Source organism: Castor canadensis, chromosome 9 (assembly GCF_047511655.1).
Source record: "Castor canadensis chromosome 9, mCasCan1.hap1v2, whole genome shotgun sequence".
NCBI lineage: Eukaryota > Metazoa > Chordata > Mammalia > Rodentia > Castoridae > Castor > Castor canadensis.
In genome coordinates, this window is record NC_133394.1 from 51,599,082 (window position 1) to 51,671,170 (window position 72,089).

Consider the following 72,089-nt stretch of genomic DNA (forward strand, 5'->3'; position numbering starts at 1 on the left):
TTTTTTACTGTGGTATTTTTTTGTTGATTTCTAGTTTTAATTCATTGTGGTTAGATAGAATGCATGGGATTATTTCTATTTTCTTATATTTGCTGAGGCTTGCTTTGTGCCCTAAGATATAACCTATTTTGGAGAAGGTTCTGTGAGCTACTGAGAAGAATGTATATTGTGCAGTAGTTGCATGAAATATTCTGTAGTCATCAGCTAGGTCCATTTGATCTATGGTGTGATTTACTTCTAGAATTTCTTTATTGATTTTTTTGTTTGGATGACCTATCTATTGGTGATAAGGGGGTATTAGATTCTCCCACTACCACTGTGTTGGAGTTTATATATGTTTTTAGGTCATTCAGAGTATGCCTGATGAAATTGGGTACATTGATGTTGGGTTGATAATTGTTATTTCCTTTTGGTGTATTTCCCCTTTTATTAGAATGGAGTGTCCTTCTTTATCTCATTTGATCAATGTAAGTTTGAAGTCTACTTTGTCCAAGATAAGTATTGCTACCCCTGTCTGTTTTGGGGGGGGCATTGGCTTGGTAAATCTTCTTCCAGCCCTTCACCCTCAGCCAGTGCTTGTTTCTGTTGATGAGATGTGTTTCCTGTAGGCAGCGGATTGTTGGATCTTCCTTTTTAATCCAGTTTGCCAAATGGTGTCTTTTGATGGGGTTGTTGAGTCTGTTAACATTCAGTGTTAGCACTAATATATATGTAGTGATTCTTGTCATTTAGTTGTCTTTGTTGTTTAAGGTTTTGTTTGTGTGCAGCTGAATCAATGTTACTCTCTACTTTCTTGCCTTTTCTTCTCTTTTTTTTTTTTCATTTTTCTTTTATTATTCATATGTGCATACAAGGCTTGGTTCATTTCTCCCCCCTGCCCCCACCCCCTCCCTTACCACCCACTCCACCCCCTCCCGCTCCCCCCCTCAATACCCCGCAGAAACTATTTTGCCCTTATTTCTAATTTTGTTGTAGAGAGAGTATAGCAATAATAGGAAGGAACAAGGGGTTTTGCTGGTTGAGATAAGGATAGCTATACAGGGCATTGACTCACATTGATTTCCTGTGCGTGGGTGTTACCTTCTAGGTTAATTCTTTTTGATCTAACCTTCTCTTGTGGTTTGGTACTGCCTGCCTTTTCATGGTATTGTTTGCTTTCACTTTCTGTGTGCAGAATTCCTTGAACAATCTTTTGTAGTGGTAGCTTGGTGGTCATGTATTGTTTTAGTTTCTGCTTATCATGGAAGACTTTTATTGCTCCATCTATTTTGAATGATAGTTTTGCTAGGCAGAGTATCCTGGGTTGAAGTTATTTTCATTCAGTGCCCAGAAGACCTCGCTTAGGCTCTTCTTGCTTGTAAGGTTTCTGTTGAGAAATCTGATGTGATTTTGATGGGTTTACCTTTGTATGTTATTTGTTTTTTCTCTCTTACATCCTTCAATATTCTTTCTCTATTCTCTGTGCTTGTTGCTTTAATGATCATATGTCATGGGGTAGTTCTATTTTTGTCAAGTCTGTTTGGTGTCCTGGAGGCTTTCTGTACCTCAATGGGCATAGTTTTCTCTAGATTTGGGACATTTTCTGTTATTATTTTGTTGAATATATTATGAATTCCTTTTGCTTGCACCTCTTCTTCCTTTCACTTGCCCATGATTCTCAGGTTTGGTCTTTTGATGGAGTTGGTAAGTTCCTGCATATTCCTTTCACAGGTCTTGTGTTGTCTGACTAACAGTTCTTCAGTTTTTTCTTTAATTTCCATTTCATCTTCAGGTTCTAAGGTTCTGTCTTCTGCTTGTTCTAGTCTTCTGGAGTGGCCTTCCATTTTGTTTTGTACTTCTGTTTGATTCTTTTTTCTGAGGTTTTCAATATCATGCATCACTTCCTCTATAATATTGTCAATTTTTGTCCTTAATTCATTTTTCTCTCTATTTATGGTGTTCTCTGTTTCACTTTGCTGTTTATTTAGGGTTTGTATGAGTTCATTTATTTGTTTTTGTGTTTTCTCATATTCTTTATTTTTGTTGCCTTGGAATTTCTTGAGTTCCTCCAGTATGTTTTGGCTGACCATGTCTAGTAATATCTCTATGAAATTTTCTTTGATTACTCTCAGGATTTCTTCTTTCAGAGTGTTCTTCTGGGATTCATTGGGTTCCTTGGTATAGTTTATCTTTGTTTTGTTAAAGTCTGGATCTGGCTATCCATTTTCTACATTTGCCTCTGAATCATGTACTAATTTATTTTGGGGGAGAGAATGGTTTCCATTCCTTTTTCTTTGTTCCATTTTTCCACTTGGTACTGTTTCTGTCCCTGGTGTATGTATAATTTAGTATTACCTAGATTACAATAGTAAAACTAACAAAATCAAGAAAGAAAGAGAAAAAAGAAAAAGAAAAAAAATGGAGAACAAAAGAAATAAACAGGGAGAGATGGTGGATAATCAAACAGTGAACAAGACAAAGAAACACTTAAAGAAAAGAATAAACTAAAAAGAAAAAAGAAAAAAGATCCTAGGTTCAGGAACAGTAGAATTTCAGTCTTACTTGTTCTGGTGTTACTCCTCTAGCATCCAGTCCTGTTTGTCTGCTTATTTGTTCCCCAGTTGGTCTACATCTCCCAAGCAGGTTTAGAGCCAGTGTCTGGCAGTGCTGGATCCCTCCTATTTTCTCAGTATAATGTGGTTTGGAGAAGCTTTTTACAGGCTGGGGGTTCAAGGTTTCAGAGTTTTGTTTCTTCTTTTTTTTTTTTTTTTTGCCAAGTGTAGCTCCAGCAAGAAAGCATTCTGTTTGATCTCCTGAAGGTCTTCAAAGCATGTTGGAGCTGCAGGACAGCGGCCAGGCAGGCTGAAGTGCAGATGGCAGCAGCATGGTGGTGGTGGCCTGCCTGTTGTTTATCATGGCATGGAGAGGCCTTCCATGGACTAGGGGTTCAGGGTGCCGAAGTTTCAGCCCTCCCTTGTGCTTTATCTCAGCCAAGCATGTCTCCAGCATCTCAGCAAGTTTCCTGATTCATGGAGCTCATGCAGCCTGTGTCTGTGTTCTGGTCACCAATTTGGATCCTCTCAAGATTATTAAATTCAATAATGTCACAGGTGAAAGCCAAAAGAAGATGGAGCACAGAAAATTTGGTAAATGACTGGAAAGCACAGAGAACAACAAGCACTTCCTGTAAGCAGCTTCTTGATCCAGAATATTTTTTGTAGAAAACTATTCAAGCTGGAAAACAATTGAGAAAATTCATCCAAATACTGAAAAAAAATCATCATCCAGTAAAAATATTTCCACAAAAACACAGAGGTAAATACAGACATTTTTTAAAGGCATAAAACAGTGAGAAGTTTTCATCAGTAGTGACCTATAATTCAGAACATGTTATAGTCCTTTAAGCAGAAGTGAAATAACAGAAATCTGTATCTACACAACTTAAGGAAGAGGAATGGGTAGGATAATCACAAGGTTAAATACATAGGTGGGTTTTTTGTTATTTAAACCTTTTAAAAATATAATAACTGCTCAAAAAAAAAAAAACAGAGCATTGTAACACAAGTAGAACATGTATTACAATAATAGCCCTAAAGAAGAAGGTGAAGTAATGGAAGTATACTGTTCTTAATCTATATGTAATGTTCTAAACCACTACTTGAAAGTATTGTGATAAAGTTGAATACTGTGAACTCTAAAATAACCACTAAAATAATACAACAAAGAATTACAAGTGTTGAGCTCACTATAATGATATAGTTAATCTATAAGCAGTCAGTAAAATTGGAGAAGACAAAAGTCAAACACAGAACAACAGGGAAACAAAGAGCACACTAATTTGTTACAGTATACTTTTGATTTCATTCTGAACACATGATATAAAATCAGTAAGGTTTTTAACAGGGGAGTAAAATGTTTAAGACAGCATTTGTTTAGATTCTTAATTGTCAAAAAGAGTATTTTTCATTTTGAATAATCTTTCAGCAATAAAATCATACATTAATACACAATCTATTCATTTAGTCTGGTAAAAAATAATGTGGATGTCTGATGCTACCCAAAATATCTTTGGAATTTCACATTAGTTTTTTGTTTTGTTTTCTTTGTTGTTCTGGGTTTGTAACATAGGGTCTTGCACTTTCTAGTCAGGCACTCTGCCATGTGAGCCATGCCCTCAGCCCATTTTTTTATTCTTAATGTACTGACTATATAATCTTTCTCCACCTGCTACATTATAAACACTTGAAATATCATAGTTATGTTTAAAGTATAAATCAGCCTATTTTCTCACTAATAATTATATTTTAAATTACATTTCATTGCAATTTAATCAAATATTTTATTTGTTATATTCTCTAATTTTCAAATACTTACAACTATAAAAATATCAAAAATATAAAACAAATATGTTGATAATTCATAAACCACACAAGAATATACCCTCTAAATTACTTGTAATTTCCACAAGAAATGGCAGGAACATTGTTTAGTGGCATGAAGAATAGGCTTAGAACTGAGTGCTTCTGTTTACTTTTTGCTTTTGTGTAATTCAAACTAGAAATAAAATAAGAAAGTCTTATTTCAGGAAATTTGATTTGACCTTTCTAATCTAACTTCCTGTTATCCACACTTGTACCCTTTTCCTAACTAGTAAGTTATCTGTATAGCTGTAGGAAAGATTATTTTTTTGACCAGAAATGAGATTAGATACGTTCCCAGTAGTTTCAACTGAAGGTTACTCCATTGTCAAACTAACCTGCTCCAATGTTGACAACCTCAGATTTGAGATTTTAGGGGGCTGAAATTACCTATTACTTATTGACACATATATTAGAAAGTATATCTCTTGGGAGGGGAGCCCTTGTGACTAGTACTGGGTTTCCATGTGGAAGTATAGCCACTGGAGTCATCTTTGTGAATTCTGTTCCAACAAACTGTGGAGGGACATATTTGATTGGAAAGTTTGTGAGAACTAATTTGCTTTTCAGTGTGGGCCATTTCCCTTTCAGTGGCACCCTGATCTCTGGAGGTATGTGCTGCGGTCACCTATCTGTGATGAGTAAGAGACTCCCCAAAGAGGAAAGCTTGTTCTTGTACAGTTGTACCACTACTTTCTCAACACAAAACTGCTTTTGTAACCAAGTATTCATTGTCTAACACAATGAATACACAGGTATCTGCTGTTAAGGAGATTGATCATCTTTGGGCCTGACCAAATTGAGAGATCAAATATGGTTCTCTATTCTGGATGGCATGGTTTGTGCAGAAAAAAATAAGACCAAAAATAGAGCAAACTTCTTTTAAACACATATGTCCTTTATAATTTTCTTTTAGTAGAAGCAGTATTGCAAATGTAAGTTTGGTGAGATTGCTTTGTTATGAGTTACAAATTCATTAACTTAACCAGGTCATTTCCTTAGTAGCAGGTATATATCATCACATAAACTAAGCATTCTCAAAGAAATGACTTTTTTGGTCAAATCAAATTCCATGGAATTAAGATGATGGCATGATACACACACATATACACACATACTCAGACAGAATTTTTTTGCTGATAGTGTCATTTTGGTGTTTCTATCATCAGGTATCAATTTTCCCCTCAAATGCAGGCATCACCTCATTCTGTAGCTAATTGCATTTTCTTCCTAGCCTTTGTAAACCAGACCTTCATTAATGCTATTCACCAATACATGAGACTCAGGTCACCCATCCAAAATGCCACAAAAAACCCAGATTCTCATATAAATAGCACTCCCCAAAGTGCTATCCTCTTTCTCAATGCATATACACATCATAACCCTTCCATTTTTGTTCAGCCCCTTTGTTTTCACATAATCTGTCATGCTTGGAATAAGTGGTTATTCACAGGCTGTCAAACACATTATGCTTTATTTACATAATAAATTAAATAGCATGTTAATTATGAAGTTAGATTTTTTTAAAAAGAAATTAAGATAGCTTATTCCATTTGAACTTCAAAATGGATTCCTTTTCCAGAGTGGTTTCTATTCATTTTTTGCCTCTTCTCAAACTCTTGAGATAAAACCAATTTAAATTGTCCTCTTCTACTGAAGATAAAAAGGGAAAAATAGTTTTAGAATAGAAGTATTCAAGCAGAAGTGTAGGACTAAGTAATTCACCTTCTAAAGCCTTAAGTAACTTTAAATTCTATGCATACTAATAATTTTTCATCCCTTATATATTTCACCTCATATATTTCAATATTAACTACTTTTGGACATAAGTCATTATGAAAAGGCAGAATGAAACAGTTTACTTGGACAGAAACCAACAGCAACAGTTTGGTATTTTAAGTTTCCTTAAAAACATTAAACTAACATAGATGAATTTTGGGCCTTTATGTTAAAGGCCTTTAGCTTTAAATAAAACTGAGTAAAAATATATGAGGTAACAAGCATTAGCATCTTTCCTTTCAGTCACAAATATAACTGCACTAAATTTAATATACTTGTTAGGCAAAGTACAGTAAAAAACAGCAAATACTTTACTGAGTGCATGTGATATGGTGGCAAGAAACATTAGTAACCACGAAAAATTGGCAAGTACTGTGGAATGCACTGTTAACATTGCAAGTTAATGACACAGGCCATGAGTCTATTGGGAGACTTTATGGTGAGGATGACCTACACTTTTCTACTGTTGAATGAAGTATAAACAGAGCAGGAAAGCTCATACAAAAAGAGCAATGAACACAAGTACAAAATGGGGAGATCTTTTGGCAGTGGGAACATTAACAGCATAAAAGGAGAGGGTGTAAGATCAAACTACTTCATATGCAGGTATGCAAATAGAATAATGAAACTCATTAATATTGCTCTAAAATCAGAGGACAGGAGTTGGGCACAGTGGCTCACACCTGTAGTTCCAGGTACATGGAAGGTGGACATTGGGAAGATTGTGGTTTCAGGACAAACTGGGCAAAAAGTTAGTGAGACCCCCATCTTAACTAATCTAAGCTAGAAGTGGTGGCACATGCCTGTCACTCTAGCTCCATGGGAAGCATAAATAAGTAGATTATGGTAGAAGCCACTCCCATAAATTTGAGACGTGATTCAAAAGATAACTAAAGCAAAAAAAAAAAAAAATGGAGGTGTTGCTTGAGTGGTAGAGCATCTGTACAGCAAGCACAAGGCACTAAGTTTAAACCCTAGTATCACCAAAAAAAATTAAAAATTAAAAAGGGGCAGATGGGGGGATAAGAACAGGTAATTGGGTGATTTTGATCAAAGTTCATGATATGCATGTATGGAAATATCACAATGAAATTCCTTTGTACAATAAATCTATGCTAATAAATAAATACAGCACAAAAAAGAGCAAAGGGAGACAGATTAAACAAGGCCAAGAGGAGAGGACAGGAGCTAAAGAGGACCAAATATCAAGGACACTGGCAGATAAAGAGAGTGGGAAATTGATGAATCTATGATAATGAAAGAAAACCAGGGCATTTTCTTGGTAATTACAGCACTCACTGGAAATAATGAAGAATAATTAAAATACTGAAAGTCTTTGGTGTTTCATAAATAGAGTGCAACCATACCTTTCTAATTTGTACTTCATATTGGCTATGATAAGTTTACTAAAAGACTACTTGAAAATTCCAAACTTTTAGCCTGCCACACAGACTCTCTACAGAAAAGACTCAGATGTGATCTGATCACAGGAAAACTGTCCCTGGGATAAAGTGAGTTAGTTTGATGCTTCCATGCTTTTGTTCCACTGCCTTTAAATTATGGGTGTGTAATGTCCTCTTCTACATATCTACACCTAAAAATACTTTTTCCTACCTTTTATGACACAGACTGCACTTCATGTTCTCCATTAAACCTTCCCTAATAACCACTTCTATTAAACCACTCATCTTTTCCTGACAAAGTATTGTTTAAGTTTTAGATCCTTGAGAAACACTCTTTAGTTTTATTTATTTAATTTTTTTGAACTCAGGGCTTTGTGCTTGCAAGGCAGGTGCTCTATAACTGGAGCCACTCTGTCAGCCCTTCCTTTAGGTACTTTTAATTTTACAGCAAATTCAAATAATCACTAGATTCTCATCTTATTGCTTCTTGCTCATCTTATTGCTCCTTAAGTGCAGTGATTTTTGTGTACTGAATCCCCAACTACATTCACATAGCATAGCATGAATTCATTTTATTTTTCTCCTTCTTACTTTCCCCCACCTCCTTTCCTTTCTTCCTTCTTCTTCTTTTACTCTCATAAACACAGTAATACACTGTGAGATAAACAGTACTTGTACTTAATAAATATCCACTGAGGAAGAAGTCTTTGTGTTTTTAGTTTTTCATTGCTGACTTCTCATCACATTCTTCATAATGACTGCTACAAATGTCTTTTCAACTTTTTTCACTTATCTGACTCCATCTTTCCCCTTGTCACTTATCTTGTTATTTCCTCCACTAAAAAGCTAGAGATTATTTTTCACTTATGTTTCATGAAAAGTAAGAAATTTTCTATACTCCCACATTTCCTTTCTTCCATGTGTCCATTTTCCTGCGAGAGGTATTTCTTTTTATGCTTATTCTCCATTTGGGTCCTTGGTGTGTCTGGCTCTATTAGTTATTCCTTTCCAACATTTCCTCTGAATATACTAAAAGTAAATTCATGGTCAGGTATATGTCTGCAATCCCAATATTTAGAGACTGAGGCATGAGAACCATGAGTTCAATGCCAGCCTGGACTATATAGCAAGGCTTCATCTCCAATCAATCAACCACTCCAATTCCCAAAACATAGTAGACTTATCCCCACTTTCCATATCTCCTACAAACTTTTTACTTCCATTCTTTGTCCCTAACTTATAACAATTTGCAAGAAGTCCACCCCCTTACAATGTGACCTAAATTGCTTCCTATTTGTTCATCAAAGAACTTTTAAGTACAAAATTTAATAATATTTCCCCAGTCATTATCTTTGGGGTGATTTGTGCACTAAACTACTAAAGTAGTATCTATTTTTTTGGTGGTACTGGGGTTTGAACTCAAGGTCTCAAACTTGCTAGGCAGGCATTCTTACTACTTGCCACTTCACCAGCCCTAAAAAGGTATTTGTCTATCTAACACAAGTTCATTTAGTAGGTTCTTACAACATTTGTCTCTCATGATTTGTTCCCTTCTGTTTATCTCTTCTAAATTTCCCTCACTGCCTCTTATCTCTCAATGTGTTATTTTATGAGTGATTACACTTTCCATGAAAATCCATCACTTCCTGTCTTAAAATTGCCAGAAAGAAAACTAACCCAATACCATAACTTGGTCATCATTTCAATGTAGATAGCTCCACCATGACCTCTAAGACTTAGTTCTTCAGAGTTCAACCAAACACCTTAAACAGATTTTGAAATGCCTCAAATTTGTCATCTCTATATTCCCACAGTACTGTTCATTCTCACTTCTTTTGTTGGAACTACCAGCAAAGTCAACAGATCAAACAATAGGTAGGATTGCAACTGCCATTTTACACTGGTCAGAATATTTGTGTATTGTCATGCACAATATTTTAAAAATATTTTTTCTATTATTTTTATTTATTTATTTATTGCTATGGACAGGTATTTGTGGGGTTTAGTCTGATGCCTCAATACATGCATACAGTACACACTGACCAAATCTATTTGTAATGTTATAAAATATAAATTATTTCCAAGGTAATTAAAAATTAGAAACAATTAGTTCCTTTAGTTCCCAAGCAGGTAGAAAGGTATTGTGTTTGGTATTTTTAACAAATGGATGAAGAAACTGCTTACTTCACTGGTCTACCTATCAAAACATTTTAATGGATCACCTTTTAAATTATTTTTTACAACATATAATTGGCAGCAGAAAAATGGAAATTTAATAAGTTCTTTTCAATGAATACTTTGCATACCATTATATCAAAATTAAAATTCAGAAGTATACTTTCTTCCATTTAGTCTTCCTATCTTTAAAACATATCTGTTTTTTGTTTTAGTTTTGATGACCAAAAACAAACAAACCACAAAACCAAACTATGTTAATCAGACTTTTGCCACCATGACTAATACAAAATATTTCATCAACTGAAGGTGGAAATACTAATTTTGGCTCATGGGTTCATTGGTTTCTTTTGGTTTCCTCCACTGTGGTGGGCCTGAGATGAGGCTGAACATCATGACTGGTTGCATATGGTGGACAAAGCAGCTCACCACATGGGGTATAAGAAGCAGTGAGAGAAAGACAAGAGGCATAGGGATAACTTGCATCCTTCAAGAATGAACACACACATACACACACACACACACACACACACCCCAAACTAAAGCCCTTTGGGCCAGCAGAGTGTCAAAAGGTAAAAGCACCTCCCTAGCAAGTGTGAGGCCCTGAGCTCAAACCCCAGTGTGAACCCCCCCACAATAACAACATACTAAGAATATGTATATATTCAATCTATAAGTAGAAATATCCAACACAAGCAATAGAATTAATGTGTATGATTAGTGATTGATCTCTAACCTGATAAATAAGGCTTGACTATTGTACTATTTGAATGAACTTAAACACAAGGCAAGGTAGATGAAATTTATTCAAATTGTAAAGCCAAGTTTATCCATAATAGGAAAATATGACAAATTTAAAGTTAAGCAATTTTCCATGTTTTTATAAAGTGTTTTCTTTTTACAAATGTTTTATAAAATGGTATTGATAAATACGTGAGAAAGACCTAAATTTATGATCTACTTTATGTATGGAATTATCTCAAAAATATTTTTCTCCTTAATCAACAACAGAGTTTTATGACTAGTTGACAGACTTAGTAGAACTAATTTACCTGTATTTACATATTAGGCAATACAATAATCCAACATTCAATGTATTCACAACCAACCGTCTAAAAATGTATTAGAGGCAAAAAATATCTCACCAATTTAAATAAGTAGTTATAAAATAATTTGACACATTAAATCCATTTTTATTAATAGGACCATGGTTTATTATTTCTTCACAGAGGCTTTGTGTGGGCATTTTCCATATCTGAAACTTTTATGAGCTGTTTTGAATTTCAATTATATTTTAAAATGTATGCACATATAATATGCATTTTTTCAGCCTGTATGGATTAAATGTGAAAAAATTATATATCTACATTTTACATTATACCATTTGGTACATAATCATGGTTGAGTTATGAATAGATGTCAATATATAGTACTAATTTGATAAAATATGTTAATGCTTTCTGATTAGAAACCATGACTAAGAGTTTCAAGAATTATTAGCTTTCAATACTTTGTTCTTAATCTTTACTGAAGATAAAAGGTTAATATTCTATGTATGTAACTGGATCCTTAAAAATTATGAACTCTATTGAGATATATTTGTTGATTTTTTAAAAGTCAGTGTTAATTAGTTGTCATGATTCAAATTCATTTTGACCTTTTGGAGCACCTGCACCACCACAGAGCCCTTAAGAGGAAAGTGTTAGGGGGAAAGTTGCATTCTGCAGCTTGATTTTTAAGCCAAGAAAAGCCATATACAAACTGAACTTTAAGTAATCAGAATAGAAAATTACTGATTTTAATTCCTGTTCTTTACCTAAAATGAAATATAATCTCTATAAAAATAACACAGAAGAACACATGATTATCTCCCAGGAGAAGCCCATTGCCACGCAGAAATCAGGTTCTTCTCACACAGCTCCTCTAAAAATCCCAAAGCATCTGGCAGAAGTTGCTAACATCCACCAGGCAGCACTGTGGCCGTGCCAGGCACAGCTGGCATGTTCACGTAAATTTAAAATGAAAATCTGAAACTCAGAGATGGTGCTCGCTCATTGTTCCGAAAACAGGAATAAGAAGCAGCCCCCCCCCCACCTCCCAACCTCTAACAAGACAACTGCAGAGCTTGACCACCTGGAAGCAAGTACTAATGTCCACCCACTGCGCAACAGACCGCTCTGAGGTGGGCGGGAGAGACAGGGTTGCGCAGGACCTGGCTGCGTGGGGCGGGGCTGAGAGGCGCATCGCGCTTGCGCAGAGGGCCTGGCGGCGGGTTTAGTCGTTAATTTTGAAACGTCTGGTGGGGAAACTGCCGTGGAAGCCGTTGCTGGAGCTGTCTGCCCACTACCAGCCGCGTCTAGTGAGCGGACCTCGCCATGGCTCTGCAACTTGCTCGGGAGCAAGCCATTACTCTGCTCAGGACCGCGGAGATTTTGGTCTATTTCTTCTGTGAGTCCTCGCTTAGGATGCGGCTGGGAGACGCGGGCTCGCGGGCCCAGGGTCGGCGTGGGAGACCACGAGGCCCAGGCCGCCCAGGCACCGGCCCCTCGAGCAACCTGGGAGTGGGATGCGGGCTCCTCCTCACTACTGACGCGCTGCTCAGGTGGGAGGAGAGGCCTGCATGCTGATGATGCCTATCTGGCAGGGCCTCCCCTTCTCCTGAGCTGCTCTTTAAAGTGCGCACCCCCTACCCCAGTCTTAGGCCTGGTGTACCTGGTGGGGCCTGGCGTGGATTTTTACCCAGACTCCACCCCACCTGGGCTGTGGAAGACGCTGCACCCCAGCAGGCCCCCTGCACCTTCTAATGGATCCTGAAGAGATGAGGAGGAATTAGAGGGACAAGCTTGCCTGAGGAGTGGGACCAGGAAGTCAGTCAGTCAGTTGCTAATGCCGAAGAAATAGCCTAATTTGATCTTCTCTAACCACATAACCTCAAGAGAGATTGCAAAGAGGTGAAATTTGGCAATAGTAGTTTAACGTTATGGAAGCTCAGGACCCCCATGCATGGAGCAGGGTTTAGAGTCGCGCTTGCGCAGAGGGCACGCGGCGGGTCCCTGAGTTGGTTTTTACTATTTTCCCAGGCAGGGTTCAAACCGTGGTTCTCCTGATTTCTGCTTCCTGAGTAGCTCAGATTAGTTAGTCATGAGCTACTGGCACATCGTTATTTTTAAAACGCCTGCTAGGGAAACTGCTGCGGAAGCACAGCTGGAGCAGTCTGCCCTCTAAAACCAGCATCATGGTGAGCAGACCTCACCACAGCGATGCAGCTCCCTCCAGAGCAAGGCATCACCCGGTACAAAACACCAAGATCGTGGCTAAATTCTTGTATGAATCCTCACGGGAGACATCGCGGGGAGACTTATCTGGGGTCTGGTGGCCTCGCGGGACCAAGGCTCAGCCTGGGCCTGGAGGACCTGGCCGCCCAGGTACCAGCCCTCTGGAGGAACCTGGGAGTGGGATGCAGGCTCCTCTTGAGAGACTGATGGGCTGCTCAGGTGCGAAGAGAGACCTGTATGCTGCTGAGGCCTGTATGCTGCTGAGGCCTGGCTCACAGAGCCTCCCCTTCTCCTGAGCTGCCCTTAAAGTGCACACACCTTCCTCCTGTCTTAGGCCTAGTGTGCTGATGAGGCCTGGTGTGGATTTTCACCCAGACTCCACCCCACCCGAGCTGTGGGTGGCATTATGCCCCACCAGGCCACCTGTATCTTCCAATGGAGCCTGAGGAAATGAGGAGGAATTAGAGGGACAGGCTTTTCTGGGGAGGGGGTCCAGACAGTCAAATCAGTTACTAATGCCGAGGAAACAACTTGAGTTGATCTCCTCTGGCCACATAATCTCAATTTAGATAGAGTGTAAAGAGGTGAAATTTGGCAATGGTAGTTTAATGTCGTTTGACATTTTTCTCTTACTGCCACGTAAATGCCACTTTGTTTTTCTTGGAAGCAAAATTTTAAGAAATTTCTATGTCACTTGTCTCTGCTTTCAGCAGACATACAAACACGTGTTTAGGCATTTATAGCTTTAACATTTCCTTTGCTTTCAGCGTTTGGCATCCACAGCATTTTCTATCAGCATGGTGTAGATCCACCTGACACCTTTACTGGAGTGCAGAAATCCTGACTCACCTTGCTTGTCATTACTGATTCTGCACTCATAAAATATCTCAGTAATGAGATGGAACAACTGAAAGGTATTGAGTTTTGCATGTCTTCTTGGTCCACATTTTATACATCTCAAGTGAAGAGGAAGATAGCCTTGAAACAGGGTTGTAAAACATGGTAAACTGTCAATTAAAAGCTGTAACCTTGGACAGAGCTGTGAGGAATTGCCACATTAGAGACATGCAAAAGTTTGGGACCAAGATGAAAGGCACCATGCAGAGATAAGCACCCATTCCTGCCTTCCTTTGTCTCCACTTGTAAATAAACTTTCCAAAGCAGGCCCCCTCGCTGCTCTTATCTAAACCTTAGGTCTCTAACCCACTACTAGCCCTACTTTATGGGAGAGCACATTCCTTGTAACCTGATACCCTGCACTGCCTTTTAAATATCCTGTGAATCCTTTGTTTGGGGCTCAGACACTAGTACACGTCTGGGCCCGCTAGCGTAAAAATTAAAATCTGAGTTTTCCACTCCTCTGAGTGTTGCTTGGTTTCTCCTCTGACAATATTGCCACAACACAAGGAGGTTTTTTTCCAGCTCTTTTTGTACAAGTAAAAAACTAACATCTCAAATACACTGATCTCAAGGGGACCAAGGAAAAAGACAGAGAAATTGAAAGAAAGCTTACCTTCCCTCAGTACAGTTTAAGTTAACTGAGCAGTTGATGTTGGAAATTTTATGTCTTAATAAAACAGTCTATTTTTTTTCTTTATTCATATCTTCATATGTGCATACATTGTTTGGGTTGTTTCTCCCCCATCCCTCCTCTCCCCCCTCTCCCCCTCACCCCCTTGCTTCCAGGTAGAACCTGTTTTGCCCTTTTCTCCAATTAACAAAACAGTCTCTTATCATTTCTCTTAGAAATGGCTTTTGCAGTTAATATATCCAAATGAAAGAAGTTGGAATTTTTACACAATTGTGATGATATCCATTATCTGTTTGAGAAACCACTGTATATTCTTTTTTATACTCTCTGCTTTAACTATGATAAATTAGTTTTCTGTAACCAGTAAACTGGTGTCTATTGTCATAATATTGAGATCAAAGAAAATAAAATTTGATCCAACTAGGAAAAGAAATTAAGAACAATGAACTAAGTAGAACATCCAGTAGAGTTTTATTTTTCAACTATTTCCATTTGGCGTTTTGAAAAATATTGCCTCTTATTCAAATCAAAACACGTTTTCTTTTTGTTAAATCAAGAAATTATTGTGTCACCTTTTGGATCAATGCTTGTTCACCATCATTTCTTTTTTCATTCTACTATTCCTATTAGTTCCTCATGACTCTCTTTGCTTAGGAGTCTCATTTCTAATTAGTTATAGCTTGTTTCTCCCCATCTCCCAGAATTCCAAAAAGTCCTTCAGTACCATCTTTTTCCTTTTTAAGTGTTTAAATTCAGAAATCATTGTTTTTCAGAATTTTTAATTAGTTTCAATCATAGCTTCATTCTTTAAATTATAATTTTCATTTTTGTTAGTCTTAAGAGAGCCTTCCATTGATGGCCATCTGAACTTTGTTAGCTTGAAACAATTTTGTTTATTTTTTGCACTTGTACTGAGATTGAACAGTTTAGGCAAGTGTTCCTCTGCTTGAACCATGCCTAGCCCTTTTGTTTGTATTTTGTTTTGAGACAGTATCTGGCTAACTGCCCAGGCTGGCCTTGAGCTCTCCATTCTCTGCCTCTCAAGAACATTACATTACCATGTGCACCACTGTGCCCTGTGATATTTCTCTTTGAAGCCATATCCTTTAATGTTTCCCTACCCTTCATATCAATAGGAGTTATATCCCTCAACACTTGAGCAGGTCAGTTCTCAAGAATGACAGGCAAAGGATGGAGGGTTTATTGTGTAGTACAGGTTTTCTTATCCTTTGTGCTGTTGACATTTTGTTCTGGTATTAAGTGTGGTGTGCTTTCTTGTGTATTATAGGATGTGTAGCAACATCCTTGACCTCTACCCACTAGATGTGACTAAACACACCTTTTAGCTTTCACCATCAAAAATGTCTTGTGTATTGCTAAAGGTACTCTGGGTACAAAATCCTGCTTGATTGAGAACTTCTGCTCTGGTAGTTCAGTACTAGCATAACAGCAAGATGAGAGCTTTGCTAGTAATGGGGATAAACTTGTATTTTCAAGTGCAAATAAGAAACACATAGATAGCAACAGCCCACCACTCTCAGAATAGCTTTCAAAAACAGAGGTCAGAATTAAGTTATCTGTAGTTGTTCATAATCACATCATCTGCTGTGGGTCCTCTAGGACACTATGAATGTTCATCTTACTGAACTTCTCATTTTTCTATTAATTAAAATAAAGGAATTGCTCTTCCTTACAGGCAAATAGTTCCAGGTTTTAAAAAAAATTTCATTTCCTCTAACCTGTTAGAGGCCTTATATTACTGCTCCTCTCTAATATTTTCTATGTATGTTATACCTTGAATTATTTCTCTTAGTTTCATCTCTTTCTCTGAATATGCTGTCCCAATTTCAAGATTAATTCAGGGCTCATTCTGAGCTTCTTCTCTTTATAACCTCTGTCTAGGTTATCTCTGACATCGACATAGCTTCACTAACAACTTTTGTGGAGTCAACCCATTTGCTTTTCTCTAACCCAGATCTCTTCTTATTCTAGACCTGTGTTTCTAACAACTGTATCTTGATGTGGCTAATCTGGAGATAACTTTGTACTCAGCACACTAATAACTAAATTTAGGATAGTCTTCCAAATTGATAATCTCTCAATGTAGCTTAATAGTCTAAATAGAAAGAAAAGTCAGAAACTTGAGAGCTACTTCTGAATCATTACTCTTCCTTATTCTCATGGCTAATCCAGTAAATCTTAATAATTATAACCACGAAATGTCTTGGTGACATCTCTACTACTTATATCCTATAAGCTTTCATTCCTTTTTGATCAAATTACCAATGAACTAACTAGTATCCATAGATGCTCTTTTTATATCTTTCAGTCCATAGTCTACATGATAGTGTGGATGATAGTTTTAAATACAAGTCTTAACTCATCTTGCTCTGTTTCAAGTACAATAGTGATTTTCCTGATTCTTAAGTATGATTTCTTTAATTTGAGGCACATGGATTTGCATGCTCTGAGCTCTTATTTTACCAGAATTAGTTAACCTTCTCTTTCTTCACTCTAGTTGTATTGGTTTGCTTCAATGCTCTGGTCCCATCCTGTCCACTTTATAATATTTAAAGCCTTTTTTCCCCTCTACTTTTGCATGCTTAGTTAGTTAATCATTAGAACTAAAATCAATGCTTTCCTCACCTTCTTGAATGGGCCATATTTTCCTATTATGCTGTCACTGCTCTATCCCTCTCTCTCCATAACAGATATCATAATTACAACTTCACATCTCTTGTGTTCATAATTATATTAATTTCCCTTTCCTAAGTTCTTACCTTGCATTTATTCAAAAGCACCACATGCTGTATCCTCAACATCTAGTATATACCTGCTCATGATATTAACAATTCAAAAGCAGAAGCTCTATTATTGATGGGGCAAACTTCCTTAAATGTGAGAGGCAGTCCAAAATACCAGTGGTTGAAATTTACTACAGATAGAAAGTGTGAGCTTAGGAAAGAGTTGCTTTGCAAGAAAGTGAACTACACAATACTGGCTGTACAACTGTTAATTCAGAAACTGGTGGTAGTCATCTCAAATACTGAAAAGTGGTAGCAGTTGGATATTGAATGTGACAAGACTGCAAAAGATGAGAGAGAGGTGTAGATTAAATTATTCTTACCTTGATGTATGTTTTCAAAACTTGCTATAATTGCAAATGTGTTCTAACTTACTGAGGTAGTATGTTTCTAAGGTGTGTTTTCTAAAATATCTTCAAGGAAAATATCCTAGGCTATGGTAGTACCTCATTGGTTTGCATAGATAGGATAATTTTAATATAATTGCCTCTAGCCTAAATCAGTAAATTTTGAATTTTAGTATTTTTGGTGATATATGCAGAACTACAGGTTATATACTATATGGACCAGTTAGTCAGTTATTGAAAGGTACTCTTAACTATACAAAATGGCCCCAGGTCCCCTCACAACTTAAGATGTGGCTTTACTCTGCTTCATTTATTGTCCTATGAACTTCCCAAGATACTTTACAACATCCTAAAGCTTGCAAACTCTCTTAAGTTAAAACTTAAAATGAATTAACCATTTGGTTTCTTTGCTATGCTCCCAGAGAAATGGCTCAGAAAGCTGTCCAGGAATAAATCCATTCAGTGATCAGACAGATCACAGTTATAGTGACATTTCTGGCACTGTTAAATGTTTTTTATATGTATTATGCAACTTACTGCGTTAGATTTATTCGGAATAAGACTAAGCTACTGTTGTGTGAACCACACTTCATTAATTTTTTTCTTCATTATAATTACAATGTAGCATGTGTGCATGTGTATATGAATTCCAGAAAATTTGTAAATATTGAAAATGGAAAGGGATTCCATAACACCCACTGTTGAACATTTTCATATAATTCTTTTCACTACTTTTATTTTCTACCCATTATTTCATATAATATGACTTTAAATGTTATTGTATCTTTCTTTCCTTCTTAGTTACTCCATTCATGAAGTATTTACTAAATGCCTTCTATGTGCCAACCATTGATATGAACAGTAGTATATAGATTTCTTGTGCCTAATGTTCATTTTTTATGTAATTGTATGCTTACTGTATTTCAATGGTTTTCTCCTTACAGAAAATAAAAATTTGTATTTCTCATAAAAAAGTACACAACTGAGCTCTGGTGGCTCATACTTGTAACCCTAGCTGCTTGAGAGTCTGAGCACAGTGCTATGTCCCTGACACTGAGACTACAAAACAGACTGAAACTGGTAAGATCACAGTTCCAGGCCAGTCCATGCAAAAAATCAGAGCTCATTTCAAAGGAAAAAAGTGGGGTGTAGTGGCATATGCCTCTCTTCCTAGCTAGTCATGAAGTGTAAAATAGGAGTATTACCATCCAGACCAGCTTGTGCAAAAAAGCATGAATCTCCAGAATAACTGGGACAAAAAAGTGGTGGAGTTATGGCTGAAATGGTAAAGCATCTGCCTCATAAGCACGTCCTGTTGAGAGATTTGTGGGATGGTTTTGATTTTGAAAAGTAATGTACTTTCTTATCCCTAACATAGGCTCATTTAATCCAATGATTTATACAAAGATTTCATTGGACCTGAAAAATGGGACCTCAGTTCATTGCCAGTTCTGAAGATGTCCATCTTCCTTTCTTTACTACCACAATCCCCAAAGTAAACAACTTGGTGACCAACAAAGTCCTGTCAATGACTAAAGGTGAGATGGGGACAATAATGTAATCCTCAAATCTTGTACTCCTAAAACAAGATCAACAATTAATGTTTTTTTTTTCATTGTTAAATTTTCACATGGGGAAAGCCAACATTATACTTTGATGAATGTGCATAATTTTTCCATTTGTGGGGGGACATTTTTGACTTACCATGGGTTTAACATAATTCATTTAGTGAACATTGTTCAAGAGGAACCAGAATATTTTGTAAGCATTGTAATGTGAAGTTCTTTAAAGTTAAATTATACATGGAAAATTTTTGCTTCAAGGCTAAATACTTAGTCATTTTTTTCAACTAAGAACTCAGCACCTTGTTTCATTCTTAGCAGTTTACACATAGTAATATACACATTAATAGATATTAAATATGATTTTTGCATGAAGGATGCAGGCTATGTGCACTTATTTAATACTAGGAAATGTTAAATGAGTAAATACAGATAAAGAGCTTAGAACAGTGTTTAATCAGTGTTTAAACAGTGTTAATACTTGATTAAGTATTTAATCAAGTATTTAATAAAATGAGTAAAAATAATGACTCAGAATATACACATAATTGAATGTGAAATATAGTAAAAGTAGAGAAATACTGTTTTATTGGGTCTTTTGTCATTTGTTTTAGTGTGTAGATCCCATACTGAAAAAAATCTACTGATATTGGATTTTAATTTATAAAACTTAACTCTTGGAGAAATGAATATTTGTACTGTTTAATTTCTCTGGTAAAGAACTGTTAATGTTTTATGTTTTAGATAATCAAACATTAAGTGAAAATGAAGAAGTAGTGCTAAATGTATATTTTAAAATTTTTCTTAAAATATTTTGATATTAGTGTATTAATACAGTGTAAACAGAAGAGATTCAGTATAGTAAATGATATCTTTTGATAATAGTGTCTTCTTCATCTTACAACAATGTGCTTAAAATAAGCTTCATTTTAAAGGGATTAATGTCATTTATAATTAGTTCAATTTAGCAAATGTTATATTGTGGCACCTTTTTTCTCAGCCTATTGTCAGCCTAGTTTTCTTATGTTCTTCATCATCATGCTTATTCATAGCCTTCATTACTATCCTTATCAACTACGTTGTCTCTATTCAGTTCTCACCAATTTTCAGCATTGTTTAGAAGTTTTGGAACTTCTAAAAACAATTCTGATCTCCATTGTACATCAACCTTAGTTTTGCTCATTTTAATAAATATTTGATTAGACACTGCTCTAAGCTCTTTAATATATATTAACTCATTTAACCTTCCCTATTATTAAGTATGTGCACATAGTCTGTATCCTTCATGGGAAAATCACATATTTACCATCTATTAATGTGCAGAATATGGTGTATAAACTGCCAATAAGATGAAACAAGGTGTTTGTTTTTCTGAAGCTTGAGACCTTACAAGAGAAAAGAAAGTATACGACAAAGAACCAGGAAGTAGCCAAATAAGTTCATTTAATTATGCATTTTTTCTGTCTTCTTTATCTCTGGATAAAGCATTATTTTGCTTCAGTTGTGTGCTTGGCAAGAGTAAAGTTTAGTGTGTTATTTTTTTTTTTTTCCATTTTAGTGGTGGACAAAGAGATGCCAATATTTTCTGGTGATAAGTAGAGTAAATGCTGTTAGGAAAGCCTCTTCCTTAGAGTTGTTGAAGCTTCCTGAGGCCCAGTGGTCTATAAATGGTCACCCACAAGTGTTTATTCCCTAATAAAAAAAGTAGTTTTGGACATATGGAACTGGTTGTGAATTAGGTAGGATGAAATGTGTAGAATTCATACAACTTCAAGTACAGTATAAAGTGAATACTGTTGTGATTACAACGTTCATTTTGCTGGAGACTCAGATGATAGTGCACTTGAGACAATGAGTTCAAACCCTTGTTCTGGCAAAAAAAAAATGAGTCAATGAACAAAACATTCATTTGAATTCTTTATTCATAAGCTCTAACAATTGAAATACAAGGTAAGAAGGAAAGCACAAATAAAGCTTTAATAAAAATATACAAGTGAAACTTCTATTCTTCTTTTTAGGAAATAGGTTTGGATATTTTTATATAGAGCAGTGAGTTTCAAAGAATATAGAATGCCTCTCTGCTAATTGGTGGGCATAATTAAATGTGATTGTTCACTCTTGAAAAGCACAGCAGAAATATCATTCCTATATATTGTTCATAATGCCTAAATTTCAGTCATTATTGTCTTTTGTTTGTCACAATAAAACTAAATGATCTGTATCATACCACTTTTGTGATTTACTACATACTTTCTCTGTTGTTAAAGAGTTAAGTTCAGAAATTAATGGTCTGGATTTCACTGTTACTCTAAATAGTAGGAGCTGCTACAATTCTTTTTGCCTACAATTCATTTTGTAGTTAGTTCAGCTTCACAATTAGCCAGCCTCTTGCTTGTTAGAAAACAGCAAAACCTGACTCTGGAAAGATTAATGGAATAATATTAATGCCATATAGAATCAAATAAAATGCTGAACTCCAGAGACCATGAGCAACTACAAGTTTTTGTGACAAATTTGTTACCTTGAATGCCTTTTTAGAATTAGTGGACCACTGATGTTACTCAGTTTGATGATTTCAAGAAAAAGGACAGTAAAAAGCTTGTTTATAGTCTAATAACTTGAGATATAAACATAAGAATTCTGAAAAAGTCAAAATTGTTAAGGTTTATTATACTTTAATTTCATCTGAGCTAATCTTGCTAACAGTGTTAAATTTTTGGATCTTTATATCATTTTAATGTTACTGTTTCCTCTTGTGTAGTTTCAGAGTTGTCATTATCTTTTATCCCTTTTATTGTGTCAATAAAGAAATAAACATTCTGGTTTAAAGAGCCAAACTGTGAAAAATTGTAAAAGCTTTGGCTTATGGCTCCATGTTGACTTGTTCCTCCTTCTTTCTGTTAACTGAGGCTCAAATAAGGAACAAGACATTTAATCCAACAGTGGAAAAAATTGTGACTGACTTCACACAATTTTAAGCTTAGGAAAGTCAAGATTCCACAGTTCTGGTAGACTTGAAATCTGATTCAGTATTCCTTACCAGATTTAGAGGAATAAAAACATGTTCTGCTGAGCCAATCAAGGTATGAAGTAAGAGTCCAAAATGATTAAGTCACACCTGGTCTTCAGGATCCTACCAGTGTCATAAATCAGAGAATTGAAATATTTAGAGAATGCTTATAAAGGAAGCTTTTAGGAAGAGGTATAACTTTCCTCTCTATTAGTTGGCTTTTCTGCAGAGCAAACAAACACAGAATGCAAAAAAAAAAAAAAAAAAAGCATTTTTTTCTCATGCAAATCTGTAAATAAGCAATAGGGTGGTTCTCTTCCACACTTCTTATTCTAACAATGGAGGGACAATGGCTAGCCAGGCCTCAAGGCATAGCTTCAAAATTTGTACAATGACATTTCTCCAACATTTTACTAAACAAAGCAAATCTCATGGCCAATTCAAACATCAATGGAACCACTCCTGCTTTGGTGTTCTAAGCAGAGCAGTTCAAAGACACCTGCAAATACAAAAATCCATGGATGCTTAAGTCCCCTATATGAAATGATGTAGAATTTCCATAAAAGCTAAACACATGGTCCCAGTACTGTACATTTCTAGGTTACTTGTAACTAATCCAAGATAAATCCTATGTGAATAGTTGTTACAATATATTGTTAATGGAATAATGCAATATGAAAAATCTGTGCATGTTTAGACCAGGGACAGTTTTTCAAAAATATTTTGATGTAAAATTGGTTTAATCTATAGATGTAGAATTTCAGCTATGGTGGTCTGGCTGTATATTATCCCATGGTTATAGATATTGAGAGGTAAATGAATGTTTGCTAAGTGATCCTATGGATGATGGCTTGGCAAACTTTGTGCAAATGGCTAGATGGTAACTTGTTCAGGACTTGTAGGCTTATGGTCTCTTGCACCTAGTTACATAAGTTCTTGTAGCTTGAAAGCAAAGAGACAATATGTGAATGAATAAGCACAATTGTGTTTCAACAGCAAAAACCAGAATGGCTTGAATTTGACCCAATGGTTTTAGTTTGCAACCATGAGATCACTGTGTGCTTTGAGTTAAAAATATCCAAGCCCCTCCTTAACTCAGCGCATTTTGTTTTGTGATTTTTAAGGCTCTCTTGTAAAAACATCATTTGATATTTCTATAGGGTCTCAAATTAGATGTCTCTCCTAAGTTTATCTCAGTTCCATGTTCCATGCAGCACATATGCCTATTTCTTTCAGGTACTATCTAGCACTTCCCACCATGTATTTTGATCTAGGAATGGGAAGTTCTTTGGCAAGTGATGCATAGAAAAGCAAAACAGGTCCATAAATTTGTTTTTAATTTTTTTGTAACTCTCCTCACATGCTTATTATTAGAATACACTAGAGTCCCTTGTGCTCCTTATTAATATCTGTGTTTTGTAATACAGGCTTAAAAATTGCTAGCACATTCAGACAGTTATCTTTTTAAACATTCTCTTCATCTTTGTATTTATTTTCTTAGTATGTAATATTTATCTTGAATTTACTGTACATAAAAGATCAGAAAAGGTATGTAATGGTACATTGTAACTCCTATGCTTTCTGTCAGAGGTCAGTAATGCTATAATGTTCAAAGTAAGGTCAATTTCTTTTGATTCTGAAGACTATAATATATAGTTTTTCTTAGTGAATAAGTTAGCACAGGGGTTTCTACATACAAAAATAAATACATCAGGGGGAAAACAGCACCTATTATTTATTAGATACACTGCATGACCATTTCATGTAAGTCTCTTCCATTAGTGCAGAAGTAGAGTAGGGTCAGTGGGCATGCAACTTGCTGTGCTTCCTGAGGATTTGGTGTTCTTTTCCTTTTGTCCCTGGATAAGGAGGCTCATCCTCTGATTTCCTGGCAATCTCATCAAAACCACTGTTCCTTATCTTTTCTTCTTATCTTCCACACACATTGAGCTATTGAGTGTCCAGAAGAAACACTTTCCTTAATGCACTTTTCAAAACTTGTGCTTGTCTTATTGGGTGGCATTTATTTACACTTCAGCTATCTGATTCTCTTATGATTTGACCCATGAATAGGAGAAACCCAAAGACAGAATTTGATCCTCTATCTTATCAATCAGAAAAATTGTTTATTATGCAACCTTAGTTTTATCAAATGTATGAAGTTATATTTTAAGTTGCATTCAATGTGATTATATTAAAAGTTTATGTTGGAATAACTATGGAATGGAAACTGCTAATTTTCACATTATATTATATCCTATAAAATCATATCTTTTGGGGCATTCCCATTCCACTTGATTATGGCTTTGAAAGTCAGCAGTGTTTGCTGCTGTTTATTTAAAAAAAAAAACTCTTGTGGGCAAAATAAACTACTTAATCTCCATTAGATTTGACAATTTTGTTCAGTTCTGTAAGAAGCATTAGTGTAGTAAGTTTGTTAGAAAAAAATCTAGATTGAAAAATGTCCAACCCTCTGATTACACAAGATTGATTTATGTTACCATGCAAGAATTGTCCTCTACATCTAAATCTACTTTTATGACAGAGAAACATAATACAATTTCATTTTTTGTACAATGTCCATTTTCATCTATGTTTATCTGTGCCATTTTGCTATGTAAGCCTGTTTGCATAAAGCAACGTTTACCAATCAAAATATTCATGCTCTTAGAATTTAATGCATGCTTAGAAAGGCCTCCAAATATAAGCTGGACCACCCATACTGCATTTCCATGAAAGAAAATGATCAGAGTCTTTAAAATTCTATTTAAATATGGAATATACAGTGTGTACATAGATGTGGATAGAATTTCATTCTGAAATGGCAGTGTCACTGACCAGGTTGAACTCCATAGGAGTGTGTTTTCTAGGATTAATTTCAGTATTTCAGATCTTATACTATGATATTTAATCCATTTTTAATTGATAATAGTACAAGGTCAGAGACTGGGAACTAGTTTCGGTCTTGGAAATTCAGTTTTCCCAGCACCATTTATTGAAGAGGCTGTCTTTTCTCCAGCACATATTTTGGGCACCTTTGTGAAAAATGAGATGGCTGTAGTTGCATGCATTAGTGTCAGAGTCTTCTATTCCATTGGTCTTCATGACTGTTTTTGTGCCAGTACCATGCTGTTTTCAGTACTATGACTCTGTAGTGTAGTTTGAAGTCAGATATTGTGATACTTCCAGCATTGCTGTTTTGGCTCAGGACTGATATGGGTTTTGAAGATCTTTTGTCCTTCCATTGAACTTTAAAATTGGCTTTTCAATCTTGGTGAAGAATGTCATTGGAATTTTGGTAGGGATTGCTTTGAACATACAGATTTTAGTATGTTATCTTAACCCTTATATTTAATGGGTTTTAACCAATTTGAGAAATATAAGTAGGTGACTGAAATTTAATATATGTATTATTACACAGATTGCAGTGTTCTGTAGTAAAACATGGATGGTGAGTAAGCTTTTGACTTAGGCAGAAATTCAGATTTGCTCCTTAAGTGGACCAATCAGTCTGACACCTTCAGTCTTCTTCAGATCAACAATCTAGAAGTAAGCCCTGCATACTAAACTGTCAAGAGCAGGATTAGCATTGCACTGGAGCCCCTCCAAGTCTTAGAAAGATGTCTTCTTTATGCTGGGGATAGAATGAGAGAGAAGGTGGAGTGCCCTAAAATATTCTTGAGTGCTGGTAATTGCCATAAGGATTGGAATGGAAACTTGAAGGGTGGAAGAACAAGAACTCTTTCCAGAATTTGCCAGCTTTTTCTTCTAGTATCTTACAGTATTGTAACACTGTCATAAATAATGTAAGTTTATTTTAGGTGGTATGCTGACAGGCATTTTAAAATTGTTAGTTATTCTAATCTGTATTCAGAAAAATATGCAGCTAAAACACTTTAACACATTATGCAACATGAACAAAGGATTAAGCCAGAGATTTCATAGGAAACACTAGGTATTGAAAGAAAAATACCATATCAGTATTTATATAGGTGATGTGTAGACACAGAAAAATCATGAAGGCACCATACATGATGGATTATTGAGAAACAATGTTGTAACCCACTGGACCATACAAGCAATTCAGAAGTAAGCCATGGTGGCTATTTTTCCCAGCAGGGAAATTTGCATACTCACAGCACAATTTGTGTTCTCAATCTTCTAAAGCCTGCTTCTTTGTTAGTAGGTCTCTCTGGGACTGCTGGGGGATATTTCACTTTTTTACCCACAGAAGACTATCCATTGTGTCAGTCAGGACTCCACACAGAACTCTAATACATTTCCTATTCTATTATTAGTTGTGTTGCCTCTATGTTGCCTGAAATAGCTAACTAGATTCTATGAAATGAATTTAAAGCCTGGAAAAATAACAAAAGTGTTCCAAATTTGAATAATATGAAACTCTGTTAATTTTTCAATTTCTTCCAAACTGAATCCTGTTGCAAATGAAAAGATCCAAATTCCTTCAATCCCAAGTTTATATAATTGGCTGTGTCCCAGCCAGAAGTTCTTACTCATCTGCTGAGATTCCTATAAATGCATCTGTATCCTGGGCTATCTTTCAAAGAGAGAGTTATGCTATCTTTGGTCTCTTCAAAATTAAGTAATTCAATTCCCTAATTACTTAGGCTTTACAAGGATCATAGGCATAGAATAAGCTTCATCCCTATTACTGAAATTATCACAAGAAAAATTACAGTCATTCCCAGAATTAAATAAATGGTGTGATCTTGGTTGACATGGCAGTTGCCAGCCAAAGAGCCTTTGAATTAATTTAGTGAGACCTGTGTTGTAGACAGAAGGATCTGGGCATGGCTGGCTGTGTCAAATCAGTCAGCTGCACCACTGTCAAGAGTCCACAGCCTATGATGTACATTAACTAAGCAGAAAGTACGCATTGACAATTGTGCTCTCCTGTGTGGGTGTGTCTTTGTATGTTGTGTCTGTGTGTTGTTTGTTATGGTATTTATGATAAAGCTTCTGGGAAAGTCCATATTTATTCCTAGCTTTCTTAATGGATGACATTTGAGGTACTGTTCCTTCTTAAAAATTAGATGTTCTGATTCTTTATCTTGTGTCTAATAAAATGTCATTAGCATTTCAATGCAAGATTGTGGTTTGTCTAGAGAAAATTTCTACCTTCAAATGCATCCAGGTATGTTCTTTCTAGGAATCAGAGGGAAATGTACTCTTTATGAGGATAACATGAGGAATAGAGTAATGATTTACTCTCTACTTCTTCAGCACTGTCTTAAAGAATGAGATTTTACTTATTCTGATAACAGTAGTTTTCAAAAATTAACAAAAAAACACATTTAAAGAAACACAGAGAAGGCCAGTGAATTAAGATTTACCCTTGTCAAGAAATAACAGATCCAAAAGTTTAGCAAATCTTCAAAGACATTCTAGATATCGTGGTTAAAATAGTCAAAAGTTAATGTTTCTAAAGGTTGGGACATTAAAAAGAATACCAGCACAAACAATAAAAGACCCCAGAAAATGTGAACTTCAGAGCAGAAACTTACTCTGTTGTCCTCTTTTATTCCTTCCTGTTCCAGTAGAATATGATATTGACCATAGTGGAAGTGACTGCAGCTGAGGAAGGAAAGAAAGAGTGCTAAGAGCTGCAGCTGCACAAACTTTAGGATCTGGGGTTTTTCTCTCTCTTTTTCTTCTTTCTGGGATTAAACTAAAATATGCACAAATTTGAAAAATCAGTACCAAGTGATACCAAATGAAAAATAAATTCTCCACGAGAGTTCCCTAGTCCCCATTTCTAATCTAGCTCTCTATTATAAAACTGTTCTGTTGGTGGTCTTTACATACCTTTAAGCATATGTTAATACTTTCATTTCCTATTTTCAATTTTAGGGAGTGTATTGGACAGTTTTGTGTTGCTATCACAGAATACCAGAGACTAAGTAATTTATATATAAGAACATTTTTTTCCAACATGATCTGCCACATCTCTGTGCTTTCATAACACTCATAACCCATTTTTTAACATTAGTTTTAGTACTTATTAGTGATATTCTCTGTAGTAGTTATTATCTTCCATGTTTTCTTTCTATGTTGACTTATAAATTGAAACAGCATTTAAAGTGTTCCAATAATTAACTTACCCCTTTTTGATGAACCAAATAGCATGAGTGTACATATTGAGGAAAAAATGTAATCTTATCCCATTATAACTAAAAAAGAATGTTCTAAATGTTGAAGTCAAATGTAATTTCTTAAACACAATCTTTAAGCCCTTCTATTAAACTATTCATTCAGACAATGATATCCTTTATTTCTATGAAATTAAACATAGAACACTGAACATCTTTGGTTGTTCTTGATTCAGAGCCCACCTGACCTTTAGCTTCTTGACTCTGAAGATGTTGATTTTTTAAAAAACAATTTTTCTTCTATTATCTTAATTAGCCCATTTCTTCATGAGTTAACTGTTACCTGTTCCATTTGGATCTTCTCACTTTTGCTGTTGGTTTCTTTAAATTTTATGAGTCTTTTTTCAACTGCATGAAAGATGGAAAAAGTTGACTGATAGTGGTAGCATAATTTTTCTGTGGTATTAGAACTCTCCCTGTAATGAAAAGATGGATGATAAAGTATAGTTGTATATAAATCAGAAGTACTATTTTAGAATTCATTTCAATATTTTGTTCATCATGTATTTGTATAATTATTTTGACTTAAAATTTTTTTTTGAAATTATTGATCTCATTTTTGTGCACATCCTCAAATTTTTGTGTTCCATGCTACACTCACTCCTTTCACTATAGTACCTCCTTTGGACCAAAGGCCTGAAAGGTTACTTTCTATTTGTGATCAGCAGAGGGCAGCAAAGGGTAATGGAGCAAGTGTTTGCTGTCAGACTCTGGGAATCTTTAACTTTGTAGGGGGAAAAACAGACATAGCTAGTGGAAAGTAGGGGCTCCAGAGTTCTAGAACCAGTAGGGAAATTACTCACAGTGATGGTGACCAAGAATAGCGATCTGGGTACAAGGACTTCAAAGGGTTAGTCACAGGGAAGCAATTCACAGCATGGTATCTGTAACAGAGATTTGAACAAGTAATTAACAGGGGCCAACCATCAATTAGAGAGCCCTTTAGCACTTCTGACTGCTACTCCCAGCCTGTTGAGGGATTAGAGCCTGGCTTCTTAAAGTGACAGACATCTACTACTGTCAATGGAGGGAGTTGATGTAAACCTCTTTTCTGACAGTTGATAACATACTGCCAACAGTGGCAAAAGTTCCAGGGCCAGCCATTTTGGTAAGCAGAGATTGATTGAGGTAAGAGCACCAAATACAAACTTGCTGTCCTATGCAGATATTTCATTATAAATTTACAAACTTAGAGTAAAAATAGACTTAAGAACATAATTTTATCTTTGTAATATGCTTAAATATTGGTATCACTGGTATATCATCTCTTTTATACTATGTCTTTTAGTTGATGTTTAGGGTGAACACTTCAAGGTTCAATGAAATAAATGAAAACAAATTGCTATGGAATGCATTGTGTTCTCCCTAATTCCTAACATTTGAACCATAACATCTCTTTCTCTCTCTCTCTTACACCATGGAAAAACAGCAAGAATATATTTATTTACAGTCAGAAATACAGCTCTTACCAAAACTAACCATGCTGGCATCTTCTAGTCTCCAGAACTGTGAGAAACAAATTTTTGTTCTTAAAGTCAACCTGTCTATAGTATTTTGTTATGGCAAGTAGAACTAAGAAATAGACCCTGTCACTCTTGTTCCATTTATTGCTCTTCCATTAAATTAAAAGCACTGACAATGGCACTGTTTTTTTACTGGTTTATTTTTTTCTCTCTATTCCCCCAGGTTTTTATTGTAGCAAAATATACATAATGTAAAACTTAACATCATATCACTGTAAATTATATAGCCAATGTTATTAAATTCATTCATAATGTTGCACAACCATCATTACCACCCATTTCCATAATTCCTTAACCTGGTAAGAAAGAAACCCTATACTCATTACATAACTACCCATTTCTTCTTTGTCCAGCTCCAACACCTAACATTTTCTCTCTGCTGTAATTTTGACACTCTGACTAAGTCATATAAAAGCAATTATAGTAGATTTTTTCCTTTTCTGACTAGTTTCATTTAGCATAATGCCCTCAAGTTTATTACCCATGTTGTAGCATATGTCAGAATTGCCTCCCTTTTTAACTGAGCAATATCCCTTGTAATTATACATATATCTCATTTCATTTATCCATTACCCATAGATGGACATGTAGGAATGCTTCTAAGTTTTAGTTATTGTTGATAACACTGCTATGAACATGCATAAATAAATATCTCTTTAAGACCTTACTCTCAGGTATTTTGGGAATATACCCAGATGTCAAATTCCTAGACTTTTTTGAGCCACCATAGTCCTTTTTTCAGTTCTAATATTGTTCTTTCTAATTTTGTTGTGTCAAATGTTCTGTACGTATCTAATAGAGCTAGTTAATTTATGTGTTGTTTAAGTCTTCTCTTTTCTTATTTATTGTCTGTCTGTTAGCCATTATTTACATTGGGGTTTTAAAGACCCTGTAATTGTAGAATTATCCATTTCTACCTTCAATTGTTAGTTCTTGCTTCTTGTGTTTTAATGGCTTGATTTTAGTTGTATTGATGTATATACTTGTTATATTTTATTTCTGTATTGAACATACAATGTTCTTCATTTCCTTTGTCTTTCATCCTTCTTATATTCTTTTGATGTAATATCTTTTTTGTCTTAGTATAGCTACCTGTATTCTCTTCTGATTACTATGTGCATAGAATGTCTTTTTCAATCCTCTCACTTTTCAATGTATTTCTATCTTTAGATCTAAAGATTCTGCTGGTGTATTTGTTGTCTAGGTGGGAGATAAGTTGCTAGTGTTTCCTGCTCATCCCGGAAATCCTTCAGCAATGGTATTTCAGAGATATTGCTATCTATTACATATAAAAGTAATGATTACACAACTGAGAAAAGCTCCCATGACTTTCTAATAAAATGTTCTTATCACAAGAGCTATACATCTTTCTTAATGGCTACCTTAGAAACTCATCAAAAATCCTGGTAATATATAAAAATCTATTGGAAAAGATTTTTGTAAATGCAGTTTTTCTGTATCTGGTTAATTAGAACCTGTAGGAAGTGGAGGGGGTGCCTAAAAACTCCCCCAAATTAATTTTATGCATTATCACAATTTGTTACCAGATTCTAGAAACACAAGTCTAAAATCTCTCTTAAAGAGAGGGGAAGAATGGAAGAGTGGCCCTGCAATAATAAGGGAACTGCAAAAGGTACAGTTAAGTGTGTCCATATTTCTTACCTTAAATTGGTTCTGAGAGATGCTTGATGGGAGGTCAGTGTCACCTAATGAATCCAGTTTAAATACAGTTAAACTTGCCCAGACTAGTATAGTCTCTCAACTGTTATCCCTATCTCTCACCTTGTAAAAGTCAACTCAAGATGGATATGAAACTGAAACAACTAGAAGAAACTTGAAGGGACTATTTCTAGACATTGGCACAGGCAGTCATACTCTGGATAGAACTCTAAATGCATGGGGCAAAAAAGCAAAAATTGAAAATGGAATTATTTCAAACTAAAATCCTTCTGCACTGCAAAGGAAAACAAAAGAATGCAGACTACCTACAGAATGGAAGAAAACATTTGCCAACTATCTGACAGGGTTAATGTCCATAATATATAAAGAACTCAAAAAGCTTACACATCCATTTTTCAAAAATAGGCAACATAAACACTGAATAGTCACTTCTCAAAAGAAGAAATAATAATGCCCAATAAATATATGGCAAGTACTTAATGCAAATCAAAACCACAATGAGATACCATTTCACTCCAGTCAGAATAGTTTCAAGAAACCAAAATGCTGGGATTACAGGCATAAACCACCAGTGCCTAGCTTCAAATGAATTCTTCAGGAAGCTTTACTTGCCAGCCCTCTCGACAATCTGTCATCAAATCCCACTTTAATCTCTCACTTCACCCTTTAACATTTTGCACTGTGTATGAGTGCCTGGTGTTACACAGTTACCAGGGTGACTATGTTGAATTTCAGTTTTTCTCATTCAAATCTCATTTTGTGACAGTTGAGTCTGGGTACCTTTTGTGGAAGTGCCTTTGACCTAGTGCTGGTTCAGAAACTGTATTAACTGATTTAAGTAAATGAAAGAGGGACTATTTTAAAACATTATGCTTTCTTTCCCATCTATGGCAGAAAATTGTTTCGTTTATTCACTCAAGAAGTTTAAAAAATTTCTCCAGTTGACAGAGGTCTCTGAAAATTAAGTCAGATATAAGCTCTTGCCTTGAAGTCCTCAGTGGGAAATAACAGATATGTATTCAAATAACTATTAAACTGTAAGGGAAACCATAGTAAGATCAAATGGCAGTCCTACATGGTGGTTATGGGAAGAAAACACTCCATGTGAGAAGATTTAAGTTGCCTCACTTCCCTATCCTCCTGTGACTTCCTGAGTCAGGTGGATTTGAATCTTTATTGTTACCTCATGGCTGCTTGGTTTCTAGGTATTTAGACTACCTGTATAGCAACCTCTTTATCTATGAAGCAGCCAATTTCTTTTTGGAGAAAAAGAAAGTCTGTCTTTAAATAAAATGTTTCAGGAAGAATATCGTAAGTTCCATGATACTGAAATAAAAAATAGAGATGGCAAGTAAGCACTTGAAAAGATGTTCATCATCCTTAATTGTCAAGGAACAGCAAGTTAGATACACAATGAAACATCAATGTACATCTACCACAATGGCTGAAATCTAAATGTGCAACTATTTTATGGCCTGGAAATATAATTATTGAGTATTTATTCCAGAGAAATAATAATTTGTCTCAATTCAAAATGTTTATAGCCACTATTTGTAAACACCCAGTGTAGAAACAACACAGAAATTCTCCAAAAGGCAAATGGTTTAACAAACTTTTGAGTTATTAAAGTAAGTTATATGTATTGTGGAAATAATGAAACCCACTAAAATCTGTAAAAAGGGGAAAAGGTGAATTTGATCAAAGTACATTATATGCATGTACAGAAACACCACAGTGAAACCACTTGTATAAATAATATATGCTAATAAGAAGAGAATAAACAGTAGTGAAGAATATTACTGACAAAGAAATCAATTTTTAAATATCTGCAATAATATGAAGGGATCTCCAATTATGTTAAGTGATAAAGAAGATTTAAAATGCTATATACTATATGCTCCTGATTATACAACATTCTTGAAAAGACAAAATCACAAAAATGGAGAACAGAGGAATGATTGCTAAGGGTTAGAAAGGTGGTGTAAGTGGGAAGACAGTGGTGGGACTGTAATAGGGTAATGTAAAAGACATTTGTAGTAATACTAATATCCTTCTGGTATTGTTTGCATGTGATTTGGCACCTGAGGATTCATGTGTTGTAAGCTTGGTTCTCAGTGTGGCAATGTTAATGGTGAGACCATTAGTAGGTGGAAGATCATCAGGTGATTGGAGTGCTGCCTTCTGAAGGGATTAAATCTCTTAGAACCTGGTGAGTTCACACAAGAGGATTGTTATAACACAGCAAGTCTGGCTCCACTCCATTCTGTGTGACTTTCTTTCTCACTGTATGATCTCTCACATGTTCCTTCCATCTTGCCATTCATTGTGATATGACACAACCAAGATGGCCCTGAGCAGAGGCCAAATCGAGGTGAAATCTGATCTTGGACATTCAACTCCTCAAGACTATGAAAGAAATAAACCTCTTACCTTTGTAATGTACCTGCCCTCAGGTATTTTTACAACAGTGAAAATTGGACTAATACACTTGGTTATGATATATTGCACTATAGTTTGGGGGTATATTGGGGGAAAGGAATAAAGATTGATATAATCTCTCCATAGTATTTCTTACAACTAAATATGAGGCTACAATTACTTCCAAAAGATTAAGAAGTTAAAAGAAGTAATCAAATCTGAAGGAAAATGGGTGTGTTAATCTGTCAGTTATGACTGAGCCTCAGCACTCTGATGTCACAATGGTGAATGAGCTTAACTACTGCAGTAGCCTCAGATTTCAGATAGTTATTCATAGTGCTCTACCAAGTGCACTATGGGTTGTGTTCAGAGTCTAGAATTGGAGGAAAATGGATATTCAGATCAAATACAAAGATTTTTACTCAATGCTTCACTGAGCCAGGTATTCTTTTACTATACTACTTTTGAGTTTGATCATTAAAACAATATTGTGGTCCCAGAAATGATTCTGTCTTGCTTCCTCTTAAATATGTGAACTAATTCTTGCCTTCAGCACTGGTTTCATGAAAAACTACTAATGTTTATACTATTTAGTGCTGTTGAACTCAACACCATAGGCTTTGTATTATCAGAAAAGATATGTTCTTGGCATCATGGAAGGTAATTTTGTAAATGTTGATGAAGATAACTTCCCTAGTTATGAGTAGCATTTTATGTTGTGTTCAGTCTAGTTGGTTTTAGCTATTATGACCACAGAGCACTATTGGATAGCCATCATAGCTCAACCAAGAGTCTAAGCACTTCAATATGTCTTGAAAGTTTTTGATATTTCCAGTATTATTTGTTATTATTTAGAAACTTTTCACCCATAATTTGAATATTGATATATATAAGATGGAAATCAATTTTCCAGAATCATCAGTTACCTCAGTTTTCATGTTAATGTTACACCAAATTGAAACTACTTCTTCACAGGTCTTCTATTCCAAAAAATTGTTCTTGTCATGTTTACCAATGACTTTCATGTTGATAAAACCAATGTCCAATTGTCAGTTTATATCCATCTTGGCCTTACTATGGCATTTGTCATGGCTGGTTGTTCCTATCACTTAATACTCTCAGAATAGGCAATCCCCAAAGCTCTGTTTGTGAATCTGTCCTCCATCCACATTCCTAAGGGACATCATCTCCTGTTAGCAATTAAAATCATTACTCAATGACTCCTGGATTTCAGTGATGGAGTCCTTATTTGTGAAATGAGACTATCATTTTTAGCATGGTGTCCCCTTTCAAATTTTCCATAAGCCTCTATACCATATTTTACCATTGACTAACTGTTCTGTGGTGTTTGATATATATCACTAAGACATTTCTATTCAAATGATAATACAGGATGAAAAACCCATGTCTTCCATGGCCACCTATCAAAACCTGCTCATCCATGGCCCTGTGGAACCAGGAAATGGCTGGCATAGGAAGAAGAGGCATCTGTTCCTATTCAGAGATTATTTACTTATATCGAACACCAGGTACATATACACTACATCCTCTCCTGATTATTACAATATGCATTTTCAATAATGTGGATTTTCACTAATAATTTATTACTATTATAATTATAAGTACTTATAATTAATTACTATTTGACAAGGAATCATAAAGTTTTTTTCCATGTTGTTTGTAAATGTTTTGATTCCTCCTCTATTTCACAAGTATTTGTGGAGATCCTGTTCTGTGCCCCTATATAGGATACAGTCAAGAATCAAGAGAATCTGGAATTGTGCTTCACATCTGTAATCCTAGCACCCAGGAGGTTGAGTCAGGAGTATCACAAGCTTCAACAGGAGTATACAATCTTGGCCACACAGTGATGTCCTGTCTCAAAAAAAAATTAAGAAAATCAATCACAAATATGACAGGCAGTTATCTGTGCTTATATACAGATTTTTTAAAAAGGGGGAAAAGTCAGATTATGATTTCTAATAAGAAGACATAGTTTGATATGTGGAGAAGATTGGAAAGTGTTAAAGAGGTTCATCCAAGTGATATTCTGTACTGATAACATTTCAACTTGGCCTAGGAGGTAAAAAGCAGTGACCATCCCAACACTAGACAGAGGTAGCAGCAGGGCTGCGGTGAGTGCAGCTTGGTTCTTTAGAGGGAAGGGTTTAGTGAAGTCTGATATGGTGTGATATGATCCTAATACATTGGGGCATGATGTCAGAGAGGAGACTTAAGAATTGTTAGGAATCTGTTCATATACGGTCTCCATAGGTCAATCTTAAGGGCTTGGGATATTATTTCAAAGGACAGTTAACTAGAGGATTTCTCAAAAATATTAAGTTTTACTGTATTGCTCTCACTATTTTTAAACAGTGGAAAGGAGGGCAGGCAGCATTGGAAGTAAGGCAAGCAGTTAGGAGAGGCAATATTCCTGATCACCATGGGGGAACAGTCCTGATCATCTATCTTGGGGGTGACAGTGGAAATAAAAGATGCAAAAGACAGGCTTACTTGGCACACTTTTCTCTCAACCTTGAACACAAATACCCAGCCTAAAGCATGGTGATTGCTTAGTTGACTGCAGGGAGATGAAACAAATTGACTAACCTGGGTATCTCTTTATCTTTCCCTCTCTGTTTTCATTATTTATCAAATATCATGAAAACAAAAGAAATCTCATCCAGAAGCTTTTTTAGTCACTTGAGAAACCAATGTTTTCCACTGTTGTCCTCCTCTTACCTTTTAGCTATGCCATGTCATGGTAAGACATGCAAGATGATATATGAACTTTGCAAAATTCTGTATTTCATCTAAGTAACAATGATAGGTATAATTCATCAGGAGCATATTTCCTGTGATGTATTATGTTAAGCACCTTATGTATCACATCTTGCCCACCCCTCACTTCTCCCCTATGACTGACATAAGATTAATTTCATTGTTTGACAGAGTGACTTGATAATCAGAGGTCTATTGACTTACCCCAGGTCACTGCACAGCAGTCACTGGATTCCACATTTAACACTAGATGTGTTTATCTCAAAGCACAGGCTTTTCTTTCTTTCCTTTTGGGTCTAATCAAAGATTCCACAATCATTTTGATTCTGTCTCACAACCAAAATCAAACTTTCATTAGTGACAAATAAAAAACATAACTTCTGTATACTTGGTATTCAGTGAAAAATGGAGCAGAATCCTTAGTTAACAGAGACATGAAAAAGAAATCAATCCATCCAAAGTGTAGAGAAAAATATAAACATAATATGGGGTGGCCAGGATGAGGGAAATTGCCCAGAGATATTGTGGTAGAGTCTGTAATGTTATAAAAAGAACAGAGAGAAAGACCACATAGGCCCTGGCATGAGGTTCCTGGTAAGTTCCCTGACAAAGCCTGATAGAGGATGTCTTGAATTTGTTAGGCTACTTGCATTCTTTTATTACCAAGGTGAATTTACTGGAAGGTTATCAAAACCATATGAGGAGCATCACTTACGGCGCATGTAACTTTCCCAAAGATCCAATGCAGATGTTAGAAATCCAGGTTTTATTCATTTTTAAATTGTTGTACTTGGGGTACATTGTGACATTTACAAAAGTTATTATAATATAACATAGCTCATTTCATCCTCTCAATCATTCTCCTTTTTCCTTTTTCCCCCATTCTTGGAATGCTTTCAACAAGTCTCATTTTTCCATTTACAAACATGAATACATTATATTTCCACCACATTCACCCTCCTACACTTTCCTTATATTCTCCCCTCTCCCACTATTACCATCCCCCAAGGGAGGACCTGCTTTGCCTTCCTGTTCTCTGTTTTGAAAACAAGAGACATACAGAGTGTTTCTTTGTAAAATTTCCCTGTGTATATGTATATAACTTAAATGGATTCATCCCCTCTATTTTTCTTCTTTCTTCCTTAATCCCTTTCTTACAGAGATTAAAACAGGTTTAAAAGTTCTATATTCATTCTTGTATGGGAAGTACATTAACCATAGTCACCTGAACTTTCTTTTTTTACCCTCCCTCTCTTGTATGTGACCCTCCATTATCATACCTCTTTTTCATAATATTGCTTGTATTTGTGTTTGGGATGTATTCAACATATGAGAGAAAACGTGGCCTTTGGCTTTCTGAATCTGGCAAACTTTGCTTAAGAAGTTCTATCCATTTCCTTGCTAACAACAAAATTTCATTCTTCTTTATGGCTGAATAAAATCCTAGTGTATATAAATACTACATTTTCTTTCTTTTTTAAAATTCATTTACTCATATGTGCATACATTGCTGGGACCATTTCTCCCCCTTGTTCCCCTTCTCCTCCCTCTCCCCTCATCCCCCTCACTTCCAGACAGAACCAGTTCTGCCTTTTTCTCCAATTTTGTTGAAGTATAAATACTACATTTTCTTAATTCATTCATCAGTGGTGGGGCATCTTTGGCTGTTCATTCACAGCTTTCATAAACTTTCCCCTTCTCTGGAACATTTTGATTTCCTTATTTCTTGGATGACCCACTGATCATGGAGCATGTTTTGTTCAGTTTTTAGGTGTTTGAGTATTTTCTGTTGTTTCTTTTGTTTTTAAGTTCTACTTTTATTGCATTGTGGTCAGACAGTATGCAGGGTGTTACTTCAATTTTCTCCTATTTGTTCAGTCTTGCTTTGTGACCTAAAATATTATCTATTTTGGAGAAAGTTTCATGGGCTGTTGAGAAGAATGTATATTGTGGTGTTACAGGATGGAATCCAGGTTTCAGATAAGAGAACAGGGGCTGGGAAAGTCTCAGTAATTTGTCCAAATTCAAGTCCTGGGAAATTCTAGGGAGGTACTTAAATCCAGGTCAGCTCTATCCACATGCCAATCCACTTTTTTTTGTTGTACTAAGGTTTGCACTTAGGGTCTACACTTTGAGCCACTCCACCAGCCCTTTTGTGTGATGGGTTTTTTTGGGACAGAGTCTTGTGACCTATTTGCCCAGGCTGGCTTCAAACTGTGATTCTCCCAGTCTCTGTCTCCTGAGTAGCTAGGATTGCAAGCATTAGCCACCAGTGCCCAGCATCAGTTTACTTTATCTGTGCTCAGCCTGAGAAGAGTGATAATCTACCATAATGCTCATTCTCGAATTCTTAGGACCTTGCAGAACACTTGCATCCTATTTTTATTTTATTTTATTTATTTATTTATTTATTTTCTTTTATTATTCATATGTGCATACAAGGCTTGGTTCATTTCTCCCCCCTGCCCCCACCCCCTCCCTTACCACCCACTCCGCCCCCTCCCTCCCCCCCCAATACCCAGCATTGCATCCTATTTTTAAAGGAAACATGTTTTCCACCACTTCTGTTTCTTAACTTTTGTAATTATGCAAATATTTAGGGAGAGTAGACCTTTGGTTTCTTACCAGAAGCCATTTATTGTCCTGGATACTGCTGATCCCTTAATGGGTTTTACAAAACTTAGTGTTCTCTAAAACCTTTTCATATAAAGAAAATGTTTCCTTTTATGTTAGAAAATTGCATCTGTTCTAGAACTGAATTTTTGTTTTGATTTTTCCATTATTCTAAAAGATGTGCAATATTTTTTCAATTTTCATATACTACTTTTGAGGTAGTCCTCTACATCCACTGAAAGGATTTGTGTAATATTCTAAAATTTATATATATATATATATATATATATATATATTTAATGTGTATATATAAATAAATTAAGTAATGTCCTTGTTTCAGAGACTTAGTTCTTAAAAGATTTTATGCCAGGCACTTCTGCCTCACACCTTAATCTTAGCTATTTGGGAAGCTGAGTTTGTGAGAATCACAGTTTGATGCCATCCCAGGCAAAAAGTTTTTAAGATTCCATGTCCAACAATACAGTGTGTGCAGAGTTGCATACCTTTCATGCTTTCAGCTGTGGCCAGAAGCATAAAAGGATGGTAGTCCAGACTTGCCTGGCTACAAAATGAGAGCCTTCCAAAAATAACCAGAGCAAAGTGGGCTCGATGTGATGAACAGGGGACAGAACAACTGCTTAGCAATTGTGAAGCCTTGAGTTCAGACCCTACTACCACCAAACAAGTAAAGAATATTTTGTATACTCTCTATGTCCATTTGGAATTTTAAAAACTATAAGTGACTTTGTGCATTTGAAAAAAGTTCAAAATCACAAGGCCCTTGAAATACAGAAAACAGAATTTTTTTTGAGTAGGTAACTGTCAGCATTGAATGCAGATACCTTTTGCAAGAGTTTATAGATTTTAGGAAAAGAGACATCATTATCATTTGGGCATAATCATGATCACAAGTAGTATAATGAATTTTTTTTGAGAAAAACATCTACTAACCTCCTGCAGTAACAAATGTTTTCTTTTCCATTACATGTCCCTCTTAGAGAAAGCATGTGTTGTGCCTTCCATAAATTCCTTCAAATGAATGATCAGAATTTAGTGGCTCACTTCCCAACTTCTCCACATAAAGGGAGTGGGTGATTTGTGTTCCATTTTACCTCAGCTCACCTCAGACTTCACTTGGAAAGACTTACTTGTGAAGTCGATGAGCCAGTAACCACCTCAATGGAATAAAGAGTTCTACAAATCCCCATGTATTTTGTGGAAACAAATAAATTTCACTTTGTGTGTAGGGATTCATGCAAATTTAAGTGTTTATTTGCTCATGTATGCAGTATATTTTCTCTATTTGTGCTGAATGTTGACAGTAAATTTTATTTTGAGAATTTTATTGAAGAGGTTGATTTAGCTTACAAGAGATGGTCATTGTTTTAATATCGCAGATTGAGGACACTCAACATTATCTAAAATTCTTGGGACAAGAAGTGTTTCAGTTTGGAGATTTTTTTTCAGATTTTGGATATTTGAATATACACACAAGAGCTCTTGGGAATGTGATGCAAATTGAAATGTGAAAATCATTTATATTTAGTATACACTTTATAGACATAGCCTAAAGGTAATTTTATGTGATATGTCTATATTTTGACTTTAATCTCTCACATGTGATCTGGTGTACAATTTTCAACTTATGGTATATCATATTGGTGCTCAGAAAGGTTTGCATTTCATAGCATTTCAAATTTTGGAGTTTTGTTTTAGGGACTCTTAACCCATACATTAGAAAATTCTGTTCTCAAGAAGATGGGGCCTTCATGATCAATTTGATAGTCATTAGAATGCTAGGTAGGAAGTTATTTATTTCATTGCATTTGACTTACGTTTTTAAAACAGATTGTGCTTAATAACTATTAAAATATTAATAGTAAAAGAGTAGCTACAAAATTGAAAAGACCATACACGTTTTGAGTGTGCAACACTCACATGGAGTACCTTGTGGTCTCTACTGCATTTTGCCTATTGTGTTTCTTCATTTGTGTTTTTTTTTAAAGTAGGGTTCATGTTGTAGCCTGCAATTTTTTTTTCAGTGTAAAGAGAATCAATTGGAAAATGATTATGAACAAAATCTTTTCTTATTTTTTGTTTTATCATTTTTACATTTATTCACCTGTGAATAAAATCTTAACAAAGGAAATTTATAATAACTTGTATGCTAACAATAATAAATCTTATATGAACTAAGATTGAAATGTGTTTCAAAACCCTTGAATCCAAAGTTATATATTTCTAGCCCTGTCTGTCATATAAAAACTTTGTTTTCATAAATCATATACTTTTGCATTTTGGTCAGCCCTTCAAATTATTTTTGAGGCCATAGAAACTAAATCAATTAATGGTTCTCTAAAACAAACCTTTAAAGCATAGAGTATGATGCTTGCTCAGTACTTAACATTTTGAAAGATAGCATAGTCTACAATTGTTTGGTGCTATCTACAAAGTGTGTTCAGTGTTTCCTGGTTTAGGCTTCACCCACCACACCCTTGGTCATGGCCCATAGAGCTGTTCATTGGGCCAGACCCCAAAGCTGCTAGAGGTGGAAGTGGCATGCTTTTGCTTTGCAGCAGGCAGAATTAGTGTCTTCCCATGATCAGAGCTGCTCCCACAATTAAGACACAAACAGAGATTGTGCTTGATTATCTTTCTAGGTGTAAGAATATCTTGAAGATCAAATGTGTAATCCCACTGCACATCGTATGGATGGACAAAGTGGAGGAAGGCGATTCTGATGCCAAGAAGTCCTTTCTCTTGGGGTGGCCAATGGAGAACTTCAGGGCCACCTTCCTGTAAGACCCACAACTAGGCCTTGTATTTATATGGGCTACCTATGACAGAGCACAGTTACCTTTTATGTTCTATTCCAGATCAAAAATGCCATTAAAATTTCCTACAACTTATTCAAAATAGGAAAATATTTAAGTCTGACTGCATATTAAGCTGTAGATTCATTTTTTTGGACCTCCCATAAGATTGTTCATTTGCCTTGTATTTTCCCCTAAGAGATTTTTACATGCAAATATGTGCAAATGAGTCAATAGTCAAATAGGCTTTAACCAGTGGTTGTTCAGCAGGACTCTAGAAGTTACTTGGGGTGGGTGGGTGTTAGGGACTGTGAGAGGCAAACCAGCGAACAAGGGAATAGGCCTTTTCTCCACCATTCTCTCTCTCTCTAATGATCAGGTATTATCTGTGTTTTAAAACTATATGAATAGATCTTTTTTCAGCAAGTGTCATTGCATAGTCCAATTAAGTTTGAAATTTTCCTTTTGTTCTCTCAATTTAATTCTTTATAGAAATACAGTATTTAATTATACAAATAAAAAATTTTGTCATCAAAATTCAGATGCCTGAATTGCCATGTGACAGATTTTCATATTTGTTGTCTGTAGACAATATGTATCACTCATGGTGTCTTTAGACAATCTGAAATAGAGATTTATTCATGCAGTACAGATTAGTTTTCCAACACATTCATAGGTTGGCATGAGGATGGGAATGTGGCTATATACCTAGCCATCTTGAGCTTATACACTTGTTTTCACAGATGTTGTGTAACACAAACCTGATGCCACATTTCATATATATTTTACTCATAGAGGGTTCATCACATGTACTCAGCATTCTTCTTTACTCTCTTCACCACTCTGTGCCAAAACATGATGCACCATCTCAAAGTTGAAACAACTAATTAAAATTTTAGCAAGTTTTATAAATTTAGTAAATTCTTTGATGCAGCTTTTGACTCAAGGAAAATTTCCAAAGATTATTGGGAAGAAGATTATGTTTGTATCAATGTCTTCTCTTCCATGGCAGATTTATCTAAACATTATCACTTCTTATTGCTTAATATTCTCTCCATGTGGCAAGTTAGAGGAAGGAGTTTAAATTGAGAATATACGAAGCCTTTGCTGAGATAGTTTAAAAAAACCTTTTATATTTTTGATGAGTAGATGACATGTCAAAATTAGATTTACATTGTTATAATACAAAAAAGCTCAGCATCTATTGCTTTTCTGTTTGCTGTTGTTACAATTCTTTAAACTGGCATAATTAGAAGTGATATCCCTGTACATATGCAGATTAGAGGCCATCTTGGTGATCAACACTCCTGATGAAACCCATCCCAACAGCACAGAGCTGGAAAGTGGACTTGCTGCTCCTGATAGAAATACAAAATGTGGCAGTTCTGGGGAAAAAAGTCTGATGTTTCCATAATAATTTCAAGATAGGATTGCTCAATGACTCAGCAATTCAATCCTGAATGTAGATTCATGAAAAATGCAAACATACATCCACACTAAACTTTGTGCATCAATGTTCACAGCAACATTGCTTGTAATAGCCAACATAGAAACAAACCAAATGTTTAACAATGTGGTGTTGGATAGGAACAAGGGAGAATGGGAATAATGATCAATAGGTTAGGTAAAGGGCTTGCTTTTGGTAAAAAGATATTGATGGTAGATAAACAATATTGAGAGTACTAGAAGTCACTCATGGTCAGTTTCATGTTATATATAATATGCCAGATTTTTAAGAAAAATAGCTAACAAGTGATCAATCCATACATGAATGATTCTCAAAATATTTTTATTTAGATATTTAATACAAGTGTGGAATAGCAAAGGGGATACTAAATCATTAGCAATTTAGGCACAAGTGAATTGATCTTGGTCAGAGGGTCACACTAATGAATGTTTTCTAGAAAGTAACTTTCATTTTACAACTCTGAAATTTTCATAAAGAAATAAAACATTGTAGGTTTCTTTCCTCTAAAAAGATATTCTTGTTCCTGGTGCAAGAGTAGTTCATTCAAAGAACAAATTTCTCAAGTAATATTAAATCTGAACAGTAGTTTTTATATTTGAATAGTACTTAAAGCTCCCCAAGGTTTAATTACCCTAATTATCAGTTGTAGTAACTGAATCTTAGACTTGGCTGTGACACATAGCTTGTAGTAGGGTATGGCTGAAATCCAGTGTTTAAATTCCAAATCAACATCTCTTCCCCTCTGAAATGCACTTATCACTGGAAGATCACCTGTAAAGAGCAGGGTCCCTCAAACTCAGTTATTAGTGGGATACTACTTCCACCTGTACCCACAGCGGTAACAGTGGGCGCTAATATTTTCATTTGGAATGATGATCTTAACATCTTAGCATGAATATGTTGTGCTTAATTTTTCTTACTTTTTATATTACAGATCTTTGGAGCAAAAAGAAAAGTGGTGCTCACTCCTTGAAAGGTATTTTGCCAGTGTACATATTTTAATACTTTAATTTGTGATAAAAGAAGGAAAGTCCCTGAAAGCCGACACCCTTAAACTATTCCACTTTTTAGTCACAGAAATTATCAGACTATCCTCAAATAAAATCTTATTTGCATTTACCCTGGATGCTACTATAAATAGTGTTCTCTAATTGATAATTACGCTTTGTTTATATTTGAGGAAGTTTTGGTTGAAACTCTTACCTTTTCTGTTCTTCAACCTGTAGATTAGAGCTAATATTCTTGAAATATATATTAAATTCTCATAAACACAGGTTACTTACTCTGTTGAGTCAATTCAAAGAAACTGCTGCTTCCTACCTAATCTTGAGTCCAGGAAGGTGTTGAACCCTGTCATGCAGGCAAGAGTGCTTAGAGGACTAGATCTGCTTCCCAAATCTTACATCCCAGGGCAACCTGGTATCCTCAGGGCCACAAATCATTTTCCTGAAATATTTTTGTCTATTTTCAAACATATAATTGATCTTGCTGAATCTTTTTGTATGTTCTTAAATATAACATAATAAAGATGGGTAATTTTAACAACATAGGTTTTGAAAATATGGTACTAGCTAATTCATTTTACAATTTGTGGTTATTATTGAATCATTAGAAACATCAATCTAACAAAAGAGAAGGACAATCAGAAGACCCTTGAGCTCCCGATCTTCATCAAAGACATACAGCATTCTGTAAGTGTTTTTAAGACCAAAAAGAAAATTTCAATTTCCTGACTTACAGTATGTTTGAGGGGGAGACAGAGAGGGGAGAGAGAGAGAGAGAGAGAGAGAGAGAGAGAGAGAGAGAGAGATTTATAAAGTATTGGAGGAAAAAGAGAGAATTTATAAAGTATCACATGGAACTTAATATTTCAAAAAAGGAAACAAGTGGGGGATGTAGGAAAGCAGGTTAAGAAATAGTAATAGAGGTGAATTTGATCAAAGTACATTATGTGCACATATATAAACATTACAATGAAATATTGTTACATGTGTTTTATATGTTTCTTATAACACACACATAACATACCTGCCTACATGAAAAAAATGTATATTATACACACACACATAAAAAGTATTTTATTTTAAAATACTTTTGTGTCTTTCAAAATCATCAATGTACATTGAAGTAAAAGTGTGACTAGTAACGTATAGTCCTTATATTCACTTAAAAAACATTTATGCACACTTATTTTTGAAGGTCAGTTACATTTACCATGCCTCTATCCTTAAATACTTATGTATTTTCTAAGAATGAGGATATTCTTCTAGGTAACTACTATTCAGCAACTTCAGTAAATTTAATATCATTATATACATACATATGTATGATAAAATATATTTTATATTATACATATATGATACAGTGTGTGTCTGTATATACAGTGCTGATGTTTGAGTTCAGGGTCTCACATATGCTAGGGAAGTGCTTTATGACTGAGATAAAACTTAGCCAATATAAAATTTTATCTAATATTCATTTTCTAATTTTCTCAGTTCACACCAATAGTGTTCCCTTTCTAATACCGGATTCTTTAGGGACAGACATTGCACTTAGCAATTAATTAAAATACAGAGTTTTGATACATCTTTCATTCCTAAGAAAATCAGGAATCAATTGAGCTAGCTATGAGAGATGACACTTTTAAGGAATCAGCATATGTCTACTTCATGTGTTTTACTGCTATTGAGAAAAAAAAAACCCATATCTTCAATACTATGTGACATTTGATTTCTGAAATTGTAGTACAGTAGCCAGGATGTTCATAATGATGAATAAAATAGGTATTTTTATGTCTCTTGTTTCTATATAGTGGTTCTAGTGGAGTCAGGGGTTTTTGTTTGTTTGTTTTTGTCACATTGAGGTTCTGAACTCAGGGCCTGATGCTTGCTAGATGGGCACTCTTACCACTTGGGCCACTCTGCTGCCCTGAATAGTGGTTCTAATTTATACAAAATAGTAATTGAAAGAGGAAAAGCATAGTGCAAACACATTCTTTCTTGGCCAATAGCATAGTCACAAGATTGTTCTGACCTGTTTCCATGTACCAGATGCATTGCAGGAGAAAGAAAAGGCTAGACAGTTGTCATAAGGAAGCACTGACATGTCTCTGCTGGCTTGATTTCAATGGTGGCAAGTGGTTATATTTACAATTTGTCATGGAATACATCTTGACTTCTTTTTATTTTTATTTTTTTTAATTTTATGATTTTTACTTTAATCATACATTGTTTGGGCCACCTCCTCCCTCCACCCCTGCCCTCCATGCCCTGTGCCCAGCTAGAATCTGTTCCTCCCTCTTGTGTCTGATTTTGTTGAAGAGTAACCTTAGAGATAATAAGAAAGACATAGCATTTTTGCTACTTTGAGAAAAAGATAGGTATACAGAGAGATTCCTAGTGATGCTTTCATGTACATGTGTATTGCAACCCACATTGGTTCTTCTCTACCAGATCTCTTTGCTACTTCCTAGTCCCCTTTCCATAGTGGCCTCTGCCAGTTTAAGATTACTATATTCACTCCTCTACAGTCAACCACATTTAAGGTTTAGGTTCCTTTCCTTTCCCCTATTCCTCCTTTGCGTGTTCTCCCCTTTAGTGTGGGACCCATGCCCAATAATATTACTGCATTTGTTTTAGGTATATAATCCACATATAAGGGAGAACATGCAATATTTGGCCCTCTGAGCATGGCTAACTTTGCTTAAGATGATGTTCTCCAGTTCCTTCCATTTACTTGTGAATAACAAAATTTCATTCTTCTTTGTGGCTGAATAAAATTCCATGGTATATAAGTACCACATTTTCTTAATGCATTTGTCTTGATATTTAAAAAAATCTACTTTATTTATGTCTAATTTATAAAAAATAAATATTTTGAATGCATGTTTTTGTGTCTCATAAGTTGACCATCTATATCATCTTAAGCTTGGTCTCAGCTCTTAATATATTATATATATTATAAAATATATATATATTTTTGTATTTGCAAGTAATATTCAACTCATATGGAAAAATAGTTATATTTCCATTTGGAAACATGGAATAAATATTTTTAAATTTTGATAAATATTTTTAAAACTTTATTTGTTGCTGGGTGCTACTGGCAGATATCTGTAATCCTTGGTGCTTGGGAGGCTGAGATCAGAAGGACTGCAGTTGAGGCCATCCCAGGCAAAAGTTAATGAGACATTAACTCAAATAATAGCTGGGCATAGTGGCAACATGTCTGTTACCTGGGAGACTTAGATAGGGAAGATTGTGGTTCCCAGCCCATCTACGGAAAATTAAGTTTTCAAGATCTCATTTCAACAGAAAAATGGTGGGCATGGTGGCACATGCCTTCTATCCCAACAAGGGAAGAAAGCACAAGAAGGGAGTATTATGATGCACTTAGTCCTGGGCAGCCATTGAAAACCTATTTCTGATGTAACCAGAGCAAAAAGGACTGGAGGCATGGTTCATGTGGTATAGAGTGCCTGTCTAGCAAATGTGAAGCCCTGAGTCCATATCTCAATATCAAAAAAAACCCTACTTTTTTTTTTTACAAAGAGCTCTATCTACACAAATTTACCTGTTTATCTACAAGAACACCATCTAGAATGAATACATATGTTATTGTAATTATTATTTTGATCTTACCTGGTTCCACATATCATGAGAACCTATTATCTTCTAAACCACATAAATTAGAATGATGAGAATTTCAAAGGGTTTCTTTGTAAAAGACAGTGGAATTTTAACATGTAAGGAGGGGCTTTCTGACATCTTAAAAACTGCAGAACCTTTACTTCTAACTAAATATCAAGCTATAGCCCAAGTGTTTGTACCCTCCAGATATTTTAGCATAAGAGGCTCTGACTTCCTTGAATTTGGATGATCTGAGCCCTACTTTTGGGTATTGTGAGAAATTTCATAATTGTTAGGCAATAAGAGGCACAATGAGAAGTGAATGAATTTAAGATGGTTTGTTCATAAAAATCCATTGACCTTTGGCCAGGCTTGTTTGATAATCCTGTAATCCTAGATACTTAGAAGCCAGAGATTGGAAGAAATGTGGTTCAAGATCAGCCTGGGTAAAACAAGTTTTAATAAGACCCCAATGCCTAGCTAACCCTCAGTGATAGAAACACTTGACCATATGTGCTAGGCTGAGGGCGATCCTCAGCAACACAGATACACACACACACACATACACAATTAACAACTTTGGGTCCAGTTGTCCCATGAACCATTTAGTCCATAATAAAGTAAAATACAATGAGTCATAAAAGGGTTTCCTTAACTTGATTTTTTTTAGTATCATTTTAAGGCCTGTGGGTGCCCACCTATGCTGTTTGTCTTGGTAGCCATTCTCCTTATGTAGCTCAGGTTGGCCTCAAACTCACAACCCTCCTGCCTGAGTCTTTGGAGTACTGGAATTACAGGAGCCTGACACCATGCACAGCAGCTGTTGTCTTCTTTAAGCAGTGCTTATCAGATGACACAGACCTGATTGTGGATTTATGTTATATTGCAAAATCTACATGCATAGTAATTTTCTTATTTTATGCTAACATATTTTGAAATTCAGATGGTTCAATGGCATCAATTCAGAATCCCTTCAATCTTTTTCAGGCTTTCTACAAATTGTCTTCCTATTTTTCCAGAACACATCTTAATGTGTGATGTAATAGAAATGACTTTATTCATTGGCAGATGGGAATGGAGCTAAAACCATGAAAGTTTTCATTCTTGATTGTTAGATTTATTATTTCAATAGATATCAACAATGAAAATCTAGCTAACCCTGAAGGGAAAGTGCTCTCTACATAGTGTTTTTTGAAGAAGTCTTTTATAGCCAATTTTTATTCTGATTTTAGTAGAACTAAATATACAACAAGTAAAGGAATAAAGCCAAAGTATCACAACCCACTTGGCTAGAAAACGAAAGGCTTCAGCTCCTCCTTTACTTTTTAATCATTTTATTATTGTTGTACTGGGAGTACATTGTGATGTTTACCACAGTTCTTACAATGCATCATAATTGAATTCACCCTCTGCATTATTCTCCTTTATCCCTCATCCCCCCTATTACTGCAGCAGTTTCAGAAGGTCCATTTTTCCACTTTCATATATGAATACATAATATTTTGCCCATATTCACCCTTCTAACTTTTCCCTACATCCTTTTCACTCTCAATGATGCCAGCACCCAGAAACAAGACATGTTTTACCTTCCTGTTCTCCATGTTTGAAAAAAAGCATTTTTGTATGTCTCTATGTAAGAGAGTTTCAATGTGACATTTCCACATATATATATTTTATATCCCAAATTGTTCTCTCTTCTGTTTTTCTCCTTTCTATCTTAGTCCCCTTCAACATGTTTGAAAATTCTATATTCATTCTTGTATCAAGAGTACATCAACCATATTCACCTTCTTGACTTCCTTCTTTTTCGTCCATCTCCCGTTAGTGGCCTCTGCTTAGTGTGTCCTGTTTTTCATAATATGAGCTTCTTCTTTTGAAACTACTCTCCTCCTTTATTGAAACAACCTCACAGTGCTCAGAATCAGTCCCCAAACCCTCTCTGAGTACTGAATTTTTCTCAGTTAAGCTGCTATATTTGAAGTGCTACAAATCCTTTATTTGCAGAGAAAGGTGTTATACTGAAATGCTTTCTACTGACTTCATGTTATATAAAGGAATGAAAAATATCTAAAGTCAAGGTTTTGTGCTCTACATGTGCTTTATTTTTGTCCTCACCTGAAAACAAGTTTTGTTTAATATGGATAATAAGTTGACAATAACTACAGAATTGTGTGCTTTGGAATTCTTAATTTATAGCATTTTTTTTTCATTTTTTATAGCCTGTTGCTGTCACTGCAACAAGTTTTGATACAGTAAATGATATTATTAAGAAGACACTGTCGATTATAGGAATAACTGTAAGTTGCTTGTAAGCTATTTTTAAATTAAAAGATAACTTCTATTTTTGAGAATCATATATCTATCCAAATATATGTTTTTGTATGTGTATATATATATAATCATATGATAATTGGTTATTATAGATATCAAAGTCATAGTTTGTCCCCCACACACACTTTTAGGAACGGAAGGCAGCTAGCTATAAGAGTGTGCACAACTTTCATTCTATTTTACTTTTGTCTGTTGTTTTATGTTTTGATAGTGCTCACATATGTAGTTAAATATATTTTGGTAAAAGAAGTGCACATATTTGAGAAGAAGGCACAAAAAAGGAAGAGGTAAGTGTGTGTAACTCAGTTTTAATAAATTTAATGACCTCTGGATCAAGGAACCATGGTAGCATGGCTCCTTATATAGAATTATTTCCTTGTGAAAATTCTGAATATTGTGACATGATCTCTATGATTTATATGTAAATCTGACTGTGTAGCATAATAAAGTCCCATAAAAACTCAGAGCAACCACCGTTTGGTATAATAGTCATTTTATAGAAGTATCATTTAATAATAAATTGAAAAGAGAGCTGAACTCATATTTTCTAAGTAAAGCAGTTACTGCTGCCTTGATTTCTAAACTGTAGGATGTATGTGCTCTGTATAAGAATTAAATCTTGGAAGAGAGTGAGTACTTTTAGGGGCCACATGGGGATAGTGACTTAGAATACAGTTCACTTAATTCATATTTGTGAATTACCTTTGCTTAACGTGAACAGCTCACCACAAAGAAAAAGTTTCTATTGTAATAAAGAATTGAGGTTATTTGGTTATATAAGTATGCCTGATTTAAACAACTTCAACAAAGCATTTCCAAACCCTGCCTTATAAGAAAATATTTGTTATTAGATCTTACTTCCTATATGCCATGTAATATTGTGCTGATGTACCACACACCCGTGTGAGTGTGTGCATGCACACATGTGTTTGTGTGTACCTATTACAATAACTCCATTTGAAACATATTTCTGATTTAGCCCCTCTTTTAGGACTCTAAATAATTCATCAGAATCTTGGTAATTTAGATTTGTTTAAGTGAGGTTTCCTTAATGTTGGCCAGTAATTCTGCTGGGGATAACCTTTCCACACCTGACCTATTTTCCAGGTGGAGTCCTTGTAGAGATTCTCTTCTCAGAACAAGGCTTCCCTGACTGAAAGTAACAACTGGCTTTCCCCTGACATCTCCTCAAGGCCTTTTGGACCTCTGTCTCTTTTGCTCAGTGTTATTGACCTTATAGTACATTCTAAATTTTACTTTTCTTAGGCCCATTTTAGCACATGTGTGGCTTTGAGAAACAAGTTTGTCTAAAGAGGGACATGTGTAACAGAAGTCAACATTCTCCATGACTATTGGGTAAATGTCAGGGACAATCTAAAATGTGATTGATTGGGCTCAAAGTTATACTTCTCTCAAAGTATTGACTGTTGTCTTAAGCTTAAATGCCTCTAAATGTAAAAATGGCCCAAGTATTCACTTGTACATTTAAGAAATAATTGCCAGCACTAACTCTATGACAGGTGTTTGGAAACATCTCTTTAGACTTGACAATTTCTGGTACAGTTGAGGAGAAAAAAAGTGAAGTTTTCTTCTAATTTTTCACGTGAAGACATAGCTTTCTTTTAAAAAAAAAACAAGAACTGGATTATTTTTGTCAGGAAGTATAAAAAATATTAGAAATTCATTTTCCCATTTATTGTTCCTACTTCAGTAAAAATCCACTATTCATTTTCTAAAGAATAGGTCACCTCCATTTTGTAACAATCTTCTATAATTCAGTCATGGCTGTGAAACCATATATAAATATTTCATTAACACAAGCTCTATACATAGAACTTTTCACAAAAAAGGAGATAAGCAAACTCCTAAATTGTTCCCAACCTGTATTTTGTTATTTTTTGGTTGCATTTTCCTCTCTATTTAAAGTTACTGATAGATGATTCATCTTTAAGATAGTTATTAAAAGAATTTAGCTGGAAGAAAAACTCATGGCTCATCATGTGAAGATGAAGAAACAAATCCATTCCAATACACAGGAAGGACCAGGACATATTGCCTATGCTGTAGTTGAGAGAGGGAATGATTTCTGCTAGAAGTCATGGGCATGTTTCTTTTTAATAACTTGATATTATTTAGTAATATTTATCAGCAATAAGTGAAATAACATGGGGAAGGCAATACTGGAAATATATTTTAATGAAATGTATTAGTTTGATAAAGTATCTAAATGATAACTAAACCTCAGAACTCCTTTGAATACAGCTTTCTCTCAGGAGCACTATTCTTGAGGACCCCTCCTCAGCCTTTCTGAATCCTTTTTTCTGAATGTACTCTCAGTTCTCGAGTGTGGATCAACTTCTGATTATCCTGAGCCTTAGTTTTATTATACTGATGCCAGTAGAGCTTGTTTTACCCTAAAAGTTGAAAGTTGCTGTAATTCTTGTTCTGAATGTAGCACTAACAATGTATCTGTACCAGATGGAAAGGAACAGCAAGAGTTCACCAAGTTACATCAGTGCAAAATCAGAAATGGATGCAAAGGGGCTTTTATACTCATCCTAGACAATGTCATTCACTTCGCAGCACAGCATCTTTGATAATTCTTTGTAAAGAAAGTAAGTTAAACCATGAAAGAGCAAAGCAAGTCACTTGCCATGTAGCTCCTGATGACTGTGGGTGTTGTTTTTGCACCTTGTTTCTATTTTCCAATATGCTGCAGTCTTCCTTCTGCCCACTGTCTATGAGGAAACACTGGCAGGACAGCAGTGTAAGGGAAGCATGAAGAACACCAGTCCAATGCTCATGAGTAGCCCTGACGTGCGAACTGACAAAGGGAAACATCTCTTTTGGTAAAAGTGACATTTCATATGAGAAAATACTAATGTTACCAACTCTTGACATCTACTGTAATTATTAAGGAATATTAAAAACTAATGTCCATCAATGTATTTTCTTCCATCTCTGCAGTAGGAAGGACACATTTTTAAAATGATGAATGTAAGGTTAGAGGATTCAAGTAATTTTCCTAAGATTTAAAAATTTGGTTGATGTCAAGGCAGAAACTAGAAGGCCTTAAATAGTCTCAGATGGTAACATAGTGAAAGTCACCACTGAACATTTCACTGATGGATCTATGCATTCCAAACAAGGAAACATATTTAAGGTTTTTATCTCTTTATTACTTAACTTCTTTTGCTTGGGCACCTGTTTTCTGGATGGTCTCCTTAGTGAGTGTGCATAGTGCACACTCAGGAGACATAGCATTATTAATTCCACAGGCTCCAAGAGAACCATGTCCATACCAGTGAATTCAGCAAAAGGTAAGTTTGATTACGCCCACCATCATCAGCCTGAATCTATATTTCTATTTTTCTCCATATAGGACACGAATGTCCATATGCCATCAAAATGAACTACCTTGGAGAGAAGGCATTCATGCCACAGAGACCAAGTAAATTAACTTCTCAGACCTTTCAGGAGCCCATCCAGGAACAGGTGTCCCCAGACCTCAAAGGCCAGTTTTTCCTAGGGCCAAGGCATCCAAACAAAGGCAAGCATGAGAGTAATGAATACCTTCCCTTCCTGGAAGTGCCATCTCACAGTTCACACCTCCATTCCTGATGAAAATAAAACTCTTGATTCATAGGTATTTTCCATATCCTAAGGAGGTAGTATATGCAAGTACCCAATACTCATTCAGAATCGGGCTTAGATTGCCTCTGAGAATTGAAGTTAAGACACAAGTCCCTATTAGGAGAATTTGTTTTTCATTCATCCACAGAGAAAATTGCTCTCTTATTTGTATCCCAAGAGCACTTTAGAAAAGTAGTTATGTAAGTCTACATCTGTGTATCTTATTAGAAGATGCTCTCTTGAGGCCTGGACTCTCATATCTTCCCCATTTCTGGTTGCAGTCATCATCTGGGGCCAGAATAGTCATGACAACATGACCTAGACACACTTGAAATCTTGAGTAAAGAGATATGGTTTTAAATGGAATCTCTTCTTGGTCTGAAGGGTCTTTGTGATTCTAACCTGTATTCAGTTCTAAATCTACCCCATGGCCAGCTTACTTTCTACATGTGCTTCAGACATACATCTAGAATTGGACTGAAGTTCTCAATGGGGAACTTTTGATTCATCCTTCTTGCCACTTTCTCCCTGAGATATTCCAGTGCTTTTGCACTGATATTTCTCTCTTTTATACAACTGTGTTATTAATTTAGGATATATTTAGCCTAGTACAGAGTTTTCCCTTATTTTATTGTTGTCACTTTTCTTGTATAAGCACACAGTTTATGATTTTTACATTTTTTCATACCCTGAATCAAGCATGAGGAATCCATTAACTTAATTTGCTCTAGACTGTTGAAGACAGGCTGAGTTTCTCTGCAGTTAGGTTGTTTTATCAGCCCAATTTTATAGCAATCACATGCACTTTCATTCATTACAGAAACAATAAGAATTCTCCAATCAATAATATGCATCACAAAAGGCTTATCTAAGTGAAAATATTGAGCAACTATTGGACTTGGAGTTTACTCTGCTGTCAAGTCTTTCCTCATACTATAACTGCATATTATAGCTTTGTTTCAAGGGACAGGGTATTAGTAATATTATTTTTCATATGAAGAATAAGAGAATACATTTGGGTTATTTTAGAAATAATAGCATTGGAGACACCAGGTAGAGTATAACAATTCAACCTGTGTATTTACATTTATAGTCATCAAATTTTGTATATGTTAACATACACGAATATGCTCCAGGATTTTAGAATGTATGTGCTTTTCTCTTTCCTAACTTTTGAATTGGAGGGGATAAGTATAACAGGTAGAGAGGTGGCAGTGTTTGTGCCTGCATGCCATCTGGAGGCTCCTATCTGAAAAGAATAGGGTAGAGCTTGCTTTGCAGGAAGAACACTGCAGTCTCAGCTGCCTTAAACCATCTGAGTTAGGGGTAAACTTAATTTTATCAAGAATACTGTGAACCATGCCTTGTTCTAGTCATTAGTCCAATGAGGTTTATTGATAATATCCTTCAGGTTAAACTGAGGATTTGAATCAAAAAGAGTCTTGATAATTTGTCCAGGTAAGTGGCAGAAACAGAAACCCACACTAGCATCACTGATCCAGCCCCACAAGCATTGTCCCCATGTTTTTATACATAGCAAATCCCAGAAAAGCCAAGAGAGCAGCTATTTTTTTTTTCATTTATTCATATGTGGATAAAATGTTTGGGTCATTTCTCCCCCCTACCCCTGCCCTCTCCCTTTTCTCCCACCCCCTTCCCTCTTCCCCCCACACCCTTGTTTCCAGGCAGAAACTGTTCTGCTCTTTTCTCTAATTTTGTTGAAGAGAGACTATGAACAATAATAAGGACAAAGCATTTTTTCTAGTTGAGATGAGGATAGCTATACAGGGAGATTCCTAGAATTGCCTCCATGTACGTATGTGTTACATTCTAAGTTGATTCTTCTCAAACTGACCTTTTCTCTAGTTCCTGATCCCCTTTTCCTACTGACTTCTGTCACTTTAAGGTTTCTGCATTAGTTCCTTTGTATTGAGGATATCAAATACTATCATGTGTTTTGGGTTTCTTACCTATCCTCATACTTCCCATGTATGCTCTCGCCTTATCATGTGACCAAAGTCCAATCACCTTACTGTATTTGCCCTTGATCTAAAGTCCGCATATGAGGGAGAACATGTGATTATTGGTCTTCTGAGCCTGGGTAACCTTGAGAGAGCAGCTATTTAAACATATTTTGTCAAACGTCAATCATCTTGCAAATCTTGACCTATCTGTTATCTTTTAAATATTTGGTATATGTTACTTATTTATTAAAATATGAAGGTACCATGTTTGGAAAATTTTATAGTTAAGCAGTAGAAACATTGGACTGAGGTTTGAAGACATACTTTATGGTGAAGTAGCCAGAGACTTACTAAGAATTGACTCAAGCAGGCTTTGTCATTAAGGGCAGATGCTCTTTTGATGGGGTACAGTTGACCTTGGTTACATGTTTTGAAAGTAGATTATGAGACTGCTGAAATTCAATACTAAATAGTTTTAGCTTTCAAAATGGGATATGACATGTTGACTCAGCTATCATACTTAACTTCCAGGAATCTTTTCCAACAAGGTGTGAATGGTCTGATGATGCAATGTTGCAGGACAGAGACAAACTCTCTACAATGCAGTCACATGGGAAAAACTAAACTGAGTCTGATCGGCCACTAGGTTTAACCACCAATTAATTGGTTTTGACAAAGAATATAATTACAAGGCAATTAACAAGTTTCAGAATGTAGGACATTTACAGTATAAATGACTTAGTTCCTCTAGTATGCAATGCACCTAGCACATTATAAAATGAAAATGGTGGGAACAAGGTGAAATGAATGAAACAACTAAAGGTTATAATAATCTCTCTTCTTCCTTTGATTCCTGGTCAACCTCAGATAAAGGAAGATACCCATTCAGGAATTGGAGATTTCGCCGCCGATCTAGATCCAGCCACAACAACTTGGGTGAATCCCCACCTGCTATAAGGACAGAACTACACAGTGGAGTTTCTACTATGAATATTTGTGAGAATGACAATTCACTATCTCCAATTCTGGGGAAAAGAGCTTATTGCTACATAATACTTTTAAAATTTTATGCTCCCATGGCAGGAAATTCTATTCATGGCCTAAAGATTTAGTTTAAAAAGCTCAGGGTAAAAGCCAGGCTGAGGGAATATGTGTACTATTTAACAGAAAGATTCCAAATGGAAGAAAGAAACCTTCATACCTGAATAGATAAACGAAGTGTCTAAGAAAAAATGACCATAACTCATTCAAGCAGTGCTGTTTAAGAAAAGTTGGGTTTCTATCACTTTAGCTTCATTCATCACCACAGATTTTTATGACAAGTACATACACCTCATATATTCATGATGAAATTATACAAATTATTTGATCACATAGGCAACTAGGATTCTTGCATCAAATAAAATACATCACCAAAAGACCCAGCAGAGTCTCAAAATATATGTTAGAAAGTACCAGACTCCATGATTGCTTCCACAGTGACATTCTTCAATGAATTGCATGACATAGAGGATTTTTTGTTTTTTTGGTTTTTTTAGAGATGTCCTTTTAACATGCAGCTTGGAAACAGCTTTGGGTTGGTAGAGAAAATTTTATTTCATTTTTTAAATTTTTATTGTTTTATTATTCATATGTGCATACAATGCTTGGATCATTTCTCCCCCCATCCCCACCCCCTCCCTTACCACCCACTCCACCCTTCCCTCTTCCCCCCACCTCCTCGAGAGCTGGCAGAAACTATTTTGCCCTTATCTCTAATTTTGTTGAAGAGAGAGTATAAGCAATAATAGGAAGGAATGAGGGTTTTTGCTAGTTGAGATAAGGATAGCTGTATAGAGAGTTGACTCACATTAGTTTCCTGTGCATGTGTGTTACCTTTTCAGTTAATTCTTTTTGATCTAACCTTTTCTCTAGTTCCTGGTCCCCTTCTCCTATTAACCTCAGTTGCTTTTAAGGTTCTGCTTTAGTTTCTCAGTGTTGAGGTCAACAAATGCTAGCTAATTTTTCAGGTGTCTTACCTCTCCCCACACCTCCCTTCTGTGCTCTCGCTTTTATCATGTGCTCAAAGTCCAATCCTCTTGTTGTGTTTGCCCTTGATCTAATGTCCACATATGAAGGAGAACATGTGATTTTTGGTTTTTTAGACCAGACTAACCTCACTCAGAATGATGTTCTCCAATTCCGTCCATGTACCAGCGAATGATAAATTTTTGTTCTTCTTCATGGCTGCATAAAATTCCATTGTGAATAGATACCACATTTTCTTGATCCATTCATCAGTAGTGGGGCATCTTGGCTGTTTCCATAACTTGGCTATTGTGAATAGTGCTGCAATAACGTGGGTGTGCAGGTGCCTCTGGAGTTAACTGTGTCACAGTCTTTTGGGTATATGCCCAAGAGTTGTATTGCTGGATCAAATGGTAGATCAATGTTTAGCTTTTTAAGCAGCCTCCAAATTTTTTCCAGAGTGGTTGTACTAGCTTACATTCCCACCAACAGTGTAAGAGTGTTCCTTTTTCCCCACATCCTCACCAACACCTGTTGATGGTGGTGTTGCTAATGATGGCTGTTCTAACAGGAGTGAGGTGGAATCTTAGTGTTGTTTTAATTTGCATTTCCTTTATTGCTAGAGATGGTGAGCATTTTTTCATGGGATTTTTGGCCATTTGAATTTCTTCTTTTGAGAAAGTTCTGTTTAGTTCACTTGCCCATTTCTTTATTGGTTCATTAGTTTTGGGAGAATTTAGTTTTTTAAGTTCCCTATGTATTCTGGTTATCAGTCCTTTGTCTGATATGTAGCTGACAAATATTTTCTCTCACTCTGTGGGTGTTCTCTTCAGTATAGAGACCATTTCTTTTGATGATCAGAAGCTTTTTAGTTTTATGAAGTCCCATTTATCTATGCTATCTCTTAGTTGTTGTGCTGCTGGGGTTCCATTCAGAAAGTTCTTACATATACCTACTAACTCCAGAGTATTTCCTACTCTTTCCTGTATCAACTTTAGAGTTTGTGGTCTCATATTAAGATCCTTGATCCATTTTGAGTTAATATTGGTATAGGGTGATATACATGGATCTAGTTTCAGTTTTTTGCAGACTGCTAAACAGTTTTCACAGCAGTTTTTGTTGAAGAGGCTGCTTTTACTCCATCGTATATATTTAGTACCTTTGTGAAAGACAAGTTGGTTGTAGTTGTGTGGCTTCATATCTGAGTCCCCTATTCTATTCTGTTCTACTTGTCTTCATGTCTGTTTCTGTGCCAGTACCATGCTGTTTTTTTAGTTATTGCTTTGTAATACAGTTTGAAGTCAGGTATCGTGATACCTCCTTTAATGAATGTCATTAGAATTTTGATGGGAATTGCATTAAACATGTAGATTACTTTTGAAAGTATAGACATTTTTACTATGTTGATTCTACCAATCCATGAGCATGGGAGATCTCTCCACTTTCTATAGTCTTCCTCAATCTCTTTCTTGAGAAGTTTATAGTTTTCCTTGTAGAGATCATTCATATCTTTTGTTAGGTTTACACCTAGGTATTTGATTTTTTTTGAGGCTATTGTAAATGGAATTGTTTTCATACATTCTTTTTCAGTTTGCTCATTGTTAGTGTATAGAAATGCTAATGATTTTTCTACGTTGATTTTATATCCTGCTACCTTGCTATAGCCATCAATGATGTCTAGAAGCTTCTGAGTAGAGTTTTTTGGGTCTTTAAGGTATAGGATCATGTCATCTGCAAATAAGGATGTTTTGGCAGCTTCTTTACCTATTTGTATTCCTTTTATTCCTTCTTCTTGCCTAATTGCTCTGGCTAGGAATTGCAGTACTATGTTGAATAGGAGTGGAGATAGTGGGCATCCTTGTCCAGGTCCTAATTTTAGAGGAAAGAGGTTTGTATCAAAAGGCAGAGCATTCTCATCTTACACACTGAATAAAGTGCAATAATTTGGTAAATTTTATGCATAACAAATTAGCATAAACAAGATTATGTACAATTCAACCTTCAAATATACAAGCACAGTAAGACAGAGGAAAAACATCAAGCTTTTAAGGTGTATATTTTCATCTTTCCTCACCTGGTGAATGGCTTAGGGTGAAAACCCATGTAGGAAGGGCTCATTGCCAAAGGGCATATATTAAAAAGTGTGTCACAAGCTATCCCTGAATTAGGTGCAGATTTCCACTTCATATTCTGCTTGCCTACATAACTTCATCCATTCAGAAATATAGGGCACGATCTAGGGAAGGGAAGATAGGGAAGAAATGTGAGGGGAAGATCCTTTCTTGTAATATATTATTTAAAAAATTATGTCCTTGGGAACAAAAGAGAATCTTTACCTGATGGTGGAAATCCATGTAGGAAGGGCACCTTGCGTTTAGGACCTGCTTTAAAGTGTGGCACGGGCCTGTGTGAGTTATTTGCAGAATTTCATTTTAGTAGTCCGCTTGCCTCCACGCCAGTTGCCTTCAGATCCGTGGGGCCTTGACACTCGGGGCAGAGGTGATAGTGAAGAAATGTGAGTGCAGGACCCTTTGTTGCTACATATTTTTAAGAAAACGTAACCCTTCTCGGTACCCCAAGGCGATTCCTTACTTACCTACTTAGCTGAAGCCCCTCGTGGCAGCAAGCCAAGGGAATCTGGTTGACGCGCCGTGTGTATTTTCCCTGGAGAGATTCCAGGAGGAAGCATGTATTTGTCACAGGATCCAGAGGTCGAGGACCTGTCTCCATCATGTGACGTGTACCACATTCAAAAGGGATTCCTTTTGCTTTGGAAGATAGGTCAGCCACAATATTTGCAGGCACCCATGAGGGTGGAGTACATCAATGCACGCAGCACTGTACCTGAAAAAGACCTGTCTTGGAACGTGCGCTGCACAAGAATCATCCAGGCGATTATGTCCACTGATGCGAGGGTAGATATCAGAAGGCCCCAGATAGCGTCCAGGTGGAAGTCAGGCACAGCCGTCCTTGTCCAGTGCTCTGAGAGATCTTTGATTTCCATCCAGGCATCCAAGTATTGAAGGTAGCCTTTTGTCTGTCTTGGCGGAATCCCTGCTTTTTCCCACCTGTTCTCAGCGGGTCGTCCCCAGGTCCTTCTCCAGAGGCTCCATCTGGGGCATGGCCTTTGGCCTTCCTGAAGCTCCAGGAGAACCATGCTGTCAGCAGCCTCTGCACACGAGGCACAGGGGGTTAGGATGGGTCACACCGCTCCCCATCGGGCCGAATGTGTATTTCAATTTTCCTCCTCCTAGGTGAAGGCAGTCCACGAGCCACTCCAATGATCCACGTGGACGTGCCCGATGCACGGGACTCCCCAGGGTCCGCATCCACACTCAACTTCTGCGATCCTGTCCGGGAACAAGAGGTGTCCCTTGATGAGCATGACCAGCCAGTTGCTCTGCCAGGACCTTCACCCAAAGGTACGCCATAGAGCATTCCTTCAAATGACCCGTCTCAGATCATACCTCTATCCCTATGAAGAAAATCATGACGCAGCTATTCTGCATGCAGCGGGCACCTGGGGTGTGGGCCGAATCCCAAAACACGCACCCAGAATCAGAGTAGGACTCAACACTCACATCTCAAGAAGGTCCACATCCCTTCTAGGAGAATATTTTTTTCCCTTTGCCGTAGGGAAATGCATGCCGTCTTCTCCGTATGCTCAGAGCCTTTCAATCCATAGTTTGTGTGCTCCTCCCTATCTGCAAGTCTCCTTAGGGTAAAGTTTCCAAAGATCAGGTCACCCCTGTCTTCCCCACGCTGTGCTTTCCCTGAAATGTGGTGAAAGAGCACACTCTGACACACTGATCACGGAGGTCCTGTAGAAAGAGATATGTCAGGGGTCCGAGTCTCTACTCAGTGCAACTTCACCTTGGCCTTCTATCCTTCGTTTAGTTCATCCTCGGCCACACCGAAAACTTCCTTTCTCCATGTACTTACAGCTCCTTCTTCAGTTGATACTGCACTCTGCCCCTCAGCTTCACCCTCAGGGCCTCGTAGCTTTCTTCTTTCCACTTCTTTTCTCCGGGGCTGCCAGGATTCGCCCTCTGGACTTCTGGCACTGTCCGTCATTGGGTGTTCACTTTGGGCGCATTGGCCTTGAGGGGTGTTTCTCGTTAAACCGCTGTTGTTAGCTTGATAGTCTAGAAACAGGAGCGTTATGTGAAACGTATGCATTCAATTTTGCATAACCCCGGCTTGAGCTTCGGGAACTGCGAAGCGACGTGCATGGAGGCAGGTTAAGTGTGGGGGTTTCTTTATATTTCCCTGGTATCCTCAGCTCCTATTTCTGTGGCCAAAACCTACCCTTTCTCTGCCCACATTGACTTACTTCCTGGGCTCTGACATCAAATGTCACACACAGGGAAAGACCTCTTCTAAGTCTCCAGGTGTAGTTTGGACAATATCAGACTTGATAATGGTAACCGATCTCCCTCAGAACCCTCAAGGAGCTGGAGTCCATACAGGTTGCGGGAAGGGTCAAAGCATCTTAGTTTTCACACTTAGAAACGTTGAGAATGACTGCAGCAATTTTGCCCATAACAAAACCGGGCCTACAAATTGTATGCAATTCAACCTTCAGGCTTGCATGCTGGAAGAGGAAATCTTTTTCCATCCTGACACAGGAACATCCTGCCGGTTTTCAGAACCTATCTTCTTTCTTCTCTCCTCACCTCTTGAAGGCTTTGGGTGAAAGTACGTGTAGGATGGGCACACTGCCTAAAGGACACGTGTTGATTAGTGTGGCACAAGCAGTGTTTGAGATAGGTGCAGACTTGGTTGTCATATTCTGCTTCCCCACACCGTTCCTCCCTTTCAGGAATGTAGGGCCTTGATGCTTCAGGGAACAGGTGATAGTGATGAAATATGAGGGGAAGTCCTTGGTGGTGTCATGACGTTCTTTTACAGCTTTACTCTCATCGGGATACAACAGCGATTGCTTACGTAAATATTTAGCCGCAAAACCTCACTGTAGCGGCCTTAAAGAGTGAGGGCTGTGGGACGTGTGTGTACTGTTTCCTGGAAAGGTGCTTCCAAAAGGAAGCATGTATTTGTCACAGAGTCAAGAGGTCAGGGATGTGTGTCCGTAATATGGAGTCTGCCACATTCAAAAGGAGGTTTCTCTTCCGTCAAAATTGAGCTGGGCAACGTATTCCCAGGCATCCAAGAGGGATACGCACATTAAAGACAGCACCAGGAGATTTAAGGAGACCTGTCTCACAGGGTGCTGGGCACGAGATTTACCCCCTCAGCGATTATGTCCACTGACTTCAGGGTGGATTCGTGACCCCTGGCCTCAGACGGTCTCCGAGGTGGAACACAGCAAAAGCCATCCTCGTCCAATGCACTTATGACCCTCGGGTTTCCATCCAGGTGTTAAAATGTTTGTGATTTTCCTCTCTGTGTTTACTGACTGCCTGATTTCTCGTCCCTGTTCCAGCCAGTCCTCCCCAGGAACTTCTGACGAGGCTCAATCCTGGGAAATGGCCTTTGGACCACCGGCCCTTGGAAGAGAATCACGCTGACAGCAGCCTGTGCACCCAGGCAGAGGAACTTAGGATTGATCCCATCCCTCACCATCAGGCTGAGTCTATATTTAAATTTTTCTCCACTTAGGTGAAGAGAGTGCACGTGTCAACGAGATGACTCACGTGATCGTGACCGATCCAAGGGACTCGGTGGAGACCATATGCGCCCCCAGTCTCCTCGATTGCAACCAGGATCCGAAGGGGTCCCTCGAAGAGCAGGACCTTTCGATTACTCTGCCAGGACCTCCACCCACAGGCAAGCACTACAACATGCCCCCCAAACACCCGCCTCAGATCACGCCTCTATTCCTACCAGGAAAATCATGACACAGCTACTCTGCATGCAGCAGGCATTTGTGGCCTAGGCAGAATCCCAACCCTCACCCAGAATCAGGCTAAGAATCAAACTCTTATGCCTTGAGAAGGCTCAAAGCCGTTCTAGGGGAATCTGTTTTCTTTGTTTGAACTCCTCTAGGAAAGTAGGTGTTGTCTTCTTTGTATGCCCAGTGTTCATCACTATGTCGTTTTGTGTACACCAGTCTATCTGTCTGTATGTCACCGTAGGGTAAGGTTTCCTAATTTCACCTCTCCCCACTCTTCTCCATTGTGGCATCCCCTGGGAATCTAGGGACGGAGCAGGAAGGGATGATACGTATGCATGACTTAGACGCATTTACCACGTAGGTCTTGACTAAAGAGGTGTGGCATGGGATGTAATCTATTCTCAGTCCAAAGTAAGCTTGACCTGCTAACCTTCATTCAGTTCATACCCGGCGCCACCGGAAGCTTTCTTTCTCCCTCCATTTCACACCTCCTTCTGGAATTGAGCCTGCACGCTGCAAGGCATGTTCACCCTCCCTCCCGGACTTGTAGCTTTAATCTTGCCATTGTTTCCTCTCCCGTGCCAGGATTGCTCCCTGTGCAGTTCTCTCTCTGTCCCACCTCTGCTGTTAATTTCGAGTTGTTGGCTCTTGAGGGGCGTTTCTAAGTAAACTGCTCTTGTTAAGTTGACAGTCTTCATCCCTAAGCGTTAAGTTAAAAGCATGTCTTTGATTTGTAATCACCCTGCTTTGGACTTTGGCAATGCGAACCCACATTGAATGAGGCGTTTTAATGCTGTGTATCTCTGCATTTCGCGGGTCTCCTCAGCTCATCCTTCCGAGGCAAAAGCGTACACCTTGCCTGGTCCCAGGGACACCCTGGCCCCTCCTGTCATTCACGTGTATCGGAAAAGGATCAGATAAGTCTCCACGTGTGGTTTACAAATTGCCCCACGTGACGTTAGCTATCCTCAACCAGGATCCTCTTGGGTCCCAGTGCGTACACCTGGTCGAAGCTTAAGAGCTTCTTAATTTTCACCCTGAGAAACATTGGGAACACCTGCCGCATTTTTACCCATCACAAAATCAGGTCCACAAGACTGTACGCAATTGCACCTCGGTTTACATGGTGGAAAATGCAACCATTTTCCATGCTGACCGAGTGACCTCTTGAAGGTGTTGAGAAGCTGTCTACTTCCTTCTTTCCTCGCCTTTTGGATGGCTGATGGTGGAAATCCATGTAGGAAGGGCACCTTGCGTTTAGGACCTGCTTTAAAGTGTGGCACGGGCCTGTGTGAGTTATTTGCAGAGTTTCATTTTCGTAGTCCGCTTGCCTCCACGCCAGTTGCCTTCAGATCCGTGGGGCCTTGACACTCGGGGCAGAGGTGATAGTGAAGAAATGTGAGTGCAGGACCCTTTGTTGCTACATATTTTTAAGAAAACGTAACCCTTCTCGGTACCCCAAGGCGATTCCTTACTTACCTACTTAGCTGAAGCCCCTCGTGGCAGCAAGCCAAGGGAATCTGGTTGACGGGCCGTGTGTATTTTCCCTGGAGAGATTCCAGGAGGAAGCATGTATTTGTCACAGGATCCAGAGGTCGAGGACCTGTCTCCATCATGTGACGTGTACCACATTCAAAAGGGATTCCTTTTGCTTTGGAAGATAGGTCAGCCACAATATTTGCAGGCACCCATGAGGGTGGAGTACATCAATGCACGCAGCACTGTACCTGAAAAAGACCTGTCTTGGAACGTGCGCTGCACAAGAATCATCCAGGCGATTATGTCCACTGACGCGAGGGTAGATATCAGAAGGCCCCAGATAGCGTCCAGGTGGAAGTCAGGCACAGCCGTCCTTGTCCAGTGCTCTGAGAGATCTTTGATTTCCATCCAGGCATCCAAGTATTGAAGGTAGCCTTTTCTCTGTCTTGGCAGAATCCCTGCTTTTTCCCACCTGTTCTCAGCGGGTCGTCCCCAGGTCCTTCTCCAGAGGCTCCATCTGGGGCATGGCCTTTGGCCTTCCTGAAGCTCCAGGAGAACCATGCTGTCAGCAGCCTCTGCACACGAGGCACAGGGGGTTAGGATGGGTCACACCGCTCCCCATCGGGCCGAATGTGTATTTCAATTTTCCTCCTCCTAGGTGAAGGCAGTCCACGAGCCACTCCAATGATCCACGTGGACGTGCCCGATGCACGGGACTCCCCAGGGTCCGCATCCACACTCAACTTCTGCGATCCTGTCCGGGAACAAGAGGTGTCCCTTGATGAGCATGACCAGCCAGTTGCTCTGCCAGGACCTTCACCCAAAGGTACGCCGTAGAGCATTCCTTCAAATGACCCGTCTCAGATCATACCTCTATCCCTATGAAGAAAATCATGACGCAGCTATTCTGCATGCAGCGGGCACCTGGGGTGTGGGCCGAATCCCAAAACACGCACCCAGAATCAGAGTAGGACTCAACACTCACATCTCAAGAAGGTCCACATCCCTTCTAGGAGAATATTTTTTTCCCTTTGCCGTAGGGAAATGCATGCCGTCTTCTCCGTATGCTCAGAGCCTTTCAATCCATAGTTTGTGTGCTCCTCCCTATCTGCAAGTCTCCTTAGGGTAAAGTTTCCAAAGATCAGGTCACCCCTGTCTTCCCCACGCTGTGCTTTCCCTGAAATGTGGTGAAAGAGCACACTCTGACACACTGATCACGGAGGTCCTGTAGAAAGAGATATGTCAGGGGTCCGAGTCTCTACTCAGTGCAACTTCACCTTGGCCTTCTATCCTTCGTTTAGTTCATCCTCGGCCACACCGAAAACTTCCTTTCTCCATGTACTTACAGCTCCTTCTTCAGTTGATACTGCACTCTGCCCCTCAGCTTCACCCTCAGGGCCTCGTAGCTTTCTTCTTTCCACTTCTTTTCTCCGGGGCTGCCAGGATTCGCCCTCTGGACTTCTGGCACTGTCCGTCATTGGGTGTTCACTTTGGGCGCATTGGCCTTGAGGGGTGTTTCTCGTTAAACCGCTGTTGTTAGCTTGATAGTCTAGAAACAGGAGCGTTATGTGAAACGTATGCATTCAATTTTGCATAACCCCGGCTTGAGCTTCGGGAACTGCGAAGCGACGTGCATGGAGGCAGGTTAAGTGTGGGGGTTTCTTTATATTTCCCTGGTATCCTCAGCTCCTATTTCTGTGGCCAAAACCTACCCTTTCTCTGCCCACATTGACTTACTTCCTGGGCTCTGACATCAAATGTCACACACAGGGAAAGGCCTCTTCTAAGTCTCCAGGTGTAGTTTGGACAATATCAGACTTGATAATGGTAACCGATCTCCCTCAGAACCCTCAAGGAGCTGGAGTCCATACAGGTTGCCGGAAGGGTCAAAGCATCTTAGTTTTCACACTTAGAAACGTTGAGAATGACTGCAGCAATTTTGCCCATAACAAAACCGGGCCTACAAATTGTATGCAATTCAACCTTCAGGCTTGCATGCTGGAAGAGGAAATCTTTTTCCATCCTGACACAGGAACATCCTGCCGGTTTTCAGAACCTATCTTCTTTCTTCTCTCCTCACCTCTTGAAGGCTTCGGGTGAAAGTACGTGTAGGATGGGCACACTGCCTAAAGGACACGTGTTGATTAGTGTGGCACAAGCAGTGTTTGAGATAGGTGCAGACTTGGTTGTCATATTCTGCTTCCCCACACCGTTCCTCCCTTTCAGGAATGTAGGGCCTTGATGCTTCAGGGAACAGGTGATAGTGATGAAATATGAGGGGAAGTCCTTGGTGGTGTCATGACGTTCTTTTACAGCTTTACTCTCATCGGGATACAACAGCGATTGCTTACCTAAATATTTAGCCGCAAAACCTCACTGTAGCGGCCTTAAAGAGTGAGGGCTGTGGGACCTGTGTGTACTGTTTCCTGGAAAGGTGCTTCCAAAAGGAAGCATGTATTTGTCACAGAGTCAAGAGGTCAGGGATGTGTGTCCGTAATATGGAGTCTGCCACATTCAAAAGGAGGTTTCTCTTCCGTCAAAATTGAGCTGGGCAACGTATTCCCAGGCATCCAAGAGGGATACGCACATTAAAGACAGCACCAGGAGATTTAAGGAGACCTGTCTCACAGGGTGCTGGGCACGAGATTTACCCCCTCAGCGATTATGTCCACTGACTTCAGGGTGGATTCGTGACCCCTGGCCTCAGACGGTCTCCGAGGTGGAACACAGCAAAAGCCATCCTCGTCCAATGCACTTATGACCCTCGGGTTTCCGTCCAGGTGTTGAAATGTTTGTGATTTTCCTCTCTGTGTTTACTGACTGCCTGATTTCTCGTCCCTGTTCCAGCCAGTCCTCCCCAGGAACTTCTGACGAGGCTCAATCCTGGGAAATGGCCTTTGGACCTCCGGCCCTTGGAAGAGAATCACGCTGACAGCAGCCTGTGCACCCAGGCAGAGGAACTTAGGATTGATCCCATCCCTCACCATCAGGCTGAGTCTATATTTAAATTTTTCTCCACTTAGGTGAAGAGAGTGCACGTGTCAACGAGATGACTCACGTGATCGTGACCGATCCAAGGGACTCGGTGGAGACCATATGCGCCCCCAGTCTCCTCGATTGCAACCAGGATCCGAAGGGGTCCCTCGAAGAGCAGGACCTTTCGATTACTCTGCCAGGACCTCCACCCGCAGGCAAGTACTACAACATGCCCCCCAAACACCCGCCTCAGATCACGCCTCTATTCCTACCAGGAAAATCATGACACAGCTACTCTGCATGCAGCAGGCATTTGTGGCCTAGGCAGAATCCCAACCCTCACCCAGAATCAGGCTAAGAATCAAACTCTTATGCCTTGAGAAGGCTCAAAGCCGTTCTAGGGGAATCTGTTTTCTTTGTTTGAACTCCTCTAGGAAAGTAGGTGTTGTCTTCTTTGTATGCCCAGTGTTCATCACTATGTCGTTTTGTGTACACCAGTCTATCTGTCTGTATGTCACCGTAGGGTAAGGTTTCCTAATTTCACCTCTCCCCACTCTTCTCCATTGTGGCATCCCCTGGGAATCTAGGGACGGAGCAGGAAGGGATGATACGTATGCATGACTTAGACGCATTTACCACGTAGGTCTTGACTAAAGAGGTGTGGCATGGGATGTAATCTATTCTCAGTCCAAAGTAAGCTTGACCTGCTAACCTTCATTCAGTTCATACCCGGCGCCACCGGAAGCTTTCTTTCTCCCTCCATTTCACACCTCCTTCTGGAATTGAGCCTGCACGCTGCAAGGCATGTTCACCCTCCCTCCCGGACTTGTAGCTTTAATCTTGCCATTGTTTCCTCTCCCGTGCCAGGATTGCTCCCTGTGCAGTTCTCTCTCTGTCCCACCTCTGCTGTTAATTTTGAGTTGTTGGCTCTTGAGGGGCGTTTCTAAGTAAACTGCTCTTGTTAAGTTGACAGTCTTCATCCCTAAGCGTTAAGTTAAAAGCATGTCTTTGATTTGTAATCACCCTGCTTTGGACTTTGGCAATGCGAACCCACATTGAATGAGGCGTTTTAATGCTGTGTATCTCTGCATTTCGCGGGTCTCCTCAGCTCATCCTTCCGAGGCAAAAGCGTACACCTTGCCTGGTCCCAGGGACACCCTGGCCCCTCCTGTCATTCACGTGTATCGGAAAAGGATCAGATAAGTCTCCACGTGTGGTTTACAAATTGCCCCACGTGACGTTAGCTATCCTCAACCAGGATCCTCTTGGGTCCCAGTGCGTACACCTGGTCGAAGCTTAAGAGCTTCTTAATTTTCACCCTGAGAAACATTGGGAACACCTGCCGCATTTTTACCCGTCACAAAATCAGGTCCACAAGACTGTACGCAATTGCACCTCGGTTTACATGGTGGAAAATGCAACCATTTTCCATGCTGACCGAGTGACCTCTTGAAGGTGTTGAGAAGCTGTCTACTTCCTTCTTTCCTCGCCTTTTGGATGGCTGATGGTGGAAATCCATGTAGGAAGGGCACCTTGTGTTTAGGACCTGCTTTAAAGTGTGGCACGGGCCTGTGTGAGTTATTTGCAGAGTTTCATTTTCGTAGTCCGCTTGCCTCCACGCCAGTTGCCTTCAGATCCCGTGGGGCCTTGACACTCGGGGCAGAGGTGATAGTGAAGAAATGTGAGTGCAGGACCCTTTGTTGCTACATATTTTTAAGAAAACGTAACCCTTCTCGGTACCCCAAGGCGATTCCTTACTTACCTACTTAGCTGAAGCCCCTCGTGGCAGCAAGCCAAGGGAATCTGGTTGACGGGCCGTGTGTATTTTCCCTGGAGAGATTCCAGGAGGAAGCATGTATTTGTCACAGGATCCAGAGGTTGAGGACCTGTCTCCATCATGTGACATGTACCACATTCAAAAGGGATTCCTTTTGCTTTGGAAGATAGGTCAGCCACAATATTTGCAGGCACCCATGAGGGTGGAGTACATCAATGCACGCAGCACTGTACCTGAAAAAGACCTGTCTTGGAACGTGCGCTGCACAAGAATCATCCAGGCGATTATGTCCACTGACGCGAGGGTAGATATCAGAAGGCCCCAGATAGCGTCCAGGTGGAAGTCAGGCACAGCCGTCCTTGTCCAGTGCTCTGAGAGATCTTTGATTTCCATCCAGGCATCCAAGTATTGAAGGTAGCCTTTTCTCTGTCTTGGCAGAATCCCTGCTTTTTCCCACCTGTTCTCAGCGGGTCGTCCCCAGGTCCTTCTCCAGAGGCTCCATCTGGGGCATGGCCTTTGGCCTTCCTGAAGCTCCAGGAGAACCATGCTGTCAGCAGCCTCTGCACACGAGGCACAGGGGGTTAGGATGGGTCACACCGCTCCCCATCGGGCCGAATGTGTATTTCAATTTTCCTCCTCCTAGGTGAAGGCAGTCCACGAGCCACTCCAATGATCCACGTGGACGTGCCCGATGCACGGGACTGCCCAGGGTCCGCATCCACACTCAACTTCTGCGATCCTGTCCGGGAACAAGAGGTGTCCCTTGATGAGCATGACCAGCCAGTTGCTCTGCCAGGACTTTCACCCAAAGGTACGCCGTAGAGCATTCCTTCAAATGACCCGTCTCAGATCATACCTCTATCCCTATGAAGAAAATCATGACGCAGCTATTCTGCATGCAGCGGGCACCTGGGGTGTGGGCCGAATCCCAAAACACGCACCCAGAATCAGAGTAGGACTCAACACTCACATCTCAAGAAGGTCCACATCCCTTCTAGGAGAATATTTTTTTCCCTTTGCCGTAGGGAAATGCATGCCGTCTTCTCCGTATGCTCAGAGCCTTTCAATCCATAGTTTGTGTGCTCCTCCCTATCTGCAAGTCTCCTTAGGGTAAAGTTTCCAAAGATCAGGTCACCCCTGTCTTCCCCACGCTGTGCTTTCCCTGAAATGTGGTGAAAGAGCACACTCTGACACACTGATCACGGAGGTCCTGTAGAAAGAGATATGTCAGGGGTCCGAGTCTCTACTCAGTGCAACTTCACCTTGGCCTTCTATCCTTCGTTTAGTTCATCCTCGGCCACACCGAAAACTTCCTTTCTCCATGTACTTACAGCTCCTTCTTCAGTTGATACTGCACTCTGCCCCTCAGCTTCACCCTCAGGGCCTCGTAGCTTTCTTCTTTCCACTTCTTTTCTCCGGGGCTGCCAGGATTCGCCCTCTGGACTTCTGGCACTGTCCGTCATTGGGTGTTCACTTTGGGCGCATTGGCCTTGAGGGGTGTTTCTCGTTAAACCGCTGTTGTTAGCTTGATAGTCTAGAAACAGGAGCGTTATGTGAAACGTATGCATTCAATTTTGCATAACCCCGGCTTGAGCTTCGGGAACTGCGAAGTGACGTGCATGGAGGCAGGTTAAGTGTGGGGGTTTCTTTATATTTCCCTGGTATCCTCAGCTCCTATTTCTGTGGCCAAA

The 72,089-nt window shown here is 37.9% G+C and overlaps 1 protein-coding gene across 7 annotated transcripts; it reads left to right on the forward strand.

Annotated features, from left to right (window-relative positions):
- Nucleotides 1–12,021: 12,021 nt before the first annotated feature.
- On the forward strand, nucleotides 12,022–57,305 carry LOC141410880 (rho GTPase-activating protein 20-like). 7 transcript variants are annotated; one of them, XR_012435683.1, is made up of 11 exons: nucleotides 12,022–12,202; nucleotides 13,797–13,943; nucleotides 18,656–18,791; nucleotides 19,090–33,865; nucleotides 35,467–35,603; nucleotides 42,129–42,266; nucleotides 44,684–44,725; nucleotides 45,362–45,440; nucleotides 50,597–50,674; nucleotides 54,091–54,258; nucleotides 57,173–57,299. XR_012435683.1 is itself a non-coding variant. In XM_074041611.1 (10 exons), the coding sequence occupies exons 5-10, from the start codon at nucleotides 35,479–35,481 to the stop codon at nucleotides 57,260–57,262; spliced, it is 552 nt and encodes a 183-aa protein (XP_073897712.1). In that variant the 5' UTR covers nucleotides 12,022–12,202; nucleotides 13,797–13,943; nucleotides 18,656–18,791; nucleotides 19,090–33,865; nucleotides 35,467–35,478; the 3' UTR covers nucleotides 57,263–57,305. The 7 variants fall into 7 exon arrangements, 6 of the variants coding, with proteins under 6 accessions (XP_073897712.1, XP_073897713.1, XP_073897717.1 ...); XM_074041611.1 differs by lacking the exon at nucleotides 54,091–54,258 and having other exon boundaries at nucleotides 57,173–57,305; XM_074041612.1 differs by lacking the exon at nucleotides 54,091–54,258 and having other exon boundaries at nucleotides 19,090–19,249; nucleotides 57,173–57,305.
- Nucleotides 57,306–72,089: the final 14,784 nt, after the last annotated feature.

What these genes read in the sequence shown, in the direction of transcription:
- LOC141410880 (XM_074041611.1), top strand. Translation starts at nt 35,479, where the DNA reads ATGTCTTCCATGGCCACCTATCAAAACCTGCTCATCCATGGCCCTGTG. An exon ending in TTACTTATATCGAACACCAG is followed by an intron (nt 35,604 to 42,128) that starts GTACATATACAC and finishes TTATCTTTCTAG; the next exon opens with GTGTAAGAATATCTTGAAGA. An exon ending in TGTCGATTATAGGAATAACT is followed by an intron (nt 50,675 to 57,172) that starts GTAAGTTGCTTG and finishes GGTCAACCTCAG; the next exon opens with ATAAAGGAAGATACCCATTC.